This window comes from Trichosurus vulpecula, chromosome 6 (genome assembly GCF_011100635.1).
Source record: "Trichosurus vulpecula isolate mTriVul1 chromosome 6, mTriVul1.pri, whole genome shotgun sequence".
NCBI classification, from domain to species: domain Eukaryota; kingdom Metazoa; phylum Chordata; class Mammalia; order Diprotodontia; family Phalangeridae; genus Trichosurus; species Trichosurus vulpecula.
In genome coordinates this window covers 261,381,592-261,448,288 of record NC_050578.1, presented here as the reverse complement: position 1 = coordinate 261,448,288, position 66,697 = coordinate 261,381,592, and the positions used below count along the sequence as shown (strand labels likewise).

At 35.2% G+C, this 66,697-nt stretch overlaps 3 protein-coding genes and 2 pseudogenes across 3 annotated transcripts; 1 reads left to right on the top strand and 4 right to left on the bottom strand.

Annotated features, from left to right (window-relative positions):
- Positions 1 to 18,049: 18,049 nt before the first annotated feature.
- On the bottom strand, positions 18,050 to 18,982 carry LOC118853313 (olfactory receptor 4C15-like). Its single transcript, XM_036763329.1, has one exon. It carries the CDS (start codon positions 18,980 to 18,982, stop codon positions 18,050 to 18,052), a length of 933 nt encoding a protein of 310 aa, XP_036619224.1.
- Positions 18,983 to 25,918: 6,936 nt separating this feature from the next.
- LOC118853703 lies at positions 25,919 to 26,845 on the bottom strand (annotated as a pseudogene).
- Positions 26,846 to 36,848: 10,003 nt separating this feature from the next.
- LOC118855003 lies at positions 36,849 to 56,493 on the bottom strand (annotated as a pseudogene).
- Positions 56,436 to 56,924, top strand: LOC118855451 (40S ribosomal protein S25-like). Its single transcript, XM_036765546.1, has one exon. The coding sequence runs from the start codon at positions 56,492 to 56,494 to the stop codon at positions 56,864 to 56,866; it is 375 nt and encodes a 124-aa protein (XP_036621441.1). The 5' UTR covers positions 56,436 to 56,491; the 3' UTR covers positions 56,867 to 56,924.
- Positions 56,670 to 63,252, bottom strand: LOC118855452 (olfactory receptor 4C15-like). Its single transcript, XM_036765547.1, has 2 exons — positions 62,340 to 63,252; positions 56,670 to 56,732 (listed from the first exon to the last, which is right to left on the bottom strand). The coding sequence occupies exons 1-2, from the start codon at positions 63,241 to 63,243 to the stop codon at positions 56,683 to 56,685; spliced, it is 954 nt and encodes a 317-aa protein (XP_036621442.1). The 5' UTR covers positions 63,244 to 63,252; the 3' UTR covers positions 56,670 to 56,682.
- Between the last annotated feature and the right edge of the window lie 3,445 nt (positions 63,253 to 66,697).

The window sequence follows — 66,697 nt, the reverse complement described above, 5'->3', positions numbered from 1 at the left end:
CATGTTTGTTTATTTTAGTAAGCACTCATATGACATAGCCCATTGTACCTCATCCCTCCAGTCATTGCTTGTTAATGTCTCATCTTTATAATATAATCCTGTCACTTTTCTTACTTCTTTCTTGTATTTAGCTTTTAGTTTCCCAGAAACAGAGAAAAATTGAATGTAGTGCAATGAGAAGCCTTAGTAGTCACCTCATCCGAACTCCTCATTTTAACCAGACCCAGAGAAATATAAATTGCTTGCCTTTTAAAGTAAGCATTGGAGATGGATTGAAAAAGCAGATTTTTTTCCTCACCTTAACTTATATCAAGCAAAACAACTCTACCTAGTTTTGCTAGAATTGACGTGTTGAAATTAAGAATAGAAATTATACTCCCCCCACCCCCCGCGAAATGCATATTATCAGAACTCACTGTTTTAGCCTGCCAAAATCCTTACTCTGCAATCCTTAGCGTTAGCTCTACTTTTCAGGCTCACCCTGCTTTCAGATTTGATAATCATGCCATCCACATCTTCATCTAAGTCACTGAAGATATGAAGGAACAAGATAGGCCCAAGTATAAGTCCCTGGAAACTTTTCCTTCATGAGTTCTCTCCAGGTCAAAATCATCTCATTCATTCAACATTACCTAATTCAGTTACTATCTGGCCTACTTTTTTCTATATTTTCCTCAAGAATACCATGAAACATTTTTTTTGGATATTCAGATAGAATTTAAGGACACTTCATCAATATCATTGTTCTGATTTTAAGTCAATTCAATGTGAATTGGCTTAGTTCAACTCTTAGATTTCTGAATAACTATCCCTTAAATAGGATATTCTATAAGCATGCAGTAATTGAAATCCATTTGAAAAGATCATAGCTGTACTTTGAAGAGTGAATCATCATCCCTCCCTGAATTGTCTGAATTTTATCTTACAAGGAATAGGATTACAACAAAATTATATTCAAAATTTTCATGATTTAAGGTACAAATGAGAAACATGGACTAAATGAAACCAATGCTCTCTGGATGGAACTTCTATTCTATCAAGGAAAATTCATAGAGAATACAAAATTTATGATACATGAAAGCATATAAATTTATCAAAGTATACACATTTCTGCTTTCAAAAGTAAATATGCAGAGGCTTTTTACATGGTTATTGCAATCAGTTTGCCCAAAGGATTCAGTTTGGATTAATTCAGTGTGGTGTGTGACTCTGAGGTTTCAGAAATTCAGTCACTAGAGTAATTATGGGATCCATAAGTCAGAACCTTCCTGTGTCCTCTGAAATCAAATTATGTAGTCAGTCAGCACCCTGCTCTTTTCCCAATGTTTGTTATTTAAAATGGAAAACAAGATATGGGAAAACAGAATTTCAAATTTGGAAAGAAAGTTATTTGACAAGAATTCTTATTTGTACCCTCAAAATATTTCCAGCTACAACATAATGAGGGCTCCCCCTGCAGTAAGAGTGAATCTACTGATTGCTGAGCCATCTCATTTAAGTTTTTGAGAGCTGTAATTGTTAGAAAGTGTGTTTCTTGTTCATTCATGTTTTTTTTATTACTTTCCCCCTGGAATCAAGGATGAATTTGCCTCTTTGAGCCTTCTACCCATTCAACCTAGTTCTACCATCTGAGGAAAAAATGAAAGTCTAATTCCTTTGTAAGTGACTGTCATTCTTATACCTTGAAGAGAGTTTTCTTTACATTTGAGTCTTCTCAGTTCCTTCAAATAATTCTGACTTTTATGAATTCCAAACCCCTTTTATAAACTATTTTTACTTCCCTGGATACTTTTCAGTTTATTGATATTATTGAACAATGGTTGGGATCCAGAATAGAATAAAATACACCTTATTTTCTTTTCCCGTGGAGAGTACAGAGAAACTGGCATTTTTGTAGCCCTGGAAGGTCCTTATCTCAGCCAAGGATCATATTATTTTTGTTTCCTTATCATAATTGACTGATATTGATCATACAAAATGAGTGTTATATGACAACCTATAAAGCTAATGTAATCTTGGGCTAACTTAAGAAATTTAAAACATAAAACAAGACAGAGCAAAAGGAAGCATATTTGAGAATAGGGTGTGAAGCATTCACTCCATATGTGCTATAGGACCTTACAAAATGGGAAATACCTGTGTGTTGGAATGGACAAAGGATTCAATGGGGAAGAAATAGAACATGAGAGAGATTTGAAGTAGTCCCATTGATTTATTGGCACCCATGTTTCCTGAGACTTGTCATTTTAGATCAGAGAGTCGCCCATACCTCACAGGATTCTACACATGATAGGGGCACCAATAATGGAAGGAGAAATGGTGTACAATGATATACAAGAATTGTCCTCTCTGATCATTGACGTGTTTTTTTCTTTCTTTCTATACTTTAGTAGTTGTGAAAAGGAAAAAAAAATAATTCAAGCCTACTTGATGAATTCCTCAAATGTCAAGTGTTGAACTTTGAATTGTGCTATGTAGTTCAGTGGAAAGCAAACTGGACTTCAAGTAAGGAATCCTGGTATCTAGGCTGCTTCAGCTTTCTTATTAACTAGCGGTGGATTCATTGTTCTCACCTCTCTGAGTCTTTCCCTGCATGTCATAAATGAACACCAGAATGTGATGACTCTAGTTTCCATATAGCTCTGACATTCTATGAACTACTTTAGCAAAGTATATGGAAAATAAACTAACAAACAAGCAACAACATTCATACTATGTCTAGATGTCATAAACTTGAAATCTTAAAATTAAAATCTTAAAATCTTCAACTTAAAATCTAGTTGGGGAGATAAGAAATGAAAAAGTGAAGATAATAAATAAAAAGAAAATAAATCAGGTAGATAAAATAATAATTGGACTGATAGAGCTGACCTTATATTTGTTTGGATTGATACCAAATGTTTTTAATGGGAGAAGTGAATTAGTTGACACCACCTGAAAGAAGACAAACCAACTCTCTTTTTTGTTTTAAAAATTCTTCTGGCAGAAGGTTTGGACACTGTGTTTCATGGAGCATGAACTGCTTATTAGAGTCTTTCCATGACTTTCAGTCCTTTATCTCTGCTTCTATTTTATTTTCTCTTTCTCTCTCCTGTCTCTGTGCCCTCTCTAATCTATGATTAAAATAGAAATCTGGAAAGATTGTGTTTTTTTAATTCTTCATTTCATAGAATAAAATGTTATATTTTTAACATCTTGTAGAATTAATATTTTCCTTTCTTTTAGAAATACAACATTAAGTCAATAATTGTTGTTTTTCCCCTTTATTGACAACCCCCTTCCCCATGGGATCACTCACCTAAATAAATATAAAAGATTCTGTCTTCCGGATGGCCCATCAATTGTTGACAACATGCACAGGCATCAACTATTAAAAAAATAACAACAAAAAGAAAAAATTAACAAACATGATTTTCTTTGTTTAATTTTAATCTGCATTGTAATTACCAAAGTTCCTCTATCCTAAGACAATATAGAATATCAAAAAAAATGTTTTCAATGTTAGAAAATAGATTTGAAATAGTCCCATTGATTTATTGGCACCCACATTTCCTGAAACTTGTCATTTTAGATCAGATAGTTGCCCATACCTCGCAGGATTCTACACATGACAGGGGCACCAACAATGGAAGGAGAAATGTTGTACAATAATATACAAGAATTGTCCTCTCTGATCTGGATTTCTGCAACTGACTCATTGGTCATTTCACTTAACCTGTCTGTACCTCACTTTTCTCATCATTATGACAAATGTAAATGATGCCTGCTCACCTACCTCTGAAAGCTTAAATGCATGAAAAGACAGCATTAAAACAAGTTTCCTCTCTAAAAAAAGTAATTACCCCAAATTCAGGAAAATATAAAATAAGGAATTTATTCACAATCAAAAGTGAATTATATCTGAGGCCCTTGTTTAATTTTCCTTAAATACTGTTTCTGTCACATCACTTCACAGGACAAATCATTTCAGTGACTCTACGCTGTCTATTTAATATAGTCCAAACTCCTCATCCTAGCATTCAAGACCCTACAAAATTTACCTTTGCTATTGATTTCCCCCTGTTTACTTACAGGAAACCATTTTAACAGCCAGCCTATTTTTCTTTGTTTATATTTGCCCATTGGGAAGTCCTGGCATCGTCTCATTTCTGGCTTAAATTGATAATGTAACATCGACCAAGTTGCTTTACTATTCAGTTCTACAGACAACTCTCTATGACTCTACATTAAACAATAGACAAACTCATGAGGAGTTCCCTGCACCAATGAAGTGACAAGTTGAAACTATCTTCCCCCCCAAAAATACATAAAATAATCATGGAAAGGATCTTGGAGAGGAATGAAGAGCTGTGGAGGGAGAAAAGAAGTGATATGAGGAGGGGCATGAAGATTGTGCAGAGGAAGTAAAATATGGAGGAAAATAAGTGATGAGGGGAGATCTTAAAACAAAGATATCTGTCATTTCATCACCTTGCCTTTAAGGCCACTTTCTATTGCAGGTATGAGATGTTAAGATGGTTTTAGGAGATGATGGATCTGAGCCACCAAACATTTTGGAAGTTCATACTCTTTCTCATTTTCTGTCCCAAGTTTAAAAAAAAAGCTGCAAGAAAAAGGAAGCCACAGGGAGAGGATAGGGTACATTTACTTTAAATTTCTGCTACATTGTACTCCCTGTATAAACCAATCTCACCTACCTCCTCAAACAAAGCCCGGAGAACCATAAGTCTTCTATACGTAAACACTGGTGTACTAAACAAACATCAGTAAAGGCATCATTTCCTTGCCTGCTTTATACACACATACACACATACATATATACATATATGCATATGTGTATATGTGTATGTATACATATATGCATATGTGTATATGTATACATATACATGTGTACACACACACGCACACACACACACACACACACACATATATATATGGATGTAGGAAAGTTACTACAAAGTGAGCCAGCCTAGAAGGAGAAAATAAACACTGAACTCGGCATTAAATTCTATACTTTTAGGAATGGACAACCATATAAAAATATCACTTTAATTCACATTGGCCATGGTAACTGAGAATTCTTCTATTATTTCACCTAATGTTTTCTTTTCTCTTTGTAACAGTCAGGAAGGTGACGAGGTAGGTCTTAAGGATCCTGTGGTATCTGAATTATCCTGTTGTAAGATTTTTACTGCTCTAAGTAAATGGAGAGACATAGAATTCACTTAGTACCCTTCACCACTAGCATTCTTCCCAACAGCAACAGAAGAGACACTTCCAGGTCTTCTAACCCATGGTACGAAGAGAATCAGGAACTTTTCATCTTCACATTTTAATGTTTTGAATGGACATAGAAATATCTACCATTTAAATTGAATCTTCCACTAGTTGCTCCATTGTTCTAAGCCCAATTCTATTCTGCAGTGAATACTGATAGCCTGATATTGCTGTCCTAACAAGAAAACCTTTACAGAAAGTTCATCGAATTCATCAGCTTAGGGAATTATCTTTTATCCTTTAGGGAATAAAAAAACACCACCACCAGAGATTTGGCTCGTACGTTCATCTAACTTTGCTGAGTCTAAGAGCAAACCTCAGATTGGCGGCAGTTTGCTCTGGTGCCAGGTGTTGCCTGAATAGGAAGCAGGAGAGTTTATCCTTCAGAGCATTTTTCCTGACCTCCTGCCTCCAGAAGTTTTACTTTCTATGAGGCCAAAGGAGGGAAAGGCGAATCAGGTAAGAGAGGAATTGTAGCAAGTGTACTATCATTTTAAATCTATCTCCTAGAACCTCCTGTTTTCTCACAACCCTGGGGAATTGATGACTGGACCATGCTTTTCTCAGAATGAAAACAACAAATTTAATAGTTTCCTGTTCAGAATCATGGTCAATGCCACTGTTATTCATCTTGGGCCCCCAATCACCCTTTTGTCATTAGTGGAAACTTCCTCAATTAATTGTTCAGCACCACTCTGTGCATGAAAACTAAATCTTAACTATTTCTTGAAGGACCCTAGAATATTAGAAAAAAATTGTAAGCTTAGAATTTTTCAAGTTCACCCTCCCCATTTTATAGATGAAGAAACTGAGGCTCACAGAATGTGTGAGTCTCTTAAGAAAAAAATGATTCTTTTATCCAAGCGTAGAAAAATACTCAAGAATAAACCAGATGTCCATATCATCATTATCATCAACAACAACAAAAACAAATTCTGTGGATAAAATGGAGTCAGTGGTATTTATTGAATGAGGAAGGTAAGATGGCCATGGCTTTAGCTTTAGAAAGATCGCTTCTTTTGGAACACTTCACAAATTTGTGTGTCATGCTTTATCAGGAATCATGAAACTCTTCTCTGTTTCAATTTAATATGGGGTGTTTATGGAGGACTAGTGCCTCTGGTGTAAGGTCTGCCAAGTCCTTTTTGGTTGTGCTCATCTACATTTGGTATCTACTTCCACCAACTTTTACTTGTGGCTCCAAGAAACTGTAGTATGAATAGCAGCTATACCCCATAAAACCATCTCAGCAGATGGGCTAAACCAGGATGAGAGTAACCTTCAGGCCTAAAACCCTTTGGTTAGTTAGTGGAATGTCTACGCCATTGTTCCAATGACCATGAAAGTGTCTGCGGACAGCACCGTGGAGTGCTTAGATCTTGGTCAGATGTTAAAGATGTCATGGTCATCCACTGAATCCTCACCATTGCCAGACTTTTGCTTGCCACTGGACTTCTATCACTGGAAGAGAGAGATGACTCAAACATCATCACTTTTTGTTCTTGTTCTGCTTTGAAATGGACAAACAACAATATCTACATATTACATTTTATACTTTAAAAAATTCATGGTATAGAAATCCTTTGGAAGTTATATCTATGCATGCAATAGAATTAGGAATAGAATTATTTCCAGAATAGAATGGTGTCAATAAAATTTAGAGGGAAAAGATAATGCAGGAGAGGATGATGATTAAGAATGAGAAGATAGTAAGGGAAGACAAGTAAAGTGAGATAATGAGGATGAAATGAGGAGCTCCCGTCAAAACATCTCATTTTTCTCAGTGAAGTCTGAGGCAAGGCCTTTAACTACAAGGGTGAGTGATAGGGTTTTGTAGGAGGTTTGAGGAGAGAGAAAAAGGTTTGAAAATAAATATTGTGGTGAATGAGAGGTGGGTGGGTAAAAGGATTACCTTAATGCAGTGAGTATGGAGGTAAGATTGTTGTTGTTATTCAGTAGATTTTTTTTCTGTTATGTCTGACTCTCAGTGACTCCATATGTGTTTTTCTTATCAAAGAAAATAGAATGACTGAAAATTTCCTTCTCCCACTCATTTTACAGATGAGGAACTGAGGCAGAGTTAAGTGACTTGTCCAAGCTCACACAACTAGTAAGTGTCTGAGGGCATTTTTGAACTTAAAAAGATGAGTCTTACTGATCCTAAGCCCGAAGCTCTACCCACACTGCACCACCTAGCTGCTATAGGTAAAATTACATAAAAAAAATTGTTTTAGAGATCTAGGCACCACAGCTTTATGACTTTCTCTAGCTCCATTCAGAAGGTGAGAAAGTGGTAGATGCTGGGAGTAATCCAAGGCTCAAGTTTGTTACTGCATCATCAGTGATAGGCTAATAGAAGAAGACCCAGTTTGTTTCTATTGTCAGGTGTTAAGAATCGTGGAAATAGGTAGGGAGGGGTGGAAATTAAGGATGTGATCTAGGCTGAGTATAAGTTTTGAGAGAGAGGTCCTTTGAAGGAGGGAGGTAACTAGAGTTTTCAGGACAATAGCTCGAGGTGCAGCCTTATTGTGTTTAGGAATTTCCGGAGACCAGCAGCACCGATGGCAAAAGTATGCAAAGTATGGCTTGGAGGAGTCTTGTTGGGAAGCACAAGATGTCAGCTAATGATGGGTTAGGATAGGGGCAGCTAGTTGGCTCAGTGGATGCACTGGGCCTAGAGTCAGGAAGACCTTAGTCAAAATCAAGCCTCAGAAACTTACAAGCTGTGTGATCCTGTACAAGTAACTTAACCTCTGTTTACCTTACTCCACTGGAGAGTAAGATAGCAAACCATTCCAGTATATTTGCCAAAAAAACCCTCTAAATGGGGTTGTGAAAAGTCAGACATGACTGAGGACTGAACAACAGGAGAGAAGAAGACCTCAAGAGAGGAGAAGTCTCTAAAGGAAAGGCACCAGAAGTGAATGGTCTAGTCTAGAGGTCACCAAACTGTGAATCACGTGCCACATCTCAGATCTAGACTACCACTTGCTTTGGATAGCTATGGAGTGAAAAAAAAAGCAAAAACAAATGATCATCCCCCCCACCCCCATCACTGGACTCTTAAGTTTAAGCTATTTGCCTTAGCTAGGCTGTTCCTTAATCGACAGACCCAGAATTTCCATCAATGAATCTGGAAAGAGGGAGAGGGAGAAGGAGCAACATAAGAAATCAAAATATTGAAGTAACATGAAAACCTATGCATCACACAGCGCCTGTAGGTCTCCCCACTGCCTCAACAAAGGGATGAGTTGGGAGTGTCTTCTCCTTTATATTTTTGGGGGTCATACATGCATGCTCTTTATAATTTTGCTACATTGTCTTTGGTGTGTTTCTGTGTGTGCGTGTATATGTTTACTTTTTTGTAGTCATTGTATACATTGTTTTCTTGACTGCTTACTTCACTCTGTATCTGTACATGTAGATTTTTGAAATACATTTATCTATATTTACCACACACATCATTGTTTACAGAGTGGTAAAAATTCCTTATATATAAATACAAAGATTTATTTAGCCATTTCCCAATTGTTTATAATTCTTGGGTAACACAAAAAGTTCTGGTATGAATATTTTAGTGCACATGGGCACTGTAGCCTAATCAATAGATTCCTCAGGATATGAGTAGGAGTGAAATCTCTGGGGCAAAAGTAATAGATACTTTCGTAACTTTGCATAATTCCAACTTGCTCTCCAAAATGGTTTTATCAATTTACAATTGTGCCAACAAATCCTTTCACCCCACAACTCTACCAACATTTATTATTGTGGTGTTTGATCATTTTTTGCCAATTTTTAGAATGTGAGTTAATTATCTTTCCTGTTATGATTAGTAGACAGGAACTTACTTTATTGTGGTTGTTAATATTTTTTAATTTACTTGTTCTCTAAGTTTTTTTTCATATCCTTTTTCTACCTATTAGTGGGTAATGTCTATCACATACTGTAACGAATGAGGTCTGCTAGTACAGGTTCACTCTTCGTCAGACAGAAAGGATAGGAAGATAGCTTTGGAGGGGTTAATAATCTTACTTTATTCTAGTCTAGTCATCTCAAAAAGGTTGCTGATAATGGGAGCAACAGCTTCTACAGAATTCTCTAATCACCCTTCTAGCAGGGGCAGGCAAGAAGGCGAGGGCTGCAACTACCCACTATGTCTCAAGGGGGCCGATGGAGACAGGCACAGCTTGTGCACTCACCTAAATCTCCTCAACCCTCAATGTGGGCCAGTTGAGGCAAACACAGATTTCCCCCAAGCCTTGATGGAGGCCAATCAAGGCATGCACAGTATTCCATCTTACGTATTCAACCCTAAGTGTTCCCCTTCACTGACTAATGCCTACCTATTGCATAGGGCAACAGGCAAAAAAGGCATATTGCCAACAATAGCCTCACAATTTTACACTACACCAATCCTATGTCTCACTGTGCAGTTGCAGTGGATGTTTACAATTTAAGCACACATGTTGATGTTATTTATCATTATATAATGCTCTTCATGTAGGGTAGAGATGTTTTGAACCAAGATCATGAGAACTCATATATAACACCTGGGAACAAGAGATTGTTATTGTTATGGATCCTGGGAACTAAAATATAAGAAAAAATAACAAAAATCCACCTTGTATTCCTTATATGTAAAATATACAAAAATGCACACACATACAAACACACACACACACACACACACACACATCTTGGATACCAAGCTATCATCAGATAACTTGTTAGAAAGTTGTGTTCTTTTTCCCCTTTTGACCACTCTCTTCTTATTCTAGGTGCATTATTTTTGCCTATGAAGAAACAGTTCAGTTTCATGTAGTAAAAGGTAGCTATTTTAAATTTTAATTATCTCTATCTTTCAGTTAAAGATACATCTACCCATATATATTAGAGAAACAGATATGTTTCTCTGCTAATTTTTAAATGGTATTGTCTTTAATGTTATGAATTTATTGAAAATGGTATACAGAGTTGTTCTAAGTTGAATTTCTGGCTGATTGGTTTCTAGTTTCCTCAGCAGTTTTTACCAAACAGGGAAGTCTTTCCTAGGTAACTTTAATTTTCCGCTTTCTGAGACACTGGGTTATCTAGCTTGATTTTTTCTTATTCTCTATCATATAGACTATTACATTGATCTGACATTTTAAAAAATAATACCAGATTTTTTTGTAACTGCTGCTTTATAATATAGTTCAATGTGTAAAGGTGATACTTCCCTATTATCTCTACCTCTACACGATTTCTCTTGGTATTCTAGATCTTTTTTTTTTAATTTCATCTTGTCATTATTTTATCAAGGTCTACAAGAGTCCCATTATTAATTTGTTATCATATTGAAAAGGTACATTAACTTTATTAGCATCTGCATGGTTACAATTTGGCATGGCCTGGCCATGAATACTGACTATTCCATCATATAATTGATGCCATATAGAACTTTTTTTAATTAAATCTACACAATTATTTTCCTTTAATAAATCAATCTGCAGATACTTTATGCATGTTGTAGTTATTTAGAATGAAATTATCCTTTAATTGTTACTTCATGGATTTTGTTATTTTTGTGGAAGAATGCAGTTGGTTTTTGAGGGTTTATTCTGTAGCCTTCAGTTTGGCTGAAGCTAATAATTACCTTATTATATTTGATTTTTTTTACCTAGATGGGACACCATGGATTGTATGCTAGAGCTGGAGCAGTTAGGTAGTACTAAGGAGAGAGTACTGTGCCTGGATTCAGGAAAATCTGAATCCAAATCCAGCCTCAAAAAATGTACTTGCAGTATAACCCTGGACAAGTCACTTAACCTTTGTCAGCCATGGATTTTTCTTTTCTTAAATAGGATAATAATAAGTATCACCTATTTCACTTACCTCTCAGGGTTGTTATGAAGACAAAATGAGATGAAATTTTAAGGAACTTTGCAAATCTTAAGGGTTACATAAATGTGTGTATATATGTATGTATGCATGCATGTATGTATGTGTCTATATATGTGCATGTCTATATATATTTATATAATAAAACAGTACATATATATAAATCTATATTATATATTGAACATTATATATATAATTTGTTAAACCTACAATCTGATCATGCAATTAATGTTCACCAGCTATTATATTTTCATAACCCATATGTTTAAAAAGATATTTTAAGATTTTCCCCCTCCACCCAACATTCGGCATCAGTTGTATTCATCTAAGTGATCATCTTTTTTCTTCTGTTTGAAAACAGGACAACTTTTATTTATTTTCTTTCCCATAATATCTCTAGTGTTTACCAAGAATCGTCAAAGTTTATGGACAGTAACTAAACCATCTCATATGTATAAGCTCTGTAATTGCTTTGGATTCGATCCAGTTGAGGCAGGAGCCATGAACAGTTGTATCATTTGATTTTCTGATCAATTACTTTGGATTTCAAGTTCCACTCAAGCTTTTATTTGATTGTTAAATAATGTAGGAAGAAAATTCCTAGTTGTTGAAATAATGAAGTTTGATGAAGAAATGGGGGGATGGTAGAGGCTTTTTTCATTTATTTAACACCTTCCAAGGCTCTCAGTTTCTGGCACTTAAAAATATTTTTTTTTGTTCATTCTTCTTTATTCAGCTCTATATAATCATTCATATCTAGATTACAACAGATCCCTGGATCAATGCCCATTTATTTGAAGTTACCAGAATTTATATGTTATATTATTTACACTTCATTAAAAATCAATTCTCAATACCTACCCCCATCTATTCTTTATAACTCTCAACTCTACATTGACTTTATCATTTAAGGGTCTCGGGTTTAGGATTGTTTTGTCTATCACATAGCTTTCTCTTCCTCCTCGCTCAGCTACTTCCAGCTAACCTGAATAGTGAATAAAGACAGGGGCTAAAGGTATGCTGTCACTGCCCAACTGACTTGAAAAGAGCCCTGCTAGGTTCAGCATCCAGTTCACATTTACTAGGGTGATATGACTTATGTAAGTCACATCAGTGTTCTAGAGTACTGTTACCACCTCATTAAAATTCACAATGTGATATTCTATCACAAAATCACAGAATGTCAGGATTGGAATCAATCTCAGAGACAACCTACTCTATCCCATATGTGGACAAGAAGCCCTATTACATGTCAGACAGATGACTGTCTGGACTTTTTTTTGAAACCCTAGTGACAATCAATGCTTTCTATCTTAACATGAAAAAATGCTCCAAATAGCTATTGATTAAAGAAATGCAAATTAAAACAACTCCCATCAATTTCCAATTTTTTGCCACCATAAAAAGAGTTGCTATAAATTTTTTTTTTGTTTTTTGATTTTTTTTATATGGGTCCTTTTCTCTTTTCTTTGATCTCTTGGGATACCTACCTAGTATTAGTATTGCTGGATCAAAGGATATGCAATTTTATAACCCTTTGGGCATAGTTCCAAATTGTTCTCCAGAATTATCAAAGTAGTTCACAATCCCATCAACAATGTTTTGGTATCTCTATTTCTGTACTTTCCCTCCAGAACTTGTCATTTTTCCTTTTCTGTCATGTTTTCCAATCTGATAGGTGTGAGAAGGTCCCTCAGAGTAGTTTTAATTTGTATTTCTCTGGTTAATAATGGTTCAGAGCATTTTGTATGATTAAGATAGCTTTAATTTCTTCTTCTGAAAACTGTCTGTTCATCTCTTTGACCATTTATAAATTGGAGAATAGCTCTTTTTTATATAAATTATTCAGTTCCCTATATATTTGAGAAATTAAGCCTTTTACAGAGAAACTAGTTACAAATATTTTTCCAGTTATCTGCTTTCCTTCTAAATTTGTTTGCAATGGTTTTATTTGTGCAAAAGCTTCTAAAAATGTAATCAAAATTTTCTATTTTACTTCCTGTGATCCTCCATATCTATTGATTGATCATAAACTCTTCCCTAATCCACAGATCTGACAGGTAAATTTTTCCAAGGGCCTCTAGTTTAATTAAGATATCACCCTTTATGTCAAGATCATTTCTCCAGTTTTACCTTATTTTCGTATTTGATGTGAGGTGTTGGTCTATACCTTGTTTTTGCCAAACTGATTTCCAGGTTTCCTAGCAATTTTTGTCAAATGGTAGTTCTTGTCCTAAAAGCTTGGGTTGTTGGATTTATGAAACACTAAATCATTATGGTCATTGACTACTCTCTACTCTCTATTGTGTACTTAATTTGTTCCACTGATCCACCACTCTATTTCTTAGATAATACCAGATTATTTTCATCATTTTGTTCTACTAGGCTGCCTTCCTTCATGTTATTTCCCCATTGACTCTTTTAATATTGTTTTCCTTTTTTTCTTCCAGACAAACATTGTTATTACTTTTTCCAGTTTTCTAAAATATTTTTGGTAGTTCTATTGGTATGGCACTGACTAAATCAATTAATTCTGATAGATTAGTCATTTTTTTTATTATACTGCCTCAACCAAAGTGACTGCTGCCATAAAATTAAGACTCTTGCTCCTTAAAATGAAAATGATGGCAAATCTGGACAGCATGCCAACAAAAAGCATTGATATCATCTTGACAACAAAGGTTTATATAGTGAAAGCTATGGTTTTTTCCAGTAGCAATGAATGGCTGTGAAAGTTGGAGTATAAGAAAAATTGAATACCACAGAATCAATACTTTCAAATTATCATGCTGGAGAAGAATTTTGAAAGTCCCTTGAAAAGTAAGAATATCAAATCAGTCAGTATTTAAAGGAATTAATGCAAACTACTCATTGGAAGGACAAATACTGAACTGGAGCTTAAGTACTTTGGCCTCAGAAGGAGAAGACAGGACTCATTGGAAGAGTCTCTGATGTTGGGAAATATTGAAGGCAAAGGAAAATGGGACAGGAGAGGATGAGGTAGATAGATAGTGTCATGGGAACGACAAATATGAAATTCGACAGACTTTAAGACATAGTGGAGAATAGAGTCGGGAATGAGTGACTACAGAACAGGAAGATTCATAAATAATTAATATTTCTCCAGTTCATTAGACCTGCCTTTAATTATTTGAGCAGGTTTTTTTTAATTGTGTTCATATAGCTTCTGGGTTTCCTCTGGCAGACAGACTCCCAAAATTTTTATGTAATTTGCAGATATTATGGAGGGAATTACTGTCTCTTCTTTCTGGGTTATGTTATTAAAAACAGAAGCACTCATGATTTATATGGTTTTATTTTATGCCCTGTAACTTTGTGGAACTGGTTTTCCTTGTCTATCATTGCTTCATGGATATTGTTATATGCAGACATGCATTTGACTTTTCAAGATCTATTTTATAGCCTGAAATTTTGTTAAAGAAATTGTTTCAAATAGTATCTTTCCTGATTCTCCAGTATTTTTGAAGAATATCATCATATCATCAGCACATAGGGCCAGTTTTATCTCTTATTTACCAAACTTTATACTTTTAAATGCATTCTCCTGTCTTATTACTAATACTAGAATTTCCAGAAAAAATATTACATAATGAAAATAACAGTCAATACGCTTCCTTCTCTGGTATTTACTGCAAAACTTGTAGTGTAACCTCATTAAATATGATATTTGCTTTTGGTTAATTGATGAATTGATTATATATATATATATATATATATATATATATGTACATATACATATATATACATACACACATACACATGTATGTATATACATGTATATATTCACTGTACTCCTACATCCTTCTGTAGGGGTTTTAGCATGAGTGAATGTTGTTCTTTTTCAAAGGCTTTTTCTATATCTGATGAGATGAATGTGAAATTTGGGATGTTTCAGTTTTTAATATTATTGATTAGATTTATTGTTTTCCTAACATCAAAACATCTCCTCATCCCTCCTATAAATTCAAACTTGGTGAATATTTTCTTAAATAAACCCCCATTTTCTGACATGATTTTTTAAAATAACATTAATGCTTAAAATTTAAAAGGTAATGAATTGACATTTATTAATGATACTCCTCTAAAGTTGTTTTCCTCTGTGTTTTGTGCTTCCCTGGTTGAGATATTGGGACTGTATTTATTTTATGATGTAATTTTGGAAGGACATTTTCTGAAGTGCTATATGTGTGTATTTACATAACAGATAGATAATATAAATATGCCTTAATATAGAGTGATTAGTAGATATACATGATGTAGATATATATATTGTATGTATAGCTAGTATATTTGTATATGTATTTTTTGATTTAACTTACTATATGATGGTGTAAAATGTTATCATAATTTTAATGAAATGAAATTTAATTAATTAAATTTAATTAAAATTAATTAAATAAAATAATTAAATTGAAAAATTATCATCATTTCCTTTTTATATGATGACAACCCATGATTTTTATGATAATTAAGTTTTTGTATTTTTTTTCTCCCAGCAATTAGCATTAAGCCTACTGGTCTATTCTTAGATCACTTTTTTTTCTTCTATTTGAAAATGGGGCTACTTTACTCCTTCCCTAATGAAGAAAACCTTTGCAGTTTATCAGGAGTCACCAAAGGTTGCTGGCAGCAACTAAACCATCACATATTTAAGTCCTTCTAGTAATCATGATATGATCTCATTAGGCTGGAGACATGAACATATTAAAGCCACTAAATACCATCTCATCCAATAAATTATGTTAAAATTCATTTTGCAAGTAAACTTTATTTGGTGGTTAAATTATGAAGGGTGGAAATGACTGGTTGTTGAAATGATGAAAGCTAATGAAGTTGTTAGCAGATGATGGAGGCCTTCTTCACATATGTCTCACCTTTCAAAGCACTCACTTTTTGAGACTCAAAAGGACAAACTTTGAATTTGTTATTTTCTCCTTGTTCTCCTTCCTATAAACTTTTTTTTCAAGACTGAAATGGATTCCTAGACTTAATGCTCAACCTCTTTGAAACTACTAGAAGACAACCTGCTCATACTTCCCTTTATTAGAATCAATCTATGCCCATATCTTGACCACTACCTGACTTTATGATTTAAATAATCTTACTTTCAGAATTTTACATATAAAATATTCTGCTTTTCTTTCCTCCTAACCCAAACAGTGGACATAGACAGGGAATTAGTATAAGGGTCTTTCTCTGTTATCACCTTGTAAGGAAATATTCCCATGTTGTCCAATTGGCTTTTAAGGATTGAAAAGAGCCATCCATGTACCAGGAGTGAGAAGTACTGGTTCTAGAATAAGCTCATGTCTAATGTAGCCATGTGGTAACTGTTTGTCTTTGGAACAGCAACCCTGAGGGTCTTCCCCTCCCAGCTTGATTTTCTTTTTTCTTATTAAAGGGGCCAACCCTTCACTCACTTCTTAATCATCGAATGGGCCTTACCTCACTCTAAGTGAGTTCATGAAAAAGCCTTAGCCTAAAAGGGCCAGGGTCTCCCATTGCATCCTGGGTCATCTCCAGTCATCCTGATAAATATCTTGTCAATGAATTCAGATGGCTCTAGAGGAGTAAGTGAGGCTGGTGACCTTACACAACCCTCCTTCACTCAAATCAAAGTCAATTGCAAGTCATGTCATCATTTCCCTGACACCATGGTCCTCTTCCAAAACGGAGGACAAACACAACCTGTGAGTAGATCGAGCTGCCTGAATAAGAACCCAGCTAGTTGGGTAACTCAGCTTTACCCTCTCTTCTTCTCCAAAGGAAGGTAAATTTTGAGGGCGAAAGGCCACCCACTTAACTTGGGGTTTAGTGGCCAGATTCCTTCCTTCCTTCCTTCCTTTTCACAAAACCTTAAAACCTGTTTACTCTGAAGCTCTTAAATAGGTCCCTGTGCAAGCTCCACTTAATGGTGGTGTTTTGGGCCCTGGCTCAGAGGGAATGTCAATGGTAACTGTTTCTCTTTGGAACAGCAACCCTGAGGGTCTTCCCCACCCACCTGGATTATTTTTTCTAATTAAAATGGCCAACCCTTCACTCACTTCTTAAATAGGCCTCCTCACTGAATGGGCATTACCTCACTCTAAGTGAGCACATGAAAAGGCCTTTGCCTAAAAGGGCCAGGGTCTCCCATTGCATCCTGGGTCATCTCCAGTCATCTTGATGAATATCTGGTCACTGAATTCAGATGGTTTTTGAGGTGAAAGTGAGGCTGGTGACCTGCACCGCACTCCTTTGCTCAAGTTAAAGTCAACTGCAAGTCCTGTCATCATTCCCATGATGCCATGGTGCTCTTCAAAAACAAAGGACAAAATACAATGTGGCCATGTGACTGGGCCTCAGTTTCCTCATCTTTAAAATCTATTTATCTTGGCTGTCACAAAATCAGAGAATGCCAGAATTAGAAGCAACCTCAGAGCCAGTCTACTGTATCTCATACTTATACAGGAATCCTTCAGTTCCCAGCCTGCCCATTCCACTTGGAATGACTGTTACAGTGTTTCCTTATATCAAATACGGTTTGCTTCTCTGTTATTTTTTGGAAATTCAATTCTTGTCCTAGAAGATGTTGATTGTTAGTATCCACTCTGAAATTCTGTGTTTTGTATTAGAAATTTCCTTTCCAGTCCTGACATTGATTATTCTGTGTTCTTGGCTTTCTTTAATAACTAAACCTTCTGTGTTTTAAGTACTATGATTCCATATGCCTATAAAATTCTTTTGTGAGTGAGTCTCTAAATCAGGTGGTTAATTAAGTTCACTTATATTAATATTTGCTTTATATGAAGCACTCTCTTTTCGATTATCAGGAAAAATCCTCTCTGACTCCCCTTCATAGAGAAAAACAATATTGCTTATTTCAAACTCTTTATTTTTCAACAGAAATTGTTGTTCCATTCCAAAACCTCCTCATAGCATTCTTCACTTCTGTGTTTCTAAAAGTATAAATCAAAGGATTTAATGTGGGAGTAATTATGGTATAAAATATTGCTACAGTTTTGTCAAAAGAAAGAGTAGAGGGAGGCCGTACATATATAAATATGCATGGGACAAAAAACATGACAATAACTGTGATGTGGGAGCCACAAGTAGAGAGGGCTTTGCGCCGTGCCTCTACTCTGTGTGTCCTCAGAGAATGCAAGATGACTCCATAAGAAACAAGCAAAATCAAAAAAATTATTGTACAAATCAACCCACTGTTAGCCACAACCATAAGACCAAGTACATGAGTGTCAGTACAGGCCAGTTTCAGTAAAGGATACAAGTCACAAAAAAAGTGATCTATCAGATTTGGGCCACAGAAGGATAATGGGATAATGAAAATCATTTGGATAATGGAATGAAGAAAGCCTCCTACCCAGGCCACCCCCACCAGAAGTGAACACAGGCGTTGACTCATGATGGTAACATAGTGCAAAGGCTTGCAGATGGCTACATAGCGGTCATAGGCCATGGCTGCAAGGAGGATCACCTCAACACCTGCAAAGAAATGCTCTGCAAATAGCTGTGTCATACACCCTCTGAATGAGATAGTTTTCCTCTCATAGAGGGAATCCACTATTACTTTTGGGGCAATGGCAGAAGAGAAGCAGGCATCCTGGAAGGAAAGAAAGACTAGGAAGAAATACATGGGTGAACCCAGAAGAGAGGGACTAAAAATGATGGTCACAATGATAAATAAATTCAACCCCAGAGCTGTGAGGTAGAAAAATAGAAATATTACAAATATTATTTTCTGAACCTTTGGATTATGTGAAAGACCCAAGAGGATGAATTCAGTCACTTGGCTTTGATTGTGCATAATTAGGTGGTTTGAGTGTCTTGGCAATTACAGAGTACCTGGAGAGAGAGAGAGAGACAGGCAGAGAGACAGAGAAGAGTAACTGAGACTTTTTAAAAAAATTTTCAGAACTGCAGGCAGGCGTTTGAAACATGCATGTTCAAAAGACACTCAAAAATAGTTTCTTTAACATTACTGGCAAACATAGGCACCTCTATGCTATCACTCACTAAAATAATGGGGGAATAAAATAGAATGTACACCTTTGTGATTTTTCTCTCTTATAGCCATATTTTACACAACACATAGGTATATAAACTCATGGATTTTAGATAGAATATTGAAGAAGGCACCCAAGACTTGCATTAAGCACAGATATATTGGGCACTTGCATTTATGTAGAGTTTGACAAGCAAATGCAAATTGGAAGCTTTGATAATTTCAGTTTTCAAAAATCCAGTTTAGAAATTGGAACATTGCTTTGGAGAGTAAATATATGTAACCTAAGAGAGATCTGGGCAGCCTGACAGCTATGTGACAATGCTGTCCAGCCAGGTAACAGACTTTGAGGAACATTAAAAGAAAGGAGGAAAGGGTTGGAAAGGAAAAGTGGAAGGGGTCTGAGCAAAAAAGAAACAATTGACCTACTTCAATATTTGATCCAATTTGCTCCGTGTAATCTCATCTCATTTTCCATAGGAATAAGCGTACAATGATCCATTTCCCACCAATTACTGGTACCTTACATAAGAGTATTTCCTACAAAACATCCTTTCATGTTTCATCTTCAATTTAAGTGATTTATAGTTACTTTGAAGTTGAAAAGATTGATAATTCATAGGAAGGGGGTTTTTGAGGTTGTTTGTGAGAGGAAATGGTTGTTGGAGAAAAACAAAAAGAGCTGTTGCTTTATTGTTGAGATCTCCAAAGCAAAAATCTGAATTTTGCCATCTGCTCTGATTTCTTTGAGAAGCTACTGAAATCATTTCCATATTAGTTAGTGGATAGATTATATTAAAGGACCCAGTTAGTTTCTGTCTGCCTTCTAAAAATAATACTTCTTACTCAACTTCTGCATGATGAGTTTTAAAGTATTTACTTCAGGAATAGGAAGGCTTTTGCTGATCTACCTAAATCTTTTTGCCTCATCATACTTCGAAGCCCTATCTAAATGCTGCTACTACTAATTAAATTTCTACCTGAATATCACATGTAGGTCATGAATTAAATGCCTTCGGTCAGATTATTACCTGTCCTATATATTTGAATTACAGAATTAAGAAACAATCTAAGGAGTTTGAGGGACACTTTATAATAGCAACTACTCCTTTTTGTTTATTTGTTTTCCTCCTGTAGAACTTTAGCATGTACTCATTTGGCAGAATGCCAGATACTTCTCACATTTAGTGTTTTCATCTATGAAATGGTAATAATAACAATAACAATATTAATAATAATAACTCTGGAGTCTAATGTAGTGACTTTTTATGAATCTCCAATATGATAAATTGTAATGTTTTGCAAACATTGTGTCATACAAAAGTCTCTTAACATAACGTTGTTATTTTTATTTCACATAACACACATTTATATATCATTTGGTTATCATAACTGAATAATAATATAGTAAAGGTATTATTCCATTTTATACATGATAAAACTGATTAAAAGATGTTTAACTGAGCTGCCTATCAACGTAGAGCTTCTAAGTGTCAAAGGAGACATTTCAACACAGATCTTTGTTAATACCAACTTCAGATTTCTTTCCATTACACCTTTGACTCTCTCCTAGTTTGTTTGTTTGTTTGTTTTTTGTTGTTGTTGTTGGTTTGTATGTTTGTTTTGTTTTGCATTCAAAACTAAGTCTGTGAGTACACCCAAACCTGACCCAGAGGGGGAGCTAAATTGACCAAGTGTTCCTGGCAAAGTCCAGAATTGAATTTATTCATAACTCTAATGCCTGTGTCATTTAAATAAACCATAGAATCAGCACACAGGTGACTGAAGGGTCCAAAACACCCACAGATCTCATTTAACACATGAAATCGTCTCAGAAAGATGAAGTTACTTGTGTGATTTCTCAAAGGTTCTCAGTGTTAGAACAAAGATTAGCACCCAGAGTTTCTGAGTTTTTTGTTTAAACCAACAAATTGTTTAAATTATCCTGCAAACACTTAGGAATAGAGGCTTTCCCTATGCACCTATCTTCCCTGACACTCTTGTTATTTTTTTAGTCCAAAAACATAAAATGTTTATGTTTCATCAGGAAATCTTTAAACCACATACTTTCTCAAGCAAACACAGTATTGTCATAAAGTTAAAAAGGACTCTGATCCATATCTATCCGCCTCAAAAGCTCAATTACTAGGAGGCTCTTTATTCTTGCCTTCACCACCATCACCTGAGCATTCTTTGTTTCCTTCTCTGTCTCTGACTTCGTTTCTGTTTCTTTGTTTTCGTCTTTGTGTCTTTAACTCTCTATTCGATCATTTTCTCACCTTATTTTGATGCAGTTATCCACTTACATCAATCATGACTTTGTCTTGCCTTTCTTCTGTGGATAAAATAATATCAGGAAACAAGGTGTTATTACTGCTATTTGCTCTCTCAAATTTCATAAAGCATGGCATAAAATTATAACTGACATTTATATTATGCTCTAAATTTGAAATAAAATCATTTATTATCTAATTTAACAATCAAAATAAACCTGTGAGAGAGATACTATAAACTTTATTTTATAAAAATCCTGAAACTCAGAAAGGTTTAGTGACTTGTCTCTAGACACAGAGCAAAGGAAAAAAAAATCAGAAGCAACACCTTCTGACTCAAATTCCAAAGTGTAACATTTCCTCGATGCACAGTAAGAAGTAGTCTATTTGCCAGTAAGTCATCATTTTCACACATGATGGGATAATATAATTGCATGTCTAGAAAAGAGTTAAATTTTAAAAAAAAGAATGCTATATTGAATGCCAAAATGATTTTTAATCAGTCACCTCAGAACCTCAGTATTCCATCCCAAAACTATTCTTGGACCATGAAGAGCAAGGATTTGACATGTTCCAGGCTCCAAGGGGAAATCAAATTTCAATACTTACTTCAAGAATCTGTGACTTGATGGAAACGTACAGTTATTTCTCTGGTGCTGGCTGCAAACCTTTGAAGACTGTCTATGCGTCATTGCAGCCAAAAGTAAAATGACCCTGGTGTTCATCTTTCTGGATTTGAAACCTTCATTACATTGGTCCTTTGGCAATTGATGCATCAGCCTCCTGTGGGCCACGGTGTTAACCCTTTCAATCTCAGGAAGACCTGATAAAGCCTGTAAACTGCTAGAAGAGACCTTGAGGTTATCTCTAGGCATTTAAAATATGAACTTGAAATCCTACGTAATTGAAAAATAATAGAAGTTTAAGGCCTTTTATCAAAGGAACATACTTTATTGTGGTTGTTAATATTTTTAATTTACTTATTCTCTATGTTTTTTTTTCATATCCTTTTACTACCTGTTAGTGGGGAATGGCTATTACATACTATAACAAAGGAGGTCTGCTATTACAGGTTCATTCTTTGTCAGACAGGAAGGATAGGAAGATAGCTTTGGAGGGGTTAATAATCTTACTTTATTCTAGTCTAGTCATCTCAAAAAGGTTGCTGATAATGGGAGCAACAGTTTCTACAGAATTCCCTAATCACCCTTCTAGCAGGGGCAGGCAAGAAGGCCAGGACGGCAACTACCCACCATGTCTCAACGGGGCCAATTGAGACAGGCACAGCTTGTGCACTCCCCTGAATCCCCTCAAGCCTCAGTGTGGGACAGTTGAGGCAAACACAGATTTCCCCCAAGCCTTGATGGAGGCCAACCAAGGCATGCACAGTATTCCATCTTATGTATTCAACCCTAAGTGTTCCCCTTCACTACTATTTTGTAGCCTGAAATTTTGTTAAAGCAATTGTTTCAAATAGTATCTTTCCTGATTCTCCAGTATTTTTGAAGAATATCATCATATCATCAGCACATGGGGCCAGTTTTATCTTTTATTCACCAAACTTTATACTTTTAATGGCATTCTCCTATGTTATTACTAATGCTAGCATTTCCAGAAAAAAAAATATTACATAATGAATGTAATAGTCAACACGCTTGCTTCTCTGGTATTTACTGCAAAAATTGTAGTGTAGCCTCATTAAATGTGATATTTGCTTTTGGTTAATTGATGAATCAATTATATACATATATATATATATATAGAGAGAGAGAGAGAGAGAGTATGTATGCATATATACATATATACACACACATATACATGAATGTATGTATGTGTGTATATATACATATATGTGTATGTATATATATGTATATATATGTGTGTGTGTGTGTATATATATATATATACATATATATATATATATATATATATATATATATATATATATATATATATATATATATATATATTCACTCTATGCCTATATTACCCTGTAGGAATTTTAGCAAAAGTGAATGTTGTTCTTTTTCAAAGGCATTTTCTATGTCTGACAAGATGAATGTGAAATTTGGGATATTCCAGTTTTTAATATTATTAAATAGATTTATTGTTTTTCTAACATTAAAACATCTCCTCATCCCTCCTATAAATTCAAACTTGGTGAAGGTTTTCTTAAAAAAATCCCCATTTCCTGACATGGTTTTTGAAAATAATATTAATGCTTAAAATTTAAAAGGTAATGAATTGACATTCATTAATGAAACTCCTCTAAAGGTGTTTTCTATGATTTGTTCTTCCCAGGTTGAGATATTGGGACTATATTTATTTCATGATGTAATTTTGGAAAGACATTTTCTCAAGTGCTATATGTGTGTATGTATGTACGTTTATATGATATAACATAAATATACTATAATAGAGAGTGATTAGTAGGCATACATAACAAAAATATATTGTATGTATAGATAGTCTATTTGTATATGCATTTTTGATTTGACTTACTATATGATGGTGTAAAATGTTATCATAATTTTAATTAAATGAAAATAAATTTAATTAAATTACATTTAATTAATTCACTTAAATTAAATTAAAATAATTAAATTAAAAATTATCATCATTTCCTTTTCATATGACCACAAGCCATGAATTTTATGATAATTAAATTTTTGTATTTTTTTCTCCCAGCAATTAGCATTAAGCCTACTGGTCTATTCTTAGATCACCTTTTTTTCTTCTATTTGAAAATAGGGCTACTTTACTCCTTCCCTAATGAAGAAAACCTTTGCAGTTTATCAGGAGTCATCAAAGGTTGCTGGCAGCAACTAAACCATCACATATTTAAGTGCTTCTGGTACTCAAGATGTGATCTCATTAGGCTGGAGACATGAACATATTAAAGCCATTAAATACCATCTAATCCAATAAATTAAATTAGAATTCATTTTCCAAGTAATCTTTGTTTGGTGATTAAATTATGAAGCGTGGAAATGATTGCTTGCTGAAATGATGAAAGCTGATGAAGATGTAAGCAGATGATGGAGGCCTTCTTCACATATGTCTCACCTTTCAAAGCACTCACTTTTTGAGACTCAAAAGGACAAACTTTGAATTTGTTATTTTCTCCTTGTTCTCCTTCATATAAATTTTTTTTCGAGGATGAAATAGATTCCTAGACTAAATTCTCAACCTCTTTGAAACTACTAGAAGACAACCTGCTCATGCTTCCCTTTATCAGAATAAATCTATTTCCATACCCGCTATCTATTCATTATATCTTGACCACTACCTGACTTTATGATTTAAATAATCTTACTTTCAAAATTTTATGTCTAACATATCCTGCTTTTCTACACTCCTAACCCGAACAGTGGACATAGACAAGGAATTAGTATAGGGGTCTTTCTCAGCTATCACTGTGTAAGGAAATATTCCCATATTGTCCAATTGGCTTTTAAGGATTGAAAAGAGCATCCATGCACCAAGAGTGTGAAGTACTGGTTCTAGAATAAGCTCATGTCTAATGTATCCATGTGGTAACTGTTTGTCTTTGGAACAGCAACCCTGAGGGTCTTCCCCTCCCAGCTGGATTTTCTTTTTTTTTTATTAAAGGGGCCAACCCTTCACTCACTTCTTAAAGAGGCCTATTCATTGAATGAGCCTTACCTCACTCTAAGTGAGTTCATGAAAAAGCCTTAGCCTAAAAGGGCCAGGGTCTCCCATCGCATCCTGGGACATCTCCAGTCATCCTGATGAATATCTGGTCACTGGATTCAGATGGCTCTGGAGGAGAAAGTGAGGCTGGTGACCTTACACAGCCCTCCCTGACTCAAATCACAGTCAATTGCAAGTCATGTCATCATTTCCCTGATGCCATGGAGCCCTTCGAAAACAAAGGACAGAATACAATGTGGCCACGTGACTGGGCCTCAGTTTCCTCATCTTTAAAATCTATTTATCTTGACTATCACAAAATCAGAGAATGTCAGAATTAGAAGCAACCTCAGAGCCAGTCTACTGTATCTCATACTTATACAGGAATCCTTCAGTTCCCAGCCTGCCCATTCCACTTGGAATGACTGTTACACTGTTTCCTTATATCAAATATGGTTTGCTTCTCTGTTATTTTTTAGAAATTCAATTCTTGTCCTAGAAGATGTTGATTGTTAGTATCCACTCTGAAATTCTGTGTTTTGTATTAGAAATTTCCTTTCCAGTCCTGACATTGATTGTTCTGTGTTCTTGGCTTTCTTTAATAACTCAACCTCCTGTGTTTTAAGTTCTATGATTCCATATGCCTATAAAATTCTTTTGTGAATGAGTCTCTAAATCTGGTGGTTAATTAAGTTCACTCATATTAAAATTTGCTTTATATGAAACACTCTCTTTTAGATTGTTAGGAAAAATTCTCTCTGACTCCCTCTCCTACAGAAAAACAATATTGCTTATTTCAAACTCCTTATTTCTAAACAGAAATTGTTGTTCTATTCCAAAACCTCCTCATGGCATTCTTCACTTCTGTGTTTCTAAAAGTATAAATCAACGGATTTAATGTGGGAGTAATTATGGTATAAAATATTGCTACAGTTTTGTCAAAAGAAAGAGTAGAAGGGGGCCGTACATATATAAATATGCATGGGACAAAAAACATGACAACAACTGTGATGTGAGAACCACAAGTAGAGAGGGCTTTGTGCCACGCCTGTGCTCTGTGTGTCCTCAGAGAGTGCAAGATGACTCCATAAGAAACAAGCAAAATCAAAAAAATTGTTGTACAAATCAACCCACTGTTAGCCACAATCATAAGACCAAGTGCATGAGTGTCAGTACAGGCCAGTTTCAGTAAAGGACACAAGTCACACAAAAAGTGATCCATCACATTGGGGCCACAGAAGGGTAATGGGATAATGAAGATCATTTGGATAGTGGAATGAAGAAAGCCTCCTACCCAGGCCACCTCCACCAGAAGTGAACACAAGCGTTGACTCGTGATGGTAGTATGGTGCAAAGGCTTGCAGATGGCTACATAGCGGTCCTAGGCCATGGCTGCAAGGAGGATCATCTCAACACCTGCAAGAAAATGCTCTGCAAACAGCTGTGTCATACACCCTCTGAATGAGATAGTTTTCCTCTCATAGAGGGAATCCACTATTACTTTTGGGGCAATGGCAGAAGAGAAGCAGGCATCCTGGAAGGAAAGAAAGGCTAGGAAGAAGTACATGGGTGAACCCAGAAGAGAGGGACTACAAATGATGGTCACAACAATAAATAAATTCGCCCCCAGAGCTATGAGGTAGAAAACCAGAAATATTACAAATATTATTTTCTGAACTTCTGGATTATGTGAAAGTCCCAAGAGGATGAATTCAGTCACTTGACTTTGATTGTCCATAATTCGGTGGTTTGAGTGTCTTGGCAATTACAGAGTACCTGGAGAGAGAGAGAGAGACAGAGAGAGAGAAAGAGAGACAGAGAGAGAAACTGAGACTTTTTAAAAAATTTTCAGAATGGCAGGCAGGTGTTTTAAACATGCATGTTCAAAAGACACTCAAAAATAATTTCTTTAACATTACTGGCAAACATAGGCACCTCTATGCTATCATTCACTAAAATAATGGGGGAATAAAATAGAATATACACCTTTGTGATTTTTCTCTCTTATAGCCATATTTTACACAATGCATAGTTATATAAACTCATGGATTTCAGGTAGAATATTGAGGAAAAAGAAGTCAATGGGGGAATGGCACACAAGACTTGCATTAACCACAGATATATTGGGCTCTTGCATATATGTAGAGTGTGACAAGCAAATGCAAAAAAAAAAACAGTTTCGTAACTTCAGTTTTCAAAAAGCCGATTTAGAAATTGGGACATTGCTTTGGAGGGTAGATATATGGAACCTAAGAGAGATCTAGGCAGCCTGACAGCTATGTGACAATGCTGTCCAGTCAGGTAACAGGCGTTGAGGAATATTAAAAGAAAGGAAGAAAGGGTTGGAACGGAAAAGTGGAAGGGTGTCTGAGTACAAAAAAAATTGGTGTACTTCAATATTTGATCCAATTTGCCCTGTGTAATCTCATTTCATTTTCCATAGGAATAAGCATACAATGATCCAACTCCCACCAATTACTGGTACCTTACATGAGAGTATTTCTTGCAAAACATCCTTTCGTGTTTCATCTTCAATTTGAGTGATTTTGAGTTACTTTGAAGTTGAAAAGATTGATAATTCATAGGAAGGGGGTTTTTGAGGTTGTTTGTGAGAGGAAATGGTTGTTGGAGAAAAACAAAAAGAGCTGTTGCTTTATTGTTGAGATCTCCAAAGCAAAAATCTGAATTTTGCCATTTGCTCTGATTTCTTTGAGTAGCTACTGAAATCATTTCCATATTAGTTAGTGGATAGATTATATTAAAGGACCCAGTTAGTTTCTGTCTGCCTTCTAAAAATAATACTTCTTAATCAACTTCTACATGATGATTTTTAAAGAATTTACTTCAGGAGTAGGAAGGCTTTTGCTCATCTACCTAAATCTTTTTGCCTCATCAAACTTTGAAGCACTATATAAATGCTGGCTACTACTAAATGCTTTTGGAGAGATTATCACATGTCCTGTATATTTGAATTACAGAATTAAGAAACAATCTAAGGAATTGAGGGACATTTTATAATAGCAACTACTCTTTTTTTGTTTGTTTGTTTTCCTCCTGTAGAACTTCAGCATGTGCTCATTTGGCAGAATGCCAGATACTTCTTACATTTAGTGTTTTCATCTATGAAATGGTGATAATAATAATAGCAATATTAATAGAAATAAACTCTAGAATCTAATGTAGTGACTTTTTATGAATCTCCAATATGATAACTTGCAATGCTTTGCAAACATTGTTTCATACAAAAGTATCTTAACATAATAACCACAAACATAATATTGTTATTATTATTTCACATAATGCACATTAACATTTCATTTGGTCATCATAACTGAGTAACAACATAGAAAAGGTATTATTCCGTTTTATACGTGAGGAAATTAAATAAAAGAGAGTTTAACTGAGCTGCCTATCAACATAGAGCCTTTAAGTGTCAAAGGAGACATTTCAATGCACATCCTTGTTAATACCAAGTTCAGATCTCTTTTCATTACACCTTTGACTCTCTCCTAGTTTGTTTGTTTGTTTGTTTTTTGTTACTGTTGTTGGTTTGTATGTTTGCTCCCCCAGAGGGGGAGTTAAAATGACCAAGTGTTCCTGGCAAAGTACAGAAGTGAATTTATTCATAACTCTAATGCCTGAGTCATTTAAATAATCCATAGAATCAGCACACAGGTGACTGAAGGGTGCAAACCACTCACAGGTCTCATTTAACACATGACACTGGCAGATAAAGTAACTCGCATGATTTCTTAGTGTGAGAACAAAGATTAGCACCCAAAGTTTCTGAGTTTTAAACAACAAATTGTTTAAATTATCCTGCAAATACTTAGAACTAGAGGTTTTCCCTATGCACCTATCTTCCCTGACACTCCTGTCATTTCCTTAATCCAAAAACACAAAATGTATATATTTCATCAGGAAATCTTTAAACCACATACTTTCTTAAGCAAATACAGTATTGTCACAATGTTAAAAAAAAAAACCTCTAATCCATATCTATCTGCCTCAAAAGCTCAATTACTAGGTGGCTCTTTAGTCCTTGCCTTCATCACCATCACCCAAGCATTCTTTATTTCCTTCTCTGTCTCTGAACTTTTTTTCTGTTTCTTTGTTTTAATCTTTGCGTCTTTAACTCTCTATTTGATTATTTCCTCACCTTATTTTGATGCAGTTATCCACTTACATTATTCGTAACTTTGTCTATCTTTCCTTCTGTGGATAAAATAATATCAGGCAACATGGTGTTATTATGACTATTTCTTCTCTCAAATTTTATAAAGCATGGCATAAAATTATAACTGACATTTACATGATGCTCTAAATTTGAAAAAAAATCATACATTATCTTATTTAAGAATCAAAATAAGCCTGTGAGAGACATACTAGAAACCTTATTTTACAGATGAAAACCCTAAAACTCAGAAAGGTTTATTTACTTGTCTCTAGACAAACAGCAGAGAAAAAAATCAGAAGACCTTCTGACTCAAATTCCAAAGTGTAACATTTCCTCTATGCACAGTTAGAGAATTTCCAAGAAATAGTCTATTTGGCAATAAGTCATCACTTTCACAAATGATGGGATAACAGAATTGCATGTCTATAAAAGGGTAAAGTTAAAAAAAAGAATGCTATTTTGAATTCCACCATGGTATTTAATCAGTCACCTCATAATTTCTGTATTTCATCCCCAAACTATTCTTGGACTATGAATAACAATGAAGGATTTGGCATGTTCCAGGCTCCAAGGGGAAATCAAATTTCATTACTTACTTCAAGAATCTGTGACTTGATTGAAATGTACAGTTATTTCACTGGTGCTGGTTGCAAACCTTTGAAGACAGCCTGTGCATTGTTGCAACCAAAAGTAAAATAAGGCCTGCTGGATATGAACTTTTCATTACCTTAGTTCTTTGGCAATTGATGCATCAGCCATCTGTGGGCCAGGGTGCTAATACTTTCAATCTCAGGAAGACCTGATAAAGCCTGTAAACGGGTAGGAGAAACCCTGAGGTTATCTCTAGGCAGTTAAAATATGAACTTGAAATCTTATGTAATTGAAAAATAATAGAAGTTAAAAGGCTTTTATCAGAGGACATTGGTCGTGCCCTGGGTTCCATTTGCATATAACTTGACAGGTGAATTATGAGAAAGATAAATGTGTTCACCTCTCAAGGGTGTATGATGCCTTCACACCTCAATTAGACCCTGGAAGACCTATTTATAAATCTCATTCCCTACTGGTTATGACGATAGATATCTGCTGGAGTCAACTATGAAAGGTCTGTTTTGCAGCTAAGCAGGCTTTGTGGGTCTTTTCTGAATTCCAGTATCTATAGCAGAGAAAAAAGGGATGTCTCTGGCCCTTTTGAGTATGAAATGTTCTGTTCTATTCTCTGCTCTAGTGAGGCCTTTGCATGGTCTCCTGGGGGAAACAATCAGGTTTCATTGTTTATTATTTGAACTGGATTCCCTCAGAGCTTGTGGAATTATGGAAATCACTTCTCAAAATTTCCAGTGTTTTGGGGGAAAAATAATCCCCTACCAGGATAATTTGTCAAGACAGTATATATACATTTAAAAGTTTTTGAGAAATTTTGAAATGTCTTTTGAATTAATCTCTTAAATATGATTTCAATCAGAACAAAACCTTTATACTATTTTTCTTTACATGTCTGTATAGGAATAAGTTCTAATTTACATGATTCCTGATATGGGATGTACACCTCCTTACAGGACTTTCCTCTTTCTATTTACATTTCTTCCTTGTAGATCACAGAATCCTGATAGATTCACAGCAAGTACACACACTCACACACACATACACATATGCACATACATATACATATGTACATATATACCTATCTGTGAACATATGTGTGTAAAACTCTTACTTCCCAAACTTGAAATTCTACCATTCTGAATAAAAATAATTATTTCTATCTCTTTGTATATTTTTCACAAATTAAATCTATTTCTATTTAAAATTGCTAATAAAACTACAAATATGAATATATATACATATATATACACGCACGTATACCCACATTCATATAAATGTACACACACACATATATATGTATAAAATATATTGATACATACATATAAATGTATATGTGTGTATATATTTCTTCCATAGTGTCATAGAACTAGAGATGGAAGGGAGATGAGCAGTGTCCTAATCCAGACTTCTAAGTTTGATGTTGAGGAAACTGCGGCATGGGGAAATTACATAATTTGTCTAATATCAGTATGCTAGACTGAATTGTTTCCAATTGAACTGTCTTAGGAAGATTCTGAAGATTACCAACCAGGATGAGATACCAGACACTGAATTCCTTTCTCAAATTGAACTGCCAAACATTCAAACTCTATTACAGAGAGTGCAACCGTGAGAGGCTGGCCACATTATTTGAACACAAAATGTACACTTGCCAAAAAGACCATTTTATGGAAAACTCACACACGGCAAGTGTTACCGTGGTGGTAAGAAGAAGCAATGCAAGGACATTCTCAAGGTCCCTCTTAAGAACTTTGGAATTGTTTGTGTGACTTGGGAGACACTGGCACAGGACCACTCAGCATGATGTGCCCATGTCAGAGAAGGTGCTGTACTCTAGGGGCAAAAGCAGAATTAAAACAGCTCAAAAGAAACACAAGATGCACAAACACCTATGGATTCCTCTAAAGGGTGAATCTGAACAAATTTTAGAGTGGCAGAATCCATAGAAAAGACAGTGTGTGGCAGATTTCCAGTCCAGGACATCCTAGAGGATGAAGAGCAGGGGTCTGTTGCACCCGATTGGGAGAGGAGCTCAGTCTGGCTTGCTGGCACAGACTCGATGGTGGTGAGGCTGAAGCAGACCCCAGCAGACTGAATCTTTGGCAGAGGTGGGGATTCCTGGAGATCTCAGGGCAGGAGTGGGGTCTGTTGGAACTATCTGAGACAGAAGCACAGACCTGTGCAGGGCCTGCAGTCTTGGCAGAAGCTAGTCCTGGGGCTATCAGCCCACAGACTGCATGTTTAAAAGTCACCTACTTAAACTTTCCTGAGCCAAGATGGCAGGGTAAGCAGTGAGTTGCTTTTACTCTCCCTTGTTGAGCTTGAAAAACCCAGAGAATATTCCCAATGGAAAAGTCCTGAAATAGTGGAGCCAGCAGAAAGAGGGCAGTCTTTTATCTCTAGCTTGGGAGGTTAGGAAGTTAACAGAAAAGCTCTCTCTCATCGTGGCTGGAACCAGTTCAGGGCAGGAGACATCCCAGCAAGCTAACAGCAAGCCTTACCTAAGTGGAATGGCAGGAGATCCTAAGCCCCAGGGTGGAGAAAAAGGCCAGCACCAACAACACTAGGCACACACCACCTCCAGCTCAGCACCAGGTAAAATAACAAACAACTACAACATCAAACTGCAAGCAGCTGAGGCTCCAGCATAGAAAACCAGTAACCACACCCCTATCCCCCAACATAAAAAGTCTGGGACAGTGCCTGCTGGGCCCCAGAAGCAGAGATAAATTTAAAGGCCAGGGAGAAAAGGCAAATAACATGAGGAAGAATAATAAAAAAATAAACGAACAGAGAGAAATATCTTGGTGACAAGGAAGAACCAAACACAAATTCAGGAGAGAACAACATGGTCAATATACCCACATCCAAAAAGTTAAACAGCAATATGAACTTGTCTCAAACCAAAAAAGCCTTCTTAAAAGAGCTCAAGAATGATTTTAATAGTCAAATAAAAGAAGTAGAAGAAAAATTTTAAAATATAATTGACAAAATGGGAAAAATGTACACTGAAGATAACTCTCTAAAAAGTGCAATTGGCCAAACTGAAGTGCAAATTGGCTAACTGAAGAAAACAATTGGTTAAAAATTATAATTTGGGAAACTGGAAGTTAATGCCTATGAGACATCAAGGATCAGTCAAACAAAATCAAAAGAATGAAGAAAAAAAAGGAAAACATAACATTACTCATTGGAAAAACAAGTGACCTGGAAAATAGATCCAGGAGAGACAATTTAAGAATTATTGGTCTACCTGAGAACCATGATGAAAAAAAGACCCTGGAAAACATCTTTCAAAAAATCATCGATGAAACCAGCCCTGAGGTACTAGAACCAGAAGGTAAAATTGTCATTGAAAGAATCCATTGACCACCTCCTGAAAGAGATCCCAAACTGAAAACACCAAGCAATATTCTAGCCAAATTCCAGAATTAACAGTTTAAGGAGAAAATACTGCAAGCAGCCAGAAAGAAACAATTCACATATTGTGGAACCACAGTCAGGATTACACAGGATCTTGCAGCTTCTACATTAAAAGATCAGAGGGTTTGGAATATGATATCCCATAAGTCAAAGGAGCTTGGATTACAACTGAGGATCAACTACCCAATGAAATCGAGCATAATCTTTTGAGGAGGAGATGGACATTCAATGAAATAGGGGACTTCCAAACTTTCCTGATGAAAAGACCAAAGCTCAGTAGAAAATTTGACCTTCAAATACAAGACTCAATAGAGGCCTAAAACGGTAAACTGGAAAGAGGAAAAAAATATTATTAAATAAGGACAAAGTGTTTACCTCCCTACATGGGAAAATGATACAACTCCTGAGAATTTTATCTTTATTATATTATATAGAAGGGAAATATACAGACAGAGGCGATGGATGCAAGTTGCTTTGGATGTGTTGAAAAAACCTAACTAGTGTAACCAGAATTGTCTTTGTTTTCTTTGAGTGACTCAATTTATCTCAGTGAGCTTTACTAGGTGCTAAGCCCCAGGCCCAAACCCCATTAGGTGTTAATGTAATCCATGTGGATGTGAACATCCCAGGGTCCTAAGGGGAGGGGTCAACTCAAGAACCAATCACCAGAGCCTGAGCTCTGGTGATTCAGATGATGTCTGATGATGTCTAAAGCCCTATAAGAAGGGAGGACAGAGCTATTGGTGCTCTGGAGATGGTGTTGATGAGGAGACTCCGGGCAGCTGTAGCTAAGGAGCCCTCCAGCTTGTAAACCCGGATGTTGAAACTTTGTTGAACTGTGGTAACTATCTGTTGGGACTTGAATCAGACAAAGTCTATTGATGTCTGTAATTTGCATTTTGTTTTGAAGTTCAGGGTGCTGGTTTTTTCCCCTGAACTAACTGAATGATAATTGAATTAAAAGTAAGCTTGTCAACCCCTTCACCTTGCTTTCCTTAATTAAGCAGATCGAAAGAACCTGTGCTGTTGGCAGCTTTCTGGGTGTTGGCTGTGGGTGAATCTTATACCCCCACAGAAGCTGCCAGCCGGGTTGTTGACACAACTAGTTGTGAAAAAAAGATTGTAATGGCAGAAGAGAAAAGGAAGAGGCAGAAAAGGGTAAATTACATCACATGAAAAAGCACAAAGATATATTACAGTAGAGGGAAAGAAGGGAGGGTGATGAGCATTGTTTGAATTTTACTCTCATTGGATTTGGCTCAAGGAGGGAATAACATACTACTAAGTTAGGTATAGAAATCTAACTTACCCTATAGGCAGTTGGAGGGGAAAGGAAAAAGAAAAGGGAGGGAGGACTAGAACAAAAGGAAGAAATAGTAAGAGAAGAGGGAGGAAAAGGGAGAGGTACTGATAGAAGGGAGGGAAGATTGAGGGAGGAGGCAGTCAAAAGCAAAAGGCTAGTGAGGAGAGAAAAGGAGAAAGAAAAGCATAAACCAGTAGAGGGATAGGATGGAGAGAAAGACACAAATAGTAATCATAATGTGAATGTGAATGGGTTGAACTCTCCCATAAAACAGAAGTAGAGAGCAGAATGGAATAAAAATCATAATCCTACAATATGTCATTTAAAAGAAACACATTTGAAACAGAGGAATAGGCAACAGGGGAAAAGTAAAAGGCTAGAGTAGAATATAGTATGTTTCAGCCAAAGTAAAAAAAAAAAAAAAAAGCAATCCTGATCTCAAACAAAGCAAATTCAAAAATAGATCTAATCAAAAGAGATAAGGAAGGAAAGTATATCCTGCTAAAAGGCACCACAGACAATGAAGAAATATGATTACTAAACATATATGCACCAAGTGGTATAGCATCCAAATTCTTAAGAGTCGAAGTTAAGGGAGTTACAGGAAGAGATTGACAGCAAAACTATACTAGTGGGGGACCTCAACCCCCCCCTCTCTGAACTAGATAAATGTAACCAAAAAATCAACAAGAAAGGAGTTAGGGAGGTGAATATGACTTTAGAAAAGTTAGATATTGTAGAAATCTGGATAAAATAGAATGGGGATAGAAAGGAATATTCCTTTTTCTCAGGGGTCCATGGCACCTACATAGAAATTGGCCATGTACTAGAACATAAAAACTTCACAGTCCAATGCAGAAAGTCAAAAATATTAAATGCATCCTTTTGAGATCATGATGCAATATATATATATATATATATATATATATATATATACATATATATATATATATATACATATATATATATATATATATATATATACATATATATATATGTGTGTGTGTGTGTGTGTGTGTGTGTAAAAAGGCCATGGAAAGCTAGACTAAAAAATTTTTTGGAAACTAAATAAGCTAATCCTAAAGAATGAGTGAGTCAAACAACAAATCATAGCAACAATTAATAACTTCATCCAAGAGAATGATAATAATGAGACAACATACCAAAACTTATGGGCTGCAGCAAAAGCAATTCTTAGGGGAAGTTATTTACCTCTAAATGCTTACATGAATAAAATAGAGAAAGTGGCGATCAATGAATTTGGAATGCAACTAAAAAAGATAGAAAAAAAGAATTAAAAGCCCCCAATTAAATACCAAATTAAAAATTCTGAGAACCAAAGAAGAGGTTAATAGAATTGAAATTAATAAAACTGTTCAACTAATAAGATAAGAGCTGGTTTTATGAAAAAACAACAATAAAATAGATAAATCTTTCATTAATTTGATTAAAAAAAAAGAAAGAGAATCAAATTATCAGCATCAAAAATGAAAAGGGTAAATTCACAACTAATGAAGAGGAAATTAAAACAATAATTAGGAAATATTTTGCCCAATTGTATGTCCATAAATTTGACAATATTAGTGAAATTGATGGATATTTACAAAAATACCAATTGCCCATATTGACAGAAGAGGAAATCTATTCATCTATCTAATCAAGGCCTGCACAACCTGCTGACTTGCCAAAGGATTTCTGGCAGCTCATGAGAAACATAGAGGAAAACATCCTTTGGTGTGCCTGTGCCTGTAGGTTGTGAAGGCCCGATCTAATCTGTCATCTATCGGTCTCTATATCCATCTACCTAACTATCTTTGATTGGCCACCAATGGTGTTTTGGTTGGTTAGCAGGTAGTTGAGTCTGGCCAGTGAGGATTTCAAACTGCTCATGCTGCTTTTATAAAGAGGGCAAAAAAATATAAACAGGACAATATATAAGGGCAAAACAAAGTTGATTGATGTAAGTAAACTTGAGGATATGGGATTCCTGCTGCCCTTACAATATCATAGGGAGATGGGATTAGTGTGCATGGGCAAGGGTTTATCCTATCACTGACTCCTGCAGACTGGCTGGGGACAAACTGAAACCTAAACAAGGTTTGAACATGGGGTGACCCTGACTAACTCTGCACAAGTGGCTGATTTTGCACACGAGAACTGATAAATTAACAAAACTATTAAAGCATTTCTATCTTTTATCTTCATTTGAATGATTTGATTGTTAGTCATAGTTTATTGAAAAAGCAAAGTCACTTTTGTAATCCAGAGTTTCCTCATGGCATTTTTAACATCTGTATTCCTAAGGAAGTAGATCAAGGGGTTAAACATAGGAGTAGTTGTAGTTACACACAAAGACACAGCTTTATCTATGGGACATGTGACTACTGGCCTCACATACCTCAATATAAAGGGAACAAAAAGCAAGATCACAATTGCAAAGTGAGAGCTGCAGGTACAAGGGGCCTTTGCCTAACATCTGAACTATCACCCTTCAGGGAAGAGAGGATAACTACATAGAAGACAGTATGAGAAAGATTAACTGGCACATTACTCCACTGATAGCAATGACTAAAAGGCTAAGAACTTGGGTGTCCATGCAGGCCAGTTTCAGCAATGGGAACAAATCAAACATGAAGTGGTCTATAACATCAGGGCCACAAAATGTAAGATGGGCCATGAAGAGGAGTTGTATGGTGGCATGTATGGAGCCTCTGATCCAAGATGCTGCCACCAGCAGGTGGCAAACAGGAGGATTCATGATGGTCATGTAGTGCAGGGGTTTGTAGATGGCAACATAGCGATCATAAGCCATGACTACAAGGAAGATGATTCTAACACCACCAAAAAAAAATGATCTGCAAAAAGCTAAGTCAAACAGCCTTCCAGGGAGATAGTGATCTTCTCATAGAGTAAATCTACCACCATCTTAGGAACAATGACTGAAGAAAAGATGGTATCCACGATGGATAAGAGTGTGGGAAAAAAGTACATGGGTGATTTCAAAGTCTGGCTGGCAGTCATGGTTATGAGAAAGACTGTTTCCTATAATTGTGATAATATATGTGATTTTAAAAATGGCAAAGAATATTTTTCAAAGCTTTGAACTTTGTGTAAGGCCTAGCAAAATGAGTTCATTTACAGTGGTTTTATTCCCTATTTTGGTTAATCATCTGGCAAATTCCTAATTTTCCCGTAGTTCTGTGGGTTCTTCTTCTTTTCTCTTCATTTCTTCCTCTAATGAGACCCTATCTATACCTCACCTTAAAAAATCTGGTTATTGTAATTCCAAGTTGAGTCAATCATTAGTTTCCTGCATGAAACTGCTTATTCTGTTAGGGATGACTTTTATACAGTGGGAAAGAAAGAATACAGCAGCCTTAGTGCTAAGGAATGTTATTAGTCTCCCTTTCTTTTTAGAGGTAATTGTTCATAGTGAATTCCTTTCACATAACTGATTTGTGTGTAACTGAAGGTAGAAAAGAAATGAGGCAACATCATGTTTATTGATGATTAAAATCCAACAGAATAATATAACTCCTAGTTATGTTGCAAATATATATTTTACATTTTAAATGAAATTATAGATAAGGTTAATGAGTAAATGTCTTTTAAGTCAAATGTGAAGGGAGGATCTAAAGTTTGAGATAAGACAGTAGACAGAATGATAATCTTGAAGTCAGGAAAACTTTCAGGCCCTACTTCTGGATATATGACTCTGGGCAAATCTCTTAGCCTATCATTACCTAGGTATCACTTTAAATCCAGAAGCTGTAAAGCACTGGATTAACTGTACAGATAAAAGGAGATTCCTTATTAGGAGATTCATGAATCCAATGAAATCATATCTCTGGTTAAAAAGAAATAAAATATTTCAGTAAGTGAGTAATGAGAACAATAACTGATACCTTAAAGTTAACAAAATGTTTAACCAGCCTAATTTAAACCTCAAAATAATTCTATAAGGTAATTACTAGAGACATCATTCCCATATTATTGATAAAGAAGCTGAGACCCAGAGAGGTTAATTGGTTTACTCTTGTCCACCCAACTGGTGCGTGCCAAAGGTAGAATTCAAACACAAGAATCCTGGCTCTAAGCTAAATTTACTATTTATGCCCTGAAGAATATTCGTGGGAGGGCTGGGGGATTGCCTTCTGAAGAGAGCTTACTCAGTAAGAAGGAAAAAAAATGTTAGACCTGAGGCATGATATTTTTTAATAAAGGCTGAGGGGCTGGCAACTTCAATGATAGAGACATCATAAAGAGTTGCTCCCCAAAAGACTGTTAACCCTTAATTAATATGATAGTCGTTTAACCACAACTTATGGAGGGTCAATGCTCATTTTAGCATAAAATCATAGATTTAGATCCAAAAGGCAGCTCAGAAGTCATTTATGCCAGACCCATCATTTTAGATGAGGAAATTAAAGTGATCAGAGACAAGGGCCTCACCCAAGGCCACACAAGTAGCTAGCCGTATGTTGGGTTCCCATTCAAGTTGTCTGATGCTAAATCCATCAGGGTGATGGAAAAATGGAAACCTTCAAATTGATATATACAAATTTCATTATACCACCTGATTAAACCAATATATGAAAACAGGAACAGTTATATCCTCAAAATTTATTATCTTTCTATTTGAAACCTTCCAGTCATTTCAACATTCCTGTGACTCCCTAGAGTCTCCCTATACTCTCAGTCACCTAAGGTCTCAATGTTGTTTTTATCCTCGACCCTTCACTCCAAATCACCTCACACTGTTTATCAATTGTCATATCTTATTTTCCACCTTCAAAACTTATTTCAGTCACTTTTCCTCTTTTAAATCTACATACCCATCACCTACATGGGCTCATCACCTCTTTCCTGGTCTATTACAGCAACCCTCTTGTTAATTTCCGTCTGAAGTCTCACCCTACCACCATTCATACACCAATCTGCTGCCAAACGGATTTTCCCACAGTGCCTGTCTAATGACATAAAATATCCCCCTCCCTACTTCCCATTCGCCTATACACACATGCACACCAAAGAAACTCTCATTCTTCCCAGTTACTTTTCAGATCAAATATATTTAACATTTAAATAATTTCAAATGCTTGATCCTAACTTTCCATTCCTCTAATCCCTTCCATTCATTTTATTAATCACTTCTAATGCCCTGCTTGCTGCTATCAAACATGCCATCATGCCATTCCATGTCATCATTCTGGACCTTTACAGTGGTGGTCCTCCCCATATTGATTTTTTGCTCTCCAAATTTTATAAAAGGCCTTCCTATCCTCCCCTGCAACAAGTATGTGTGTGTATACATACATACACACATGTATTCTGTATATTACTATATTATATAATTATGTTTAAATGTGCACACATGCATGCATACACATATACATGCGTACATATGCACATACACTAATATGCTGCTAACATTCAACCTATTTAGTCTTGCTCATATAAGGTCTTTTGTTGATGTTTGGTTGTTTGTTTTTGTCTTCTGGTGGAAAAGAAAGACATTGACTGAGACCAGAGGAGAAAAGGCCTTGGTAATAATGCTCCTCGAGGGCATGTTGTAACACTTTTCCTAACTTTTATGCCTATCCACTTCCTTCCTTTCTTCATTACCTCCCCTCCTTTACCACAATTTTCTCCCTCTCTCCCTCCCTCTTCCTTCCTTCCTTTCTTGTTCTGTTCAACCATTGTTGAATAAAGTTTGCAGACTCTAAGAAAACCTAGGCTCATCCCTCAAAGCCCTCTCAGAAAGGGGCCATTATTCCTCTCAGTCAACAACTAAAATGTTTATTGTGTCCTTATTTTCATTTCTTAAGCCTTCATTTCAACTTAAATTGTGTCTTCACATTCATTCTTATATAATAGGATAATCAAGACAGCTTACAAATTTCAATTAAACTTAACCACAGATTTATGAAGCACCTACTATGGGCTAGATACTGTTCTAGTCTCTGGAGATTGTAAGTAAAAAAAAAAAAACTCCACGGACCAAATGTATTGCATTCTACTGGAGGGAGTATGCACAGAGAAATAAGTAGCATGGTTGATAAGATTTGATTCATCAACTAAAGATCTACCAAGTGCAAGCATTGTGATTATTATTGACTACAGGAAGAGAAACATGAAATATGGCTCCTATGATCTACAGCATTTCTTAAACTCTGACCCCATGTGGAACATCAAAAAGTTTCTGAAGTTGCAATAACCAAAAATTAAATAAAAATCAAACTAATGAATCTGAAGTGCTTCTAGAAGCACTTGTCCATGTGGCATCTCACAACTTCACTGCAGCCTTGGATCTGAACACAAAGCATATACACTTCCCACTACACATCCGCTCAGGCCATGTAGGACCAATGAAAACCTGCTGAAACTAAAAAGAGGTTGCAAGCAGAAAGTTTGAGAAGCCCTGCAGGATACCTGACATCCTGCATTTTGAAAAAAAGGCTATAATGTCTCAAATGATGGATCATTACAAATTAATTTGAGAAGGGAAGAAAAGACTCAAAATTCACGGGTGAGTGGGGAGCAGGAAAAAGATGAATAGGTGCAGAGACAGGGAGGCAAGGAATGCCAGAGTAAATGCATGATGGGAGGTGAAAGAATGCTGTGTTCAGGCAAGTACCTCTATTCTAATTTGGAAGCAAAGTAGCTACATAACAGGCCTTTTGTGATTGACCCCAGCAGACAACTGTCATCAAAACCTATAAGGATAATGAATGCAAAGTCTGTAAGTATAATGAGTATAAATATAATGAGCATTAATGATGTATACATTTAATTAAATAAATATAAACATGTAGCATGTAAACATTCAACAATTATTTATTAAGCAATTGTTTCTTCAGTGCTCAGTGATTATCAGAGAAATCTATAAATAGAGAAATGTCACTTAAGCTTTTTCAGCCTCAGTTTCCTCACCTGTAAATGGAGAAAATAGCACTGATCCAGTAGGCTTACTGTAACATCAAATGAGACAGCAAGCATATGTAAAGGGCACTCTAAAACTTAAAACCAAAATGGATTATACCAAATGAATGATTATAATTCAGATATCTGTGACATTTTTTCCCTTTATTTTCATGAAGTTAATCATTAGCAGAGGGGGGAAAAATGATTCTATTGGTGATCTGTGGTTCAACTGCTTATCTGTTAAATAATAACATCACCTAAACTGACAATGAGTTAGGGAGCTTCAGAAATAAATAGTTGGCTTGGCGTTTTAGAGTTATGTAGATCTCAGTCTTACATGTTCTGTTTCAGCTGATAAGATCTGGAGGGAGAAAAGCATGTCTTATTCCTTACAGTTAAACACACCATTAAAAATGCGAATATTTGCAAAACTTTGGCTTGCTTTGAGTTGTATTTTAAAATAATATGAAGAAACCACAACAATAAAGTTATAGTGTCATGTCATCATAACAAAATCTAAGTTCGAAGGATACTTAGGGATTCAATCTCTTATTAATCCAAAGCACTAATTGACATTAAATTCAGCTGACCCTTATTAATCACTATTTGTTAGACATTGTCCTAAGTCCCAAGGATAGAAAGACAAAAAAGAAAACATGTCTTTACCTTCAAGGACCAAATATTATTTAGGGAATGGTACAAATTGTATACAGAGATACTGTACAATTCCTTGCTGTTCCTCTAACATCATTTCCTAACTGAGAGTAAAATAGATAATTTTGATTGCATGGAATGTAAAATAAAAAAAAAAGCTTTTACACAAGCAAAGCCAATGCAGACAAGATCAGAAGGAAACTGGGGGGAAAATACAGTAAGGTTCTCTGATAAAGGCCTCATTTCTCAATTATACAGTAGAACCTCAGTTTATGAATTTAATTCATTCCGAGATTCTGTTCACTATGAGATTTGTGTTGCAAAGCTAATTTTCCTATAGGAAATAATGTAAAGTCAGAAGATAATTACCACATCTGCAAAATATATTCATATAAAAATAATTATTTATTATTTTAAGTAATTTTGTTTCCTAATGAATCTTAAATACAATAGCAATGACTAGTATACAATATAAACTGAAACTAAAACAAACTAACCTGCACTTTACCTTAGAGAAGAGTCATGGCTGGTGTGAGGGAAATGAGAGGGAGGAGAAGGAGGAGGGGGTAGGTTTATTGCTTGGAAGAGGAATCTCCTTCCATGAGAACATTGGGAATTTCAACGTTGGGAGTGTTCTCTTTTATGCTACTTTCACTAAAAGTAAGACTAACACCACTGCCTTCACTTATTTTTAATTTTTTTAGAATCACTTTCATGTTTTGACTCCCTGATTTTTTTTTTTTATGTTCCCTTCTGACTAGGAATCTATTTAACAACACTTATTTTGATGTTTTTTTCAGAATGTCACAGAAATGTGACATTGCATTATTGTTAAAAATATCCATGGCTCTCATTGCTACAGCTTTATTTGGGTGATGTTTGTAAGAGATGAGGAAGCAGTTCTGTTTCCACAGTTGGGAGCATTTCTCTTCTTCACCCTTCCCTGCAGCTTTGGCAGAGTGTAGGTTAGGTGACTGATTGGAGCTGCTTTCAATTAGACCTCTGATCAGGCAGAAACCAGGTCTCAGGGACCTTGGGTGAAAGGTCGGAGGCTTGTACACATGCTTAGAGGAGGGAATGACATAGGCGGGCGGGGGGGGGGGGGGGTGGGTTGTATCTGGCCAATGAGGAGAGTGGCGGGAGATTCGAGGGGAGGGTCTATAAAAGGACTGGCGTCCATCTGAGCCCTTTGTACTCCCCTTGCTATGCTCAGGGGATGTACCCATTTATTCAGACTGAATAAATGTAAAATATAATTAAAGTGCCCCCAAACCCTACCATTTGGGTGGTGTCCTTTCTCATAAAAACAAATAATAAATGCTTTTTTCTCATTTCTGGCTCAGACTCCAAACTCTTTATTGTGCCGTTGCACACATTTTTCAACAAAATTTTGCACTTTTTCCCACATCTCATACACCTCCCTAATCTCACTTGACATGAGGGATTCCTCTGACCTTTCCACCTCCTCCTCATATGAGGCTATTTAGGCAGTATACTGACCTGAGGTTCCTTTATATGACATATGAAAGCAAAAAACAAAACAAAACAAAACAAAACAAAAAAATCGTTGCCTCAGTTGAGCATCATCCCTTTGCAAGCTATTCAAGCCCAAACATGCTGTTCATTATGAGAATTTTTGTTCATCCTACAAGACAAATTTTGTGAAAATTTTTTCCTCATCCAGGGAAGCATACATAAACCAGGTTACTCGTAAACTGAGGTTCTACTGTATAGAGAGACAAAATCATAAGACTACGAGTAATAAATGGTCAAAGAAGATGAACAGACAGTTTTCAGAAGAAATCAGATCTTTTATAGTCATATGAAAAAATGCTCTAAATCAGTACTGATTAGAGAAACGTGATTTAAAACAATTTGGAGGTACCACTATCAGATTGGTTAATATGATAGAAATGGAAAATGACAAATGGTAGAAGAGATGTGAAAAAATTGGGACACTAATGCACTGTTGGTAGTGTTGTGAACCTATCCAACCATTCTAGAGAGCAATTTGGGCCTATACACAAAGGACTATAAAGCTGTGCATACCCTTTGGCCCAGGAATATCACTTCTAGGTCTGTATCCCAAAGTTATCAAAGAAAAAAGATAAAGGACCAGTACGTACAAAAATATTTATAGCAGCTCTTTTTGTGCTGATGAAGCATTAGAAATTGAGGGGATGCCCATCAACTGGGGAATTGCTAGACAAGTTATGGTATATTATTGTTGTGATGGAACACTTTGTGCTATAAGAAATGATGAGCAGGATGTTTTCACAAAATGTGGGAAGACTTACATGAACAGCTCTAAAGTTAAGTTGGGAGAACCAGGAAAAAAATTGTACAAAGTAATTACAGATATAATATAGAATAATCATCTGTGAATGTCCTAGCTATTCACATCCATACAAAGATTCAAGACAATTCCAAAGAAATTATAATGAAAAATCCTATCCACCTCCAGAGAGGGAACTGATAAATTCTGAGTGCAAATTGAAGTATATTTTTCCTTTATTTTTCTAGCTTTTTTCAAGCATGGCTAATGTGGAAATATGCTTTGAATGAATTCATATATATAATTGACATCCCATTTCATACCTTCTCAGTGAGTGGTAGAGGGGTGAGAGGGCGTGATAAAATTTGGAACTCAAAAGAAATTTTAAAAGAACGCTAAAAATAAATATTTTTTTTAAATAAAAAGAAGAAAAAAGACAAAGTTTTGGTTATGGATATGGATCTGAAATTTTATTAATTCTTTAATTTTAAAGCAGTATTCCTACTTGTGTTCTCTTAATGAATAAGCTATGTAGAAATCCTCCCCTCTGGCAAAATAATGGTCCCCTCTCCCTCCCTTCACCTATTCAGGACAACCAAGAAAAGTAGCATGGAAATGTTGTGACCCATAAGTCAGTAATCTTATTTTGTGAAAATTGTATATCTTTTTAATGGTTAGCAATCTAATTTTGAAAGGGTGTTATGAAGAAAACATTTGTAAACCTCAAAAGTCTATGGGCATGTGAATTTGTGCAGTTGTGTAATTATTGCTATATTTATTTAACCACAAGGTGTCACTAACAGACATGACCTAGTATTATTCTGCAGGAAATCCCATGAGCTGGCAAGTTCCAAAGTAACTTTGACAGTTATATTTTCAGATGCAGTGAATGAAATTGCTGAGGACTTATAATTCTCAGAAAATTAATGATTTAGAACAACCTTTATGGACAACTGGTCTGACTTAGTAGTCTAAACAACATAACAACATCCGATTAATATTGTCTTGTGTTCCTCCCATACCAGGGACACTGATTATCTCTTGACTTATGAAGTTTCACTTAACTCTAGCATTACAGCCTTTCCATAATGACATACATGGGAACAAAAAGACATTGTTAATTCAGGACATCTTATTTCTAATTCTTATGCTTCGCACAGGCTCTTCCTCATGCCTGAAATGCATTCCTTCTGCAAATCATTTAATGATCTTTAATTTCCCTCAAAGTTCAGCTTGACTCGCTCCTTCCAGGAAGTGTGTTCTGATCCACCTACCTGCTGATGTCCCTACCTATTAGAGATTGTCTATAACTTGTATTGTTGGAAGTATCTCTGTACCCTTGCTTTTCTTGCTTATTCCTTTGAATCATTTTCCCCAGAAACAAAAAGTACGCCAGAGAAAAGGACTCATCTAGTCTGGTCCATTTATTCCATAATCCAGCACCTAACCAACCTGGCAGTAGTGGAGTTTTTTTGTTTTGTTTTTGTTTTTTTTAAGGTAAGGACTATTTCACACGTATATCTATATACTCATTGCCTACCAAAATGCCTTTCACTTAAGTTCTCAATGAATGTTTGATGAAAGAATGAAATCATGTTTCAGAGGCAATGTAATAATGCTGGACTTTCAGTGAGAAAGACCAACGTTTCAATCCTAATTCTAATGCTTAGTAGTTATTTAACACCAGGCAAATCATTTAATTTCTCTGTCTCAAGCAATGTTCTAGGACTTATCCGATTTTATATGCCTTGTGCTATGGAGGCTGCTGGAAGGATTTCTAACATGAGAATAAATATTATGATGAAATTGCTCAAAGCTCAATATTCATATTTATCATACTCATTGTTCCTATTATATACTAAAATTTCTGACTCTACCACTTATTAACAGCATGAACTTATGTCAAGCACTTAATATTTCTTTACAAAATGTGGGTAAGAGAAAGAACATAAGACATACAAAGTTATCCAAAGTAGTTTTTAAAAGTTATAAAGATTGACAATGAGGTGAATCAGAATAAGCAGAATGAAAGAGATTATATCTTATCCTGTGCTTTAAAGAAAACTGGGGAATCCCAGAGGCAGAGGTGAAGGAGAAAGAACACCAACAGACCCACAGAATCTCAGAATTTCGGAGGAGGAAAGACCTCAACATCTCAGTAGTCAAACCTATATCGTTAAAGAATGCTCACTATCACGTACCTGACCAAGGAATATCTAGCCTCTGAATGTAGAACAATGAGGGGAATTACTCCTTCTCCTGCTCCTGCTCCTCCTCCTCCTATTGTTCTTCTTCCTTCTTTTTCTCCTCTTCTTTTTCCTCTTCCTTTTCAACATCTTCTTCCTCTTCCTCCTACTCTTCTTCCTTCTCCTTTTCTTCCACTTCCTCCTTCTTCTTTTCCTCTTCTTCCTCCTTTTCCTCTTCCTCCTACTCTTCTTCCTTCTCCTTTTCCTCTTAATCTTCTTGCTACTCCTCCTTCTATTCCTCCTCCTTCCGCTCTTCCTCCTCTACCATCACCATTGCTACTATTATGACAATGAGTGCAATGGGTACTCATACTACCATACAACCCTGCTACTACTACTACTACTAACACTATCACCTACATATCACTATTCTGATTCCCCTAACATGATTCTGTTACAATTGTTGAAAATATTACTGTCTAGAGCCAAATACTGTACTACAGAGGAGGTATGATAAGGTCAGAATACTGTGTAACTATACCTTACCTGTTCTTAGAAGCCAAATTTCTCTTGAGCCACTCTAAGATTTCATTACCTTTTTTGTAGTTATGGATATGTCATATAATCGCCATATTGAATTTACAATTTATTAAAATCTGTAGATTTTTTTTAAAAACAGAACTTCATATCTAGCTATGCCTCTTTGTTGGTACATTTTTAAAGGTGATTTTAGTATAATATCACCCAAAGGCAGGACTTTACATATAGCACTATTGAATTTGATCTTGTTAAATTCAGCCAGATGATGCTCTAAGCAAACTAGATAATTTTGAATCCTCACTTTGTAGTACTGTTACTATTCTAAGTATTCCTCTAACCCTTGTTTAATCTGAAAATCTGACAGACTTACCATTTATACTTTATCTGAATCATGATAACAGTGCTAAATAGCACAACTCCAAACAAAGATCCCTGGAGAAACCTGCTGGGCTCCTAATCTCAGGTTGAAATGGCACAATTAACAGTATATCTTGATCAGCACTACCAAACCACTCATGGCTCCATCTGATTATGTTATCATTGATCTTCCACACAAGAATTAAAAGAGACAATTGATCACACATTTTGCTAAAATCGAGATTAACTGGATAAACTATATCTTCAAACTTCCCTCCATTTACACATTTAATAATCCCATAAAAATAATAGAAAATAAAAATTTTCCCATATGTCTCATGCAGTTGAACTACAGAATGTGTGCCTTGCCTTCCATCTCTGACAGTCTCTTATCTAATTGTACAGGCAATGTGGTAGATTGAAATTTATGCTGGACTTGGAATCAAAAGGCTTCCTCCATGTTTTCAAGCTTGTAAGGAGCAAATCTACAGATTTGAGGACAGTCGCTTAGGGACTTTAGCATTTAGTATCCTCATCTGAAATACATGGAGATACACTAGATGACCTCTAAGTACATATCCATCACATAATTGACAATGCTACGGAGTAAAATTGAAAAAAAATTACATTTTTAATCAGGCAATAAAGACCTATGAGCAGCGGGATTTTTCAGTGCAAAACGTTAGGAATTCCTTTATATTGGGTGATGTTCTTTTGTTAGACATTATCTTATTTTGTATTGGGGAGGAATCTCTTATAATTAACACACTTAAAGAAAAATCCATAAAAGAAACAATTGTATCACTGCATTTAGGGAATCAGTCTATCGCATGACGATCTGGAGCCTTAGTTATCAAAATGTCTGTACCTAAGAGGTCAGCATTGAATTCTCCCAAGCTACATGCTCTTGGAGAAATTGGTCTCCTTTTAGATGCACAAGCGTTGTTTCTTTTCCAATCTATGTGACCATAATTTGCCAGCAAGTGTGCAACAGTTATACTCAGGGACTCACAGTTTCACTCTCAGGGTAAGAGTGGCCATTATGTTTTACACTGGATTAGAAGCCAAAATCCCAACCATTTTACTTTCTATTATTTCAACTTTGGACAAAACCCTTGATTTCCCAGAACTTCAGTTCCTCATCAAGGAAAATATTCAATTGGAAGGTATCTTTCCTTTCTTGCTCTTCTGACAAGCTTACCATTTGTCGGACTGGGTAAAACTGGCACTGCTCCAAATGAAGAGTGAGAATTGAAGTGGCTGCTATAAGAACCCAATACCTCATGTAAAACCCCACCTCAGGCTGTGAAGAAGGATTTGAATTATCATACACCACTTGAGTTGGGAAAACAAGAAAAAATAAACCTCGGGAGTTTGAGAAATAGTTTAGACACTGCTCAGCGGAGTTTGTAATAAATCATATCTCAGCTTCATGAGGAACCTCATTCCAGAAAGACAAGTAGTTAAAATAATGTTCATCTTGTGATGAAGGTGAAATGTCAAGGGCATCCAATAATTACCTGCTGGATAACAATTGCATTAAATACTGTTTCATTTTTGCAGTGGTGTCCCATTGAGAATGTCTCCAGTGACTGGTGACTTAATCAGCATGTATGAGGTAGGAGAAGAACATTAGCTGAGTCAGGTAAAGTTGGTAGTGGTAAGAGGAAAATCAGCTCATAATTTCCACTAGCTAATTAGTTGTTATATCAAAAAAGCAGACATTTGAATAAAATATTGTGGCACCCATGAAATAATCGTGAAATTGATCAATCCCTACTTGTTTTAGAGAATATAATGCTAAACATATTCCAATGGCAGAGGAAATACTTGCTGTATCAGCAAAATATGATCCCCACTGGCAAGACTATTTGCCACCAACGAACCACAAATACTGATGTCCATAGGGATGATTCTTAACTTTCCCTTTGTTAATACGTTCATAAGACCCAGAAAATAATCCCTCAATATTTCTCACCTTTGGAGTAATATACCAAAAATATTTCTGGATTTGGAGTAAGAGAACTTAGGAACAAAACTCAATTCTGCTATATATAACTTGTGTAATTTTTCTTTGGTCAACTCATCTCTGTGGGCCCAACTATTCTCATTTATAAAATGAGAGAAAAATCTTAAAATACATGGATGATCTCTAAGGCTCCTTACAGCTCAAAATCCTATGAAATTCCGTCACTTTTGTCTGAATAAGAAAGAGTACATTTGTTATCTAATTTGAAAGGTATAAAAAGATCTTGTAACTCCTAAACAGCTGCTACAAACACACACATATCACAATGACTGCAAATCCTCCAAGTAAATGTTATTATTATTATTATTTTAGTAATAATAAAAAATAATTGATAATGTTAATAATGTTATGGACACATTAACCAAAGGAAACTTTAGAATCTCTTCTATGGACTTCAGTATTTGTGGTTCCTTGGTTTCAAATAGACTTGCTAGAGGAGCTCAAATTCTGCTGGGGCAGCAAGGATCTCCTCTGCCAGGGAAACATCTCCAACTTGATATTATCTGAAAGGAGTGGGGAATGCTTTATTTTACTAGAGTAGTTTGTCTGCATTCTCATCATCACTAATATTTGTGATAACAATATTAAAATAACACCTATAATCTTCCAGGCACTGTGCAAAGTGCTTTACTAATATCATCTAATTTGATTCTTACAGCTCTGGGTGGGGTTTTTTAAGACCAGTTATTATCCTCATTTCACTGGTAAATAAACTAATGCAAATAAAGATTAGTGAATTCTCTGGGTTCACACAGCTAGGGCGTGTCTGAGGACCTGTTTGAACTCAAGTCTCTTGGACCCCAGTCTTGGTACTCTATCAAGATTTTTAACTACTACAGTTAAATGTTAATATATTAAATTAATTTTAAAAAATAATAAAAATGAATGTCTTAATATGTTGGGTCCCTGCAATCTGTGTGACTTCTGGCAAATCAAATCAAATATATGACTATCCAGGGCATACCCATTATGTCAAGCTCATTTTCCCATTTTTTACCTTATTTGGTATTTGATGTGAGATGTACCTTGTTTCAAGTTTTCCTAGCAATTTTTGTCAAATGGTTAGTTCCTGCCCAAAAGCTTGGATCATTGGATTTATCGAATGATAGATTACTATGGTCATTTATTTCTACTTTCCATTGAGGACTTAATTTATTCCACTGATCCGCTACTCTATTTCTTAGACTTTATACCATGTTCTTCCCATGATTACCACTTTATAATATACTTTGAAATTTGGTTTTGCTAGGCTGCCTTCCCTCACATTTTTTCCCCATTGACTGTTTCAATATATATACATACATAAGCACATATGTGTGTGTTTACACAAAATATACACACGTGTGTATACATATATGTACACACACATGTGTGTATGTGTGTGTGTATTCCTTTTGGTCTTCCAGGTGAACTTTGTTACTACTTTTTCTAGCTCTAGAGCAATTTGGATAGTGTTGCTGGTATGACACTGAATAAATCAATTAATTCAAGTAGATTAGTCATTTTTATTATACTACCTCAACCAGAGTAAATGTAGCTATGAAATTAAAAGACCATAGCTCTGTGGAAAGAAAACTATGGCAAATCTGGACAGTATAATAAAAAGCAGAGATATCACCTTTCCAACAAAAGTCTATGTAGTCAAAACTAGGTTTTTTTTCCAGTAGCAATGTATGGTTACCAGATTTAGGTTATGAGAAAAACCGAATATCAGAGAATCAACTCTTCGAAATTGTGGTGCTGGAGAAGACTCTTGAGAGTTGCTTGGAGAACAAGGATATCGAATCAGTCAGTACTTAAAAGAAATTAATTCAAACTTCTCACTGTAATGACAAATACTGAACTGGAGGTTAAATACTTTGGCCACAGAAGGAGAAGACAGGATTCACTGGAAAAGACTCTGATGTTGGGAAAGATTGAAGGCAAAAGGAAAAGGGGACATCAGAAGATGAGATGGATAGATAGGATCATGGAAACAATGCACATGAATTTGGACAGACTTTGACAGATAGTGGAGAATAGAAGGGCATAGAGTGGTATAGTCCATGAAGTCACAAAGAGTCAAACAGGACTGAGGGTCTGAAGAACAGGAAGATTCATAAATAATGAATATTTCTCCAGTTCATTAGATCTTCCTTTATTTGAGTGAAAAGTTGTGTTGTGGGTTTTGTGTGTGTGTGTGTGTGTGTGTGTGTGTGTGTGTGTGTTTATATACTCCTTGGTTTGTCTTGGCAGATAAACTCACCTAATTTTTATTGAATTTGCAGTTGTTTTACAGGGAATTTCTGTATCTACTCCTTCTGAGTTACGGTAATAAGTAGAAACACCTGTGATTTATATGGGATTATTTCATGTCCTATAACTTTCGCTAAATTTGTTTAGTGTCTCAATGATTTTCTTTTAGTTGATTCTTTAGGCTTCTCTAAGTATACCATTATATCTTCTGAAAAATATAATACTTCTATTTATTGACTATTTTTATTCCTTCAATTTCTTTTTCTAGTCTTATTGCAATAGGTAGTATTTTAAATACTGTATTGAATAATAATGGTAGTGATCATAAATATCCTTGCTTCACCCTTGATCTTATTGGGAAGACTTCTATTTTATCTCCATTATGGATGATTATTAGTCTTGGTTTTAGAAAGATAATACATATTATTTTAAGAGAGACTTCACTGAGTTCTATGCTTTGTAGTATTTTTTTTAAATAAGAATGAGTGTTGCATTTTGTCAAAGCTTTTTCCGTATCTATTGAAATAATTATATAATTTCTATTGTTCCATTATTGATATGGTCAATTATGCTTAAAGGTTTTCTAATTAAGACCTGCTCTTGTATTTCTGGCATAAATCCTACCTAGTCATACTATATAATCTTTGTGATGCATTTCTATAATTTCCTTTTAAATATTTCATTTAAAATTATTGAATCAATATTGAATAGGTAAGCTGGTCAATAATTTTCTTTGTTTTTACTCTCTTCATTTAGGTATTAAAGTTATATTTGTTTCAAAAAAGATATATGTGTGTATAAACATAGACATATGTGTGTATGTGTATACATGCATACATATACATAAACATATAAATCTGGGCCACTTATGTTTTTATAAGTATTCTTCTATTTTCCTTAGATTGTCATTTTTACTGGCATATATTTGGGCAAAATGACTCCTAATAATTGCTTCAATTTAATGTCCATTTGTCCTTTTCTTTTTTGATTCTGGTAATTTTGCTTTCTTCTTTTTTTTTTAATCAAAGTAACCAATTATTTGTCTATTTTATTGTTGTTTGTTTTTTTTTCCCATAAAACTAATTCTTAGTTTTATTTATTAATTCAGTAGGGTTTTTTGGTTTGTTCTTTTTTCTGTTTTTCTTTTTTAATTTCAAATGCAGTGATCTCACCTTTGTCTTTCAGGATTGCTATTTTGGTGGTTACTTTCAGATAATCAATGTGTTCTCTTTTTTTATTTTTTTAAGTTGCATGCCCAATTCATATATTAACTCTTTTTTCTGTTTGATTGATGTACATCTTTAGAGATGTGAAATTTCCTCTATGTACTGTTTTGGCTGCATCATATAAATTTTGCTATGTTATCTCATTGTTGTCATTATCCTTTTTGTTTGGTTTTTTATTTTTTTTGGAGGGGAGAAGGCAGGGCAATTGGGGTTAAGTGACTTGCCCAAAGTCACATAGCTAGTAAGTGTGTCAAGTGTCTGAGGCCAGATTCAAATTTAGGTCCTCCTCACTCCAAGGCCGGTACTCTATTCACTGTGCCACCTAGCTGCCCCCATTATACTTTCTAAAGTTAATTTATTTATTTTAAGTTTCCAATATTCACTTCAATAAGTTTTAAATTTTATTCCCCTTCCTCCCCTTGCCTCTCCCCTAGATGGCATGCAATCTTGTATGGACTCTATCTATACATTCATATTAGACATATTTTCATGTTTCTCCTTCTTTCTTTCTTTCTTTCCCATATCACTCTGAAGCACCTAGATTGGACCACAACAGGTCCCTGTACAATCTCCACTTAATGGCTAAATTTTGGGCTCCCTTAATTTAGAGTGAAGGTCAACGGTAACTGTTTCTATTTTGATAAGCAATCCTGAAGGTCTTCCCCTCTCAGTCGGATTTTTTTTTTGATTACAGGGCCCATTCCTTGACTCACTTCATAAAAAGACCTATTTCCTGAATGGCGTTACCTCATTCAACATGAGAACCCGAAAAGGCCTTAGCCTGAAAGGAACAGGGTCTCCCAATGCATCCTGAGCCATCTCCTGTCTTCCTAATGAATGTCAGGCCACTGGACCCAGATGGCTCAGGAAGAGAAAGGGAGGCTGGTGATCTTGCACAGCCCTCACTCACTCAAACCAAATTCAACTGCAAATCATGTCGTCATTTTACTGATGCCATGGTCCTCTTCAAAAACACAGGACAAATACAATTTTCACATTAGTCATGTTGGATAGAAGAATTAGAATGAATTGGAAGGAAGTATGAGAAAGCAAAACAAAAACAAAACAAAAAATAAAAGAAAAAAGAAAAAAATCTGCTTCTCTCTGCATTCAGACTCCATAGTTTTTTTCCCTGGGTACGGATGCCATTTTCCATCATGAGCCCTTTGAAATTGTTTTAGGTCCTTGCATTGCTGAGAAGGTCTAAGACTATCAAAGTCAGTCATTGCACACTGTGGCTATTACTGTGAATAATGTTCTCCTGTTTCTGTTCACTTTACTCAGCATCAGTTCATATATGTCTTTCTAGGTTTTCACTAAGTCTGCCTTCTCATCATTTCTTATAGCACAATAGTATTCCATCACAATACCACAACTTGTTCAGCCATTCCCCAATTTATGGGTATCCCCTCAAATTCCAGGTCTTGGCTACCACAAAGATAGCTGCTATTAATATTTTTATACATGTGGGTCCTTTTCCCATTTTTATGGTCTCTTTGGGATATAGCCTTGGAAGTAGTATTGCTGGGCATAGTTCCAAATTGCTCTCCAGATTGCCTGGATCAGTTCACAACTCCACCAACAATGAATTATGTTCCAATTTTCCTGCATCCTCTCCAACATTTATCATTTTTCTCTTGTCATGTGAGCCAATATAATAGGTGTGATGTGGTACCTCAGAATTGTTTTGATTTGCATTTCTCTAATCAATAGTGATTTAGATCATTATTTCATATGACTATAGATAGCTTTAATTACTTCCTCTTGAAACAGCCTGTCATATCCTATGACAATTTATCAATTGAAGAATGACTTGCATTCTTGTAAATTTGAATCAGTTCTCTATATATTTAATAAATGAGGCCTTTATAAGAGACACTGGGGCAAATATTCTTTCCCATTTTTCAGCTTCCCTCCTAATCTTGGTTGCATTGGCTTTGTTTGTGCAAAAACTTTTCAATTTAATGTAATCAAAATTATCCATTTTGGATTACATAATGTTGCCTATTTCTTGTTTGGTCATAAATTCTTCCATTCTCCATAAATCTGGCAGATAAATTTTTCCTTTTTCCTCTAATTTGCTTATAGTATCAGTCTCTATACATAAATTGTGTACCCATATGGACTTTATTTTGGTATAGTGTCAGATGTTGGTCTACGTCCAGTTTCTGCCATACAATTTTCTAGTTTTCCAGAACTTTTTGTCACACAGTGAGTTCTTATCCCAGAAGCTGGGGTCTTTGGGTTTATCAAACAGTAGATTACTATAGTCATTGACTACAGTGTCTTGTGTACCTAAACTATTCCACTCATCTACCCCTCTATTTCTTATCCAGTACCAAGTAGTTTTGAGGATTGCTGCTTTTTGATACAACTTAAGATCTGGTATGGCCAGGGCACCTTCCTTAGCATTTCTTTTCATTAACCTCCTTGATATTCTGGACCTTTGGTTCTTCCAGGTGATTTTTTAATTGTTTTTTCTAGTTTCTCTCTCTCTCTCCATATATATCTATATATCTATCTATATATCTATCTATCTATATATATATATTTGTAGTTTTATTGGTGGAACTGAATAAGTAAATTAATTGGTAGAATTGTCTTTTTTTATTATATTAGCTTGGCCCATCCACTTGCAACTGATTTTTTTAGCCCTATTATTTAGGTCTGACTTTATTTGTGTGAAAAGTATTGTGTACTTGTGTTCATATAGTTCCTGAGTTTGTTTTGGCAGGTAGACTCCTGCATATTGCATAATGTCTACAATAACTTTCAAAGGAATTTCTCTTTCTATCTCTTGCTCCTGGGCTTTGTTAGTAATATATAGAAATACCAATGATTTGTGTGGGTTTATTTTATATCCTGGAACTTTGCTAAAGTTGTTTATTATTTCAATTGTTTTTTACTTGATAATCTAGGATTCTCTAGGTATATTATCAGATCATCTGCAAAAAGTGATAACTTAGTCTTATTTTTGCCTATTCTAATTTCTTCAATTTTTTTTTCTTCTATTGCTAATGCTAAAATTTCTATTACCATATTGAATAACAATGGTGATAGTGGACATCCTTGTTTCACCCCTGATTTTATTGGAAATGCATGTAGCTTATTTCTATTACGTATAATGCTTGGTGATCATTTTAGGTAGATACCACTTATCATTTTAAGGAAGTCCCTTGTCAAAAGCTTTTTCTGTATCTATTGAAATAATCATATGGTTTCTGTGAGTTTTGTTGTTGATGTGATCAATTATGCTGATAGTTTTCCTAATATTAAACCAGCCTTGCATTCCTGGAATAAATCTTGCCTGGTCAGAGTGTATTATTCTCATGAAAAGTTGCTTTTTGAAACTTTTTGCAAATATTTTATTTAAAAATTTTGCATCTAGCCTTTCTGTCCTACATCTTAGCTTGGAGGCGGCAGCACCAGTAGTTCCTTGAAGCCTCACCATGCCGCCCAAGGACGATAAGAAGAAGAAAGATGCTGGGAAATCGGCCAAGAAGGACAAAGATCCCGTGAACAAGTCTGGGGGCAAAGCTAAGAAGAAGAAGTGGTCCAAGCGAAAAGTTCGAGACAAGCTCAACAATCTGGTTCTGTTTGACAAAGCAACATACGACAAACTCTGCAAGGAGGTCCCCAACTATAAACTCATCACCCCTGCAGTAGTCTCAGAGAGACTGAAGATCCGGGGTTCTCTAGCCCGAGCAGCCCTCCAGGAACTGCTTAGTAAAGGTCTGATTAAGCTGGTTTCCAAACACAGAGCACAAGTGATATATACCAGGAACACCAAGGGTGGAGATGCTCCAGCTGCTGAAGATGCATAAAATGGTTCAACATTTTTGTGTATATTTTCAAAAATAAACTAAAATTGGACTAAAAAAATTTGCATCTATATTCATTATGGAAATTGGTCTATAATTTTCTTTATTTTAACTCTTCCTGGTTTAAGTATCAGTACCATATTTGTATCATAAAATGAATTTGGTAGGACTCCTTCCTCACCAATTTTCCCAAATAGTCTATCTAGTATTGGAATTAATTATTCTTTAAATGTTTGATAAAATTCACTTGTAAATCCATCTGCCTCTGGAGATTTTTTCCTAGGGAGTTCATTGATGGCTTGTTCAATTTACTTTTCTGAGATGAGGTTATTTAAGTATTTTACTTCCTCTTCTTTTAATCTGGGCAATTTATATGTTTGTAAATATTCATCTATTTCACTAAGATTGTCAAATTCATGGCCTGCAGTTGGGCAAAATAGTTTCTAATTGTTGTTTTAATTTCCTCTTCATTGGTGATGAATTCAACCTTTTCATTTTTGATACTGGTAATTTGCTTTTCTTCTTTTTGTTTTAAATCTAATTAACCAAATATTTATCAGTTTTATTGTTTTCTTCATGAAACTAGTTCTTCGTTTTATTTATAAGTTCAGTAATTTTCTTGAGTTCAATTTTATTAATTTCTCCTTTGGTTTTCAGTATTTCTAATTTGGTATTCAATTGGGGATTTTCAATTTGTTCTTTTTCTAGCTTTTTCAGTTACATGCCCAATTCATTGATCTCCTCTTTCTCTATTTTATTCATTTAAGCATACAGAGATATAAAACTCCCCCTAAGTACCACTTTCACTGTATTCCATAAGTTTTGGTATGTTGTCCTATTATTACTATCATCTTTTTTTTGGAGGGGGGAAGTCAGGGCAAATGAGGTTAAGTGATTTGCCCAAGGTCACACAGCTAGTAAGTGTGTCAAACATCTGAGACCAGATTTGAACTCGGGTCCTCCTGACTCCAAGACTAGTGCTATACTCAGTGTGCCACCTAGCTGCCCATCAAATCAAATTATTGATTGTTTCTATGGTTTGTTGTTGTACCAAATCATTCTTTATGATTAGATTATTTTGTTTCCAGTTAATTTTTAGTCTATTTTAACATAGCCCTTAATTCAAATAATTTTATTGCATCATGATCTGAAAAGGATGCATTTAATATTTGGACTTTCTGCCTTGGATTATGAGGTTTTGATACCCTAGTACATGGTCAATATTTGTGTATTTGCCATGTACCACTGAGAAAAGTATACTCCTTTCTATCCCCATCCAGTTTTCCCCAGAGGTCTACCATATCTGCCTTTTCTAAAATTCTATTCACCTCCTTAACATCTTTCTTGTTTATTTTGAGGTTAGATCTATCAGGTTCATAGAAGGGGAGTTTGAGGTACCCCACTAGTATAATTTTGCTGTCTATTTCTTCCTGTAACTCCCTTAACTTCTCCTCTAAGAATTTGGATGCTATACCACTTGGTGCATATATGTTTAGTAATGATATTACTTCATTGGCTTTGGTACCTTTTAGCAGGATAGAGTTTCTTTCCTTACCTCTTTTAATTAGATATCTTTTTTACTTTTTCTTTGTCTGAGACTAGGGTTGCTACCCCTGTTTTGTTTTTGTTTTACTTCAGTTGAAGCATAGTATATTCTGCTCCAACCTTTTACCATTACCCTGTGTGTACGCCCCTGTTTTAAATGTGTTTCTTGTAAACAGCATATTGTAGGATTATGGATTTTGATCCATTTTGCTATTGACTTCTGTTTTATGGGAGAATTCATTCAATTCACATTCACAGTTATAACTGCTATTTGTTTCTTTCTCTCCATCCTATTTAAACCCTCCCCTTTCCTTTATGCTTTCATTGCTCCCTTCCGCCTTTCCCTCCTCAAAAGAATTTTGCTTTGACCACCTCCTCCCTCAACCTTATGTTTTAAAAATATGGAGAATGGCAATTAGTCCTATATCTATATATCTATATAGATCTATTTGTATATAAATATATAGAAATATATGACTAATTGCCATATATATGTTTATATATCTTAATACTCAATTCATATTGAGAAATTTGATAGATTATTTTCCCATTCAACCACTTCCCTTCTTATTCTAACTGCATTGATTTTGTCAGTGAATAAGCTTTTCAATTTCACATAATTAAATTTTCATGTTTTATATTTTGTAATTGCCTTTGTTCCTTGTTTAGTTGAAAATATATCTGTTATTCTTAACTTTGTGAGGTATATGGCTTTTTGCTTTTTTCTTTTATTTTTGGTAGCATGATCTTTAATATTAGGACCTACTTTCCATTTGGAATATATTCTAGAATATGGTGTATAAGGTTAGACTAAGCTCAATTTTTGAGACTTTTTTGTCTATTCCAGTTTCTCTAGATGTCTTAATTAAGAAGTTCTTTTTTAGTTTTTTTCTTTCTCTAATACTGAGTTATTAATTTCTATTATTTCTAATTCTCCATTGCCAATTCCTCTTGATTTTTTGTCATATAATATTTATGACTGATGCTTTAGAATATAGTTTAAGCTCTCTAAGTACTATTCCCCTTTCATCATTAACCTTTGCCTCAGTTCCCTTAAGATTCTAGATCACTTGTTTTTCCAAACAAATTTTGTTGTTATTTTATTAAAATCTGCAAAATATCCCCTTGGTAATTAAATTGACACAGCATTAAAAGTATAAATTAACTTTAGTAGTATTGTCGTATATATTTTATTGGCATGGCACAGCAATGAACACTAAATATTCCTCCAACTATTTAGGTTGTACTTTTGTATTTTTTTTCTTTGAGGAACACTGTGTAATTGAATCTATTGTGTGTGTGTGTGTGTGTGTGTGTGTGTGTGTGTGTGTGTTTTAGTAGAATAATCTCTAAATGCTTTATGCATCCTGTAGTTTTGTGGAAGAGGTTTCCCTTGTCCATCATTTGCTTCATGGATTTGGTTATTGGGATGCAGAAATGCAGTTGATTTTTGAAGCTCTATTTTGTAGCCTGAAATTTTGCTGAAGCAATTGTTTTAAATAGTATCTTTCCTGATTTTCTGGTATTTTTGAAATATATCATCAGGCCAGTTTTATATCTAATTTACCTATCTTTATATTTGGGATTACATTTTCCCATCTTATTACTGATCCTAGAATTTCCAGGAGGAAAAAATTACACAGTAAATGTAATATTCAACATCCTTGCCTTACTGTGTTATTTATCACAAAAATTCTGGTGTATCCTCATTACATATGATATTTGCTTTTGGTTTTAAATTGATGAATTGATTCTCTCTCTCTCCATACACACACACACACACACACACATATATATGTATATATATATATGTGTGTGTGTGTGTGTATATGTGTGTGTGTGTATATATACATGTGTGTGAGTATGAGTACGTATGCTCTATATTTATTCCATAGAGATTAACATAATTGAATGTCATACTTTTGCAAAGGATTTTTCTTTATCTAATGAGATGAATATGTTGTTTGTTTGATGTTTTGGTTTTTAATATTATTAATTTAATTCATGATTTTTCTAACATTGAACCATCCTCTCATCCCTGCTATAAATCCAAACTTGGTGAATGCTTTCTTGGATAAAAAACTCATTATCTGACATTTTTAAATTTAGTATATTTAGTAATGCTTAAAATTTAAAAGGTAATGAATTGACATTCATTAATGATATTCATCTAGAGTCATTTTCTTCTGTGTTTTGTTATTCCCTGGTCGAGATATTAGGACTATATTGATTTTATGAAGTAATTTTGGAAGGACATTTTCTCAGGTGCTGTATATATGTGCATCTATGTATGTATATTTCTGTAATATATAGATATAATATAGAGTGATTACTACATATACCTGATATATATTATTGTATGTATAGCTTGTATATACTTATATGTATATTTTTTTAACTTACTATATGATGGTGCAAAATTTATCATGATTTTCTTAAATGTCCACAAGCCACGCATTTTAAAATATATTTATGTTTTTGTTTGTGTCTTTTCTTTCCTCCTAGCAATCAGCATTAAGGCTACTGGTCTAATCTTAGAACACTTTTTTTTGTTTCAAAATGGGGTTACCTTTACCCACTACTCCCAGAAAATCTTTGGTGTTTATCAAGAATCATCAAAGGTAACTGACAGCAACTAAACCATCACACATATAAGTCCTTCTAGTACGTTAGATCTGATCCAATAAGGCTGAAGACATGAACAAATTACAGCAGTTAAATGCTGTCTAATTCAATAAAATATTTTAGAATTCATTTTCCAAGTAAGCTTTGTTTGGTGATTAAATAATGAAGGGAAGAAATGATTGGTTGTTGAAATGATGAAGGCTGATGAAGATGCAGGCTGATGATGGAGCCCCTTTTCACATGTCTCATCTTTCAAAGCATTAACTTTTTGAGACTCAGAGGGACAAAGTTTTAATTTGTCATTTTCTCCTTGTTCTCCTTTATATAAGCATTTTTGTCAAGAATGAAATGGATTCCTAGACTTAATTCTCAACCTCTTTGAAGCTACTAAAAGACAACCTGCTCATACTTCCCTTTATTAGAATCAGTCTACACCCATACCCTCAATCTATTCATTATTTCTCAAGACTCCTCACTGACTTTATAATTTAAGTGGTGTTGTTCCAGAATTTTATGTCTAACATATTCTGCTTTTCTACCCTCCTAACAGGAACAGTGGACATAGACAGAGGCTTAGGACGGAGTCTTTCTCTGCTCTCACCTTGCAAAGAAATACTCCCATATTGTTGGCTTTTAAGGATTGAAAAGAGCCATCCATGCACCAGGAGTGTGAAATATTGATTCTAGACTGAGCTCACTTCTAATGTGGCCATGTAACCTTCGCAAGTTATGTCAGTATCCTCGGCCTCAGTTTCCTCTTCTTTAATATCTATTTGTCTTGGCTATCACCAAACCAAGGACCATCAGAATTAGAAACAATCTCAGAACCATTCTCCTATAGCTCTTACTTGTACAAGAATCTCTCATTTCCCAGCCTGCCCATTGCAATTGGAATAAGTATGTTACAAAGTGTTTCCTTATAGGAAATACTGTTTGTTTCTCTGTTAGTTCTTGGAAATTCAATTCTTGCCTTAGAAGATGTTGATTGTTAGGATCCACTCTGAGATTCTGTGTTTTATTTTAGAAATTTCCCTTCCAGTCCTGAAATTGATTATTCTGTGTTCTTAGCTTTTATTTTTTTTTAATAGCTCAACCTTCTGCATTATATTCTCTAAAATGCCTTACACCTAAGTCTGGTTAATTTAACTTAGACTGGTTAATTAATCTCACTTGCATTAATATGTGCTTTATGTGGAAAATTATCTTCTAGATTGTTGGGAAAAATCCTCTTTAACTCCCTTTCCTACAGAAAAACAATATTAGTCATTTCAAAATCTTTATTTTTCATAAGAAATTGTTGTTCCATTCCAAAACTTCCTCATAGCATTCTTCACTTCTGTGTTTCTAAAAGTATAGATCAAAGGGTTTAATGTGGGAGTAATTATGGTATAAAATATTGCCACAGTTTTGTCAAAAGAAAGAGTAGAAGGAGGCCTTACATAAATAAATATGCATGGGACAAAAAACATGACAACAACTGTGATATGGGAGCCACAAGTAGAGAGCGCTTTGCGCCGTGCCTCTAATCTGTATGTCCTCAGAGAGTGCAAGATGACTCCATAAGAAACAAGCAAAATCAAAAAAATTATTGTACAAATCAACCCACTGTTAGCCACAACCATAAGTCCAAGTACATGAGTGTCAGTGCAGGCCAGTTTCAGTAAAGGATACAAGTCACACAAAAAGTGATCTATCACATTGGGGCCACAGAAGGGTAATGAGACAATGAAGATCATTTGGATAGTGGAATGAAGAAAGCCTCCTACCCAGGCCACCCCCACCAGGAGTAAACACAGGTGTCTACTCATGATGGTAACATAGTGCAAAGGCTTGCAGATGGCTACATAGCGGTCATAGGCCATGGCTGCAAGGATGATCACCTGAACACCTGAAAAGAAATGCTCTGCAAACAGCTGTGTCATACACCCTCCAAATGTGATAGTTTTCCTCTCATAGAGTGAATCCACTATAACTTTTGGAGCAAAGGCAGATGAGAAGCAGGCATCCAGGAAGGAAATAAATGCTAAGAAGAAGTACATGGGTGAGGCCAGAAGAGAGGGACTACAAATGATTGTCACAACAATAAATAAATTTACCCCCAGACCTGTGAGGTAGAAAAAGAGAAATATTACAAATATTATTTTCTGAACATCTGGATTCGGTGAAAGTCCCAAGAAGATGAACTCAGTCACTTGGCTTTGATTATCCATAATTAGGTGGCTTGAGCGTCTTGTTGATCACAGAGTACCTGGAGAGAAGGAGAGAGAGAAAAAGAGAGAGTGAGAGAGAGAGAGAGAGAGAGAATTTTTTTTAGTTTTTAGACCTGCCTGGTATTTGAAACATGTATGTTCAAAAGCAACTCAAAAATATTTTCTTTATCATTTCTGGCAAACACATGCACATTTATGTTATCATTCACTAAAAGAAAGGGGGAATAGAAGGGAATGTATGCCTATGTTATTTTTCCCCGTTATATCCATATTTTATACAAACACATAGGATATAAATTCATTGATATTAGATACAGAATTGAGGAAGGAGAAGTGAAAGATGGCATGGTGCCCAGGGCTCACATTAAGCACAGATATATTGGGCAGTTGTAAGTATGTAGAGTTTGACAAACAAATACAAATTGGAAGTTTTTATAATTTCAGTTCTCCAAAATGTGATTTAGAAATTGGAACATTGCTATGAAGGGGAGGTATATGGAGCCTAAGAGAGATCTGATCAGACTTGTACCTATGTGACAATGCTGTCCAGCCAAGTAACAGAGCATGAGGAACATTAAAAGAAGGAAAGAATGGTTTGAAAAGGATAAGTGGAAGGGATCTGAGCACAAAAGAAATGACTTACTTCAATATCTGGTCGATTCTTGCCCTGCCTAATCTGATCTCATTTTCCATAGGGGGAAAAAAACAGACCATGATCCAACTCTGACCCATTACTAATATGTTACAGGAAAACATTTGCTACAAAATATCCTTGCACGTTTCATCTTCCGTCTGAGTGATTTAGAATTATTTTTAAGGTGAAGAGATCAAGAATCCATAGGAAGAGGGTTTGGAGGTTGTTTTTGAGAGGAAATAGTTGTAGGAAAAAAAAAAGAGTTGTTGCTTTATTTTTGAGATCTCCAAAGCAGAAATGTGAATTTTGGCCTTTGCACTGAATTCTCTGAGAAGTTAAGGAACTTATTTCCCATTAGTTACTGTATACATTATATTGAAAGACTCAATTAATTCCTGTGTGCCTTCAAAAAATAGCACTTACTCAATTTCTCCATGATGAGTCTCTTAAAGTATTTCCTTCAGGAATAAGAAGGCTTATGACGATCAACCTAACCTAAGTCTTTTTGCCTAATCAAACTTTGAAGTTCTGTATAAATGCTAGCTACTACTATTTAAATCTTTACCCGGATATCACAGGCAGGTCATGAATTAAATAATTTTGGTCAGATTATTATAAGTATTAAGTACTTGAATTACAGAATTAAAAAATAATCTAAAGAGTTTAAAGATCATTTTCTAATAGTAGCTACTTTTTTGTTGTTTGTTTGTTTTTCCTTCTGTAGAACTTTAGCATGTACCCATTTGTCGAAATGCCGGGTACTTTTCAGCTTTAGTTTTTTCATCTATGAAATGGTAATAATAATAACTCTGGAGCCTAATGCAGTGACTTTTTAATGAATCTCCAATTGGTTAACTTGTTATGCTTTGCAAACATTATTCCATGCAAATGTCTTTTATCATAATAACCCTAAGCATAAAATTGTTATTGTTATTATTTTTTCACATAACACTTATGGGTTTATATCATTTGGGCCTCACTACTGAATAATAAGATAGTAAATGTTTTATTCCCTTTTATACATGAGGAAACTGAATAAAAGAGAATTTAACTGACCCTCCTATCAACATAGAGTGTTTAAGAATCAAGGGAGACATTTCAATCCAGGTCTCTGTTGATACCAAATTCATATCTCTTTTCCCTTACATCTTTGACTCTGTCCTGGTTGGTTTGTTTGTTTTTCCATTCAAAGCTAAGTCTGTAAGTATATCCAGGGAAAATTAGGCACAATTTTAAAAAAAATGAGAAAATAATGACCTGACCCAGAGAGGGAGCTAAAATTAAGAAGTGTTGCCGGCAACATGCAGAATGGAATTTATTCATAATTCTAATGCTTAAGTCATTTAAATAATCCATAGAATCAGCACACAGGTGACTGACAAGTCCAAACCACTCACAGCTCTCCTTTGACACATGAAACTGGCATGGGCAGATGAAGTAACTTTCAAATTCTTAGTGTTGGAACAAAGATTAGCACCTGGGGATTCTTAGTTTTGGGGGTTTTTGTGTGTTTTTTTAAAGCAATAAATTATTTTAATTATCTTGCAAAGTTGTAGAATGCAGGTTTTCCCTATATACTTATCTTCCCTGGCACTCCTGTCATTTTTTTTTAAATTCAGAAACATTAAATGCATATGTTTCCTCAGAAAATCTTTAAACCACATAGTTTCTCAAGCAAATATTTCGTGCTTTTAAAAAGGACCCTAATCCATATCTATCCACCTCAAAAGCTCAATTGCTAGGTGACTCTTTAGTCCTTGCCTTCACCACCATCACCTGAGCATTTTTTGTTTCTTTCTCTCTCTCTGACTTTTTTCTGTTTCTTTGTCTTTATCTTTGTGTCTTTAACTCTCTATTCGATCATTTTCTCACATTATTTTCATGCAATTACCTGCTTACATTATTGGTGACTTTGTCTTGCTTTCCTTGTGTGGATGAAATAATATAAGGAAACATGGTGTTATTGTGACGATTCACTCTCTCAAATTTCATAAATCATGTCATAAAATTATAATTGACATTTACATGATGGTTTAAATTTGAAAATAAAAACATGTTATCTAATTTAAGAATCACGATAAGCCTGTGAGAGAGGTGCTATAAACCTTATTTTACTTATGATTACCCTGAAACTCAGAGAGGACTTGTCTCTAGATACCCAGCAAAAGAAAAAAGAAATCCTAAGCAAGATCTCCAGACTCAAATTCCAACGTGTAACATCTCCTCTATGCACAGTTAGAGAATTGCCATGAAATCAATTAAGTCATCACTTTCACAAGTGATGGGATAATATAATTGGATTCAGTAAAAGGTTAAAGAAAAAAAGAAAAGAAAAGAAAAGAAAGCTACATTGAATTCCAGCATGCTATTAAATCAGTCATCTCAGAACCTCTTCATTCCATCCCAAAACCATTCTTGGAACACGAATAACAAAGAAGCGTTTGACATGGTCCAGGCTCTAAGGCAATCAAATTTCAATACTTACTTCAAGAATCTGTGACTTGGTAGAAACCTACAGTTCTTTCTCTGGTGTTAGTTGCAAACCTTTGAAAACAGTCTGTGCATTGTTGCAGCCAAAAATAAAATAAACCTCGTGGTCAATCTTTTGGACATGAAACTTTCATTAACTTGGTCCTTTGGCAATTGGGGCATCAGCCATCTGTGGCCCAGTGCACTAACACTTTCTATCTTGGTGAGACCTGATAAAAGCCTGTACGCTCCTAGGAGCAACTCTGAGGTTATCTCTAGGCTGTTAAAATATGAACTTGAAATGCTACATAATTGAAAAAATAATAGAAGTTTGAAGTCTTTTATCAGAGG

Bases quoted from the DNA above. Each gene is read 5' to 3' on its own strand.
- LOC118853313 (XM_036763329.1), bottom strand. From the start codon at position 18,982: ATGCACAATCAAAGCCAAGTGACTGAATTCATCCTCTTGGGTCTTTCA.
- LOC118855451 (XM_036765546.1), top strand. From the start codon at position 56,492: ATGCCGCCCAAGGACGATAAGAAGAAGAAAGATGCTGGGAAATCGGCC.
- LOC118855452 (XM_036765547.1), bottom strand. From the start codon at position 63,243: ATGGATAATCAAAGCCAAGTGACTGAGTTCATCTTCTTGGGACTTTCA. The intron at 56,733-62,339 runs ATGGAACAACAA...GGGCTAGAGAAC, and splicing joins TGCTATGAGGAAGTTTTGGA to CCCGGATCTTCAGTCTCTCT.